General features: G+C 41.5%; 2 protein-coding genes and 1 long non-coding RNA gene across 3 annotated transcripts; all 3 read right to left on the bottom strand.

The window, feature by feature from the left end:
• Nucleotides 1-4,805: 4,805 nt before the first annotated feature.
• On the bottom strand, nucleotides 4,806-16,759 carry LOC136612637 (uncharacterized). Its single transcript, XR_010790409.1, has 3 exons — nucleotides 16,680-16,759; nucleotides 8,045-8,098; nucleotides 4,806-4,901 (listed from the first exon to the last, which is right to left on the bottom strand). It is a non-coding gene; the product is annotated as an uncharacterized lncRNA (long non-coding RNA).
• A 3,362-nt stretch (nucleotides 16,760-20,121) lies between these two features.
• On the bottom strand, nucleotides 20,122-23,112 carry POU4F1 (POU class 4 homeobox 1). The gene is made up of 2 exons (XM_066593106.1): nucleotides 22,844-23,112; nucleotides 20,122-22,287 (listed from the first exon to the last, which is right to left on the bottom strand). Exons 1-2 carry the CDS (start codon nucleotides 22,964-22,966, stop codon nucleotides 21,283-21,285), a joined length of 1,128 nt encoding a protein of 375 aa, XP_066449203.1. The 5' UTR covers nucleotides 22,967-23,112; the 3' UTR covers nucleotides 20,122-21,282.
• A 26,693-nt stretch (nucleotides 23,113-49,805) lies between these two features.
• On the bottom strand, nucleotides 49,806-68,590 carry OBI1 (ORC ubiquitin ligase 1). Its single transcript, XM_066593095.1, has 6 exons — nucleotides 68,452-68,590; nucleotides 62,510-62,645; nucleotides 60,476-60,567; nucleotides 59,050-59,292; nucleotides 55,976-56,064; nucleotides 49,806-51,351 (listed from the first exon to the last, which is right to left on the bottom strand). The coding sequence occupies exons 1-6, from the start codon at nucleotides 68,521-68,523 to the stop codon at nucleotides 49,980-49,982; spliced, it is 2,004 nt and encodes a 667-aa protein (XP_066449192.1). The 5' UTR covers nucleotides 68,524-68,590; the 3' UTR covers nucleotides 49,806-49,979.
• Nucleotides 68,591-72,089: the final 3,499 nt, after the last annotated feature.

Below are 72,089 nucleotides of genomic sequence, written 5' to 3'. Positions count from 1 at the left end.
AAGGAAATTAGATTCGTCTGTCATGACTTGTTTGTCACAAACCCATGCTGGCTCTGGTTAATTACTCCATTTTTATACAAGTATTTGCATACATGTTTAATAATTTGTTCAAAGTTTTTTCCTGGTATAGAAGTCAGGCTCACACGCCTGTAGTTTCTTAGATCCACCTTCTTCCCTTATTTGAAAATAGAGACAACATTTGCCCTTTTCCAATCTTCTGGGACGTCTCCTGTTCTTCAAGAATTTTCAAAGATTATGGCGAGTGGTTCAGCAATTACATCTGCTGCTTCCTTTAGTATCCTAGGATGTAATTCATCTGGACCTTGAGACTTGAATTCATACAAATTAGCTAAGTGTTCTCTCACAGTCTCTCTGCTGATAGATAGCCTGCATTCTTTTATTCTCCCAATAGCACGGGGAAGATCAGTTGATGTTACATCTACTTTCTAAGACAAAACAGATACAAAATAGGAATTTAAAAGTTTGACCTTCTCAACATCATTTTTAACCAGTTCACTTTTTTCATCTGGTAAGCATCCAATAGCATCTTTGACTTTTCTTTTGCTTTTGACATACCTCTAAAATCTTTTTTTATTGCTTTTGGCCTCTGTGGCAAGCCTCAATTCATTATTAGCTTTAGCTTTTCTGACATTGCTCTATAGTTTATGCAGACTGCATTATATCCTTCTTTAGATATTCCTCCCTCTTTCCATTTGGTAAACATATTTTTCTTCCTTTTTAACATGTGTGCAAGTTCTGTGTTCATCCATCATGGTCTCTTTAAATGCTTCTGATTCTTCATTCTTTTAGGGATTGTTAATGATTGTGCTTTGAGAATCTCATTTCGCAATATTTCCCAACCTTCTTGGACATTTCTGTCCTTAAGAACATCCAGCCATTGGATTGTTCCTATCCTCTTTCTGAGTTCATTAAAATCTGCCTTTCTGAAATCCAACCTTGAGGTCTGAGTTTTCTCAGGTCTTCCTCCTCTTTTTATCCAAAATTCAAGAATAGCTTGATCACTGCCTCCTCAGGTCCCAGCCACCCTTACTTCCTCAACCCCTTCCTCTCTATTGGTAAGAATTAGGTCCAAGATAGCAGATCCCCTTGTTGTCTCTGTAACCTTTTGGAAGATAAAGTTGTCAGCAAGAGTGGATAAGAATTTGTTGGACCCATTACTTTTACCTGAGAGAGATTCCCAACAAATGTCTGGATAGTTAGAATCTCCCATAATCACTATGTCATGTTTTTTTGAGAACTTGGCCATCTGATGTAGAAAGTGTTCATCCATATCTTCTGCTTGTCCAGGCGGTCTATAGTAAATGCCTACAATAGTGTCCTTTCTGTTGTTCTCTTTTTGTATTATTACCCAAACAGTTTCTACAGAACTCTCATGCTCTGAAGCTTGAATCTCTGTGGAGATGAATGTTTTTCTAACATTCAACACAATACCTCCTCCTTTAATTGTCTGTTTCTTATAAATAAGTTATATCCTTCAAGCCTTGTATTCCAATCATGTGTATCATCCCACCAAGTTTCTGTGATGCCTATGACATCATATTTCTCTTCCTGTATTAGGAGCTCCAATTCTCCTTGTTTGTTTCCCATGCTCTGTAAATTTGTGTAAAACATTTTAGTTTGTGATCGGTGTCTCTTGCTTCTCCACTTTCCTACTGAATTTGTTGTCTTTGTTCTTTTTTTTCCACTTCTAATAGCAAGGTTTTCAAATGTAATGTAAATGTTCATTAGCTGTATATTTTTACCTTGCCTTTCACTTCCCTTCCCATATTGTTCTAGTTTTAAGCTCTCCTAATGTCAGGGACATAAAATCTAAATTAAAATCAAAGTTAATTTCAAGATTAATGCAAAAAAGAAAAGAAAAGGACAAAGACTGGTAAACACTTTTGCAAGGCACCTATATTTTCTCACACTGAAAAATAACTAAAAAAGACCACTCTCAGATGAGCATATTTAAAATCCATGTTTTATACATGTTTTGTGAATAGTAATAAGGAGCAAATTAAAATGTAAAAGGCTATACATTTGTGCATTTTATTCACAGCTGTGTGTTAGGGTGTGCTGCTGGGATCTGTTGTTCTACATGAATTTCCAGCAGTGCAGCCCCACGAGTAGCGGTTGAGTGTGCTGGCTGGGTGTGGATTTTCCCAGCCAGCCAATCCCTTGGGTCTGCTGCATATATATATCAGCTCCTCTGCTAGAGGCTGCTAGTCTTTACTCTGTTAGTTCAGTGTGTTCAGTGTGAAAACTGTCATGTTCCTTTGTGTCAGTGCATGTGCCAGATGTGTGGTGTGAACAGTCCTGTTCAGTGTGCATGGTGTGCTGTGTTGTATGCAAATCCCTGGCATGTTAGTGTGAGCTGCATTCAGTCCTGCTGTGTTTTTCTTGTCATCTAGGTCTAGGTAGGTCCTTAGTTTCCAGCACAGGCTCATCCTTTTTGGGACAATCGCCCCGCATAAGGCAGGTTTCATGTGTTAATTGTCTCGTTAAGAGTAGGGACCCATGAGATATCAAGGACCCTTAAAGTGGGCTTGTGAGCTTAAGTATCTTGGTCAAAATATAAACCAATACGTTCCATCATATCTATTTACATCTGTTTATATGCTTGATTGTATTTTGGGCATTTGTCAGTCAGTGTGTTATGTTTGTCCATGAGTTATGTCTGCTGTTTCCAAGTTCCGCCAGAGATTCACCAGTTCGTGAGTGTAAATGACATAACAGAATGTACACATTTCAGATGTGAGGTATGCATGTCATTTGGGCCCTCCTCTGTGTTTCTGGTATGTCTGTCCTTCAGTCCAGTTTGCAGTTTTCCGTGTTCCGTCTGAGTTCTTGTGTGAACTGGACTTAGCACTGTGCTTGAAATATGCAGAATGCATTATTTTTGCCTGGTTTTGATGAAAAATGTACCGATTCACATGAAAAGTATTCTGTTCAGTATTTTGCATTAATATTTGTCAACTAAAACCATTCACCATTGAGAGAAAGTATAAAGAAAAGTTTGTACTGCTTCTGTACTTTGGACCATTCCTGGTTTTATTTAAGAAATACTGATGCAAGATATTGACCAAAAAACTGCTGTGCAAATAGGGGGTTAGGCCTCTTTCACACAAGCTTATTTGTAAACATCTGTAACCAGGGGTATAACTATAGAGGGTGCAGGGGATGTGGTTGCACCCGGGCCCAGGAGCCTTAGGGGGCCCATAAGGCCTCTCTTCTCCATATAGGGAGCCCAGTACTATGAATAAAGCATTATAGTTGGGGGCCCTGTTACAAGTTTTGCATTGGGGCTCAGAAGCTTCAAGTTATGCCTCTATGCAGCATGGTTTAGGTATGGGTACGGGTACGGGTACAGATACAGATAGAGGGGGGGCCCCAGATCACCTTTTGCATCAGGGCCCCTGAGCCTTTAGTTACGCCCCTGTCTGTAACTACTATAGCCTGGGGGCTATACATATTGCCGTCTTTTCATGTGCACCAATGTGGCCCTGTGAAAAAACTCATTGCAAGTCCTATTCTTGTTCGTATCATGTATCTGAGTATCAGACAGCACAGCGACTAGTGTCTGATGCGAGTTGAGCCTGAACCTCTTGAGTGCAACTCACACACAAAATAAGTGTGTGCCTAGCCAAAAACAAGTTATATTATGTAGGCTAGGTCAAGAAGGGGAAAAAATTTTATGAAAATAAGTTGCAGAACACGCGAATGTATGTGAAGTATGATGCTGTGCTGCAGGGTGCCTTCACACTTGCGAAAAAATCGTGTGATTTTCATGCGATGTGAGAGTACGTGAAAACACAGAATTATGAAGCCAATGATTTTCAATGGTTTCATTCCCATTTGTGATGTTTTCACTCATGCAATGTGGCATGTCCTATCTTTCTGCGTTTTGCTTTATTTTATCTCCCATGTTTCCCTATGGAGCCAACTTTTTATTGCATCACAAAGCAAAAATTTGCGATTTTCGTGCAATGCGATGTGTATTTAACATTAGAAAATCCTATTAGCTATTGTGAGAAAAACACGCGAGAAAAACACAAGAAAATTGCGCGATAAAATCGCAAGCGGCAACAATGTTTTTGCCAGAAAAAGCTCAGACATCTCATAAGCAAAATTGCGATTTGAAGGAGCAATAAGGGTCAGTTTACACCAAAAGATTCATCGTGTGAAATGATGTCAGAGTTCGCTCAGGCGGATACATTGCTGGATCATTCAAACAAGAGATCATTCAGTTGTTCACATTCACTGTATAAGTGAATGAGAACACCCGAACAATCAATGTTTAAATTGTTTGATTAGTGAACGAGCCAACAATGATTTTTGTGCTTGCATAAAATGAACGAAAAGCCAATTATTTATCGCTCATCGTTTGCTGCGTTTACACTGAGCAATTATCGTTCATCTTCAATCATTTGAATTATTTTTTGAATGATAATCATTCCATGTTAAAGAGCCTTAAGTCTAGTACCTTATCATTTTTGAATCATATAGGAACCTACAGCACTGTGCATAGGTTTTAGGCAGGTGTGGGAAAAATGCTGCAAAGTAACGATGCTTTCAAGAATAGAAGTCTTATTAGTTTATTTTTATCAATTATGCAAAATGAATGGACAAAAGACAAATCTAAATCAAATTAATATTTGGTCTGACCACCATTTTTTTTCAAAACACCATCACTTCTTTTAGGTACACTTGCACACAGTTTTTGAAGAAACTCGGCAGGGCAGTTTTTTCAAACATCTTGAAGAACTAACCATACATCTTCTTTGGATGTAGACTTGCTCGAATCCTTCTGTCTCTCCATGTATACAGACTCTTTGTTCTTCTTTACACTGCAGATAGTTCTTAATTATATTGTCTGTATGCTTGGGGTGGTTGTTCTGCTGCAGAAAAATAAATTGGAGCCAATCAGACATCTATTTTTGAAAATAAATTCTTACTTTACAGCATTTTTTCTACATCTGCCTAAAACTTTTGCACAGCACTGTATTCTTTACATGGAGTTGAAAGTTTGATATAGTTATCAGATGTTTCCCCTCTCCTTCTGTTCTAAATGTGAAATGATGGAGGCAAATGTCTGTCTTTATCAGGTTCAGAAAAATTAAAACCTGCATTATGAGAGTAATGTTTTTTACAAGACTTCTAGGGTGTGGTGCTCAAAAATTGAAGGGAATGTGTGTAAAACAAAAAAATATAAGGAACACAACTGGTCATGAGGCCTGTGTTAAGTAAAAGAGATGAGATGTACTGTGGATTATCCTGGGCGGAGGGATGTGAAAAGGACTTCAAGTAAAAAAAAATGATATTTTATTGAACTCTTTTCCTTTGCATTTTATGAAAGGTGAAGCGATTAAAAAAATACAAGTTTTGGACCTCATTCAATAGTGCTTTGCATGTAAGTTTTAATTACTGCAGTTCAATGCACTTTTGCAGTAGTTTGACTGCTTTTTAGCTCTGCTTAATTACATCTCTTTTTCAGGCTTTAGGCCTCGCTCACACGGACGTTTTTGTACAGCGTTTAGCGCTGCCTTTTCAGCGCTGCACTAAGCGCTGTACAGCATTCCCATTCATTTCAGTGGGGCTGCTCACACAAGCACCAAAACGCAGTGTCTTCAACGTTGCATTTTGACAGTGATGCATGTGCTGTCTTTGGACGTTTTTGGCTCTGCGTTGCCATTTGACATGAATGGGCAGCAATTTCAGCGCTGCCAAAAAGGTGGGATAACTTGGTACCACGCTTTCGGCATTGCTAAGCACCCTAGCTATACTACCTGAGGAAAAAATCCATACTCATCTAGCTGGCGTCGTCGGGATCCCCGTCGGTGTTCTCTGTAGTTCTGGGCTGGCTGCTGGGCACTTCCCAGGCTGGCAAAGCATCTATTGCTAGTGACGGGATTGAAATCCCGCCTCCCAGCGAGAGATTGCTCTGAGTGACAGCCGGCTCGGTCAATCATAGCTAGTGCTGGATGCACCAATCACACCCATTAAATGGCTATGAATGGAGCATCCAGCACTGGCTGTGATTGGCTGAGCCGGCTCTCACTCAGCTGACTCAGCCAATCAGAGCAATCTCTTGCTGGAAGCGTGGTCTTCAAACCCCGTCACTAGCAAAATTTCCTCTGTCAGTTTGACAAGTGCCCAGCAGCTGGCCCAGAACTATGGAGAACAGTGGTGGGAACCCCGACGGCACCTGCTAGGCGAGTATGGATTTTTTTTCAGCATCCTTGGCTGCATTTTCAGCCGTGCTGAAAACGCAGCCAAAACACTGGCATAATGCATGCCAGCGCTGCTGAAATTAGGCGGAAACAGCAGTTAACACAGCGTTGAAAAACGCAGCGTTTCTGCAAATGCCTGTGTAAGGGCGGCCTTACAATGCAGCTCTGCTTAGTCAGATGCTTGGGCAGATTAATTTAAACCTTGTTGACTTTGTACTAGACTGCGTCAGACTAAGTTCTCTTTCCTACGAGCGTCAGTTTAAAGCTCAGATAGCTGCGATAAAACATTGCAGCTATCGGAGCATTAAATCGTGTGAACGAATGGCAGCCGCGAGTATGCTGCTCTCCCTCCCTTTATTGGCCGGCTCCTATATGAGTCTATGGGAGCTGCCGGCGTTGTGCAGTCCAAAAATAGGTCTTGTCCTATCTTTTGACATAGAGAAATCTCACACCTACTCTGCACCAAAATGGCGCTCGTATGAAAGAGGCCTGAAACCTGTGGGTTTCAGCTATAATTTTCTAGTTTCTGGTATAAATGATAGTAAATCTGATGGGCCATGTGCAGCCACTCCGCATGACTCTAAGCAGCATCTACCTTTTCAAAAAGTCTCAGAGCCAGGCCTAAACCCTCAAAGAGTCACATCTGCACCAAATTTCCAACTTTTTGGCACCAGAACTATGAAGTAAGAGGGTTAATGCTAGTGTTGAGTGATTATTTAAATAATCGAATTTGGAGCGACCGACCCAACTTTAAAAAATAATTGTGAATCAGAACTCCCGATTCCAACTTCCTTTAAAATCAACAGGAGTAAAAATCAGAATTTCTAATTTGGCCTCTAAAGTGGCGGTGGCACAGTGGATAGAACTGCAGTGCTCAGGTCCCATGTTCAAATCCCCATGAAGGTCAGATTCAAACCTAGAATTCTAGCAATGCAAGGCAGCAGTGCCGAACCAGCACACCTGTCCTTTCTGCTCAAAGCTGATATTTGGTGATTTTTGCCAAAAATTTGATCATGTTGCAGTTGCTTTCTGTTTGAATCCTCTTTTCTGTGAAAATTGCATGTATGTACCCAAATAAACCAGTGCAACCTCGAAATTCAGAAATATGGCATTTTCTTTATCTATTCTCATTTGTAGGATACATTTATTAAGTTTTTTTCTTTATTGTAAATGTATTCAAACTGATTGGATGAATGAATGAATGAATGACCGAATGAAGGAGATAATGCAATTTTCTCTTAGCTTTGGAGATTCCGTTGAATTTACAAAACTAAAAGATACAGTGTTATTTCCATTTCCCTTTTAGTTCTGCATCCCATAAACAATATTTCCACTGGCCAAATCAGCAAAAGCCTATTCAATTTAAAGAGGTATTACAGTTTCCCTAACTAACAATGATCCTTTGTATAATGGGAAGTAATACATATTAATATACTATTTGTATCCATTCCTCATGGCTTGTAAAATCTCTGATTGCTTTAATTCAATAGAAACTTTCATTGTTTGCTTCCTGTTCCTGTATTGATTGTACAGGTACATGGCTTGTTATAGTTACAGTGCAGTTATGAGAGTTCTATGTAAACCATAAACAGAACAGATTTTGATTCTCTAGAAGTAAACAATGACGGTTGTTTTGTATACTGCAAGCAAAATTGTTGAAAATCATGAGGTATTGATGTTAACAAAATATATTGAACATTTGTGTGCTTGTTTATCATATCATTATGCAATGAATGTTATTGAAAACTCCATTACATGATTCAAAACAGATCTATGTTGTGCCGGGCATGTTTTATTGAAATGTGTAATACCTTGTGCTCTGTCCATGGAGTTTCTTGGCCATTAGTGCAAGTCCCATAAATGTGCTAGCAAAAACAAAAAAGTGAAAAAACAAAGTTAGTTTTGGCTGAGTGAAGCTGGGTTCACATACATCAGTTGTGTCCAGTGAGCTGTTCTATGCCTGAGCTGGACACAACTGATGACATTTTGGTCCACTTAGTGAACCTGTCCGCTGCAGGGAGACATGCAGAATCAAAACTGATTCACAGGGTGACAAGAATAATCCCATTGACAACTATGGGATCAATTCTGGCATCAGTTTCCCTCCAGTATTTCACTACCATACCAGATAGTGACATATGAGAACCCAACTAATGTTACATCTCAGGGTCCTGAAAGGGAATCAGATCAAGAAAACTGATAAAAAATATTGGTGTAACCTGATATAATTTTGTATATAAAGTCTCCAACCAGGTAAGAGAAATAAAGCAAATAAAGTGCTACAAACAGCTTTATGTGCATAAATCTTAATGGGATCCATGAACGGGAACATGTTTAAGCAATATGATTTTAAACAGGCTTATTCCAACATTATGAAAGTAAAACAGGGGTGATAACTTTATTGGCTAAACAGAAACATAATATTGCAACTTGGTGCAAAGAGACCTCGTCATCAGACACATTTGGTAGAAATGTGTCACATATCACATTTCACAAGGTAACAATGTACAACATTTTTTTCTTGCAAATAAACCTATGACAAAAAATTCTAAAAATCCATTATGAGTATAACCTGTGCCTTAGTTGTCCAAAACCTTCCAATCATAAAAACCTACATTTACAAATTAAAATACAGATATACTGTATATAATACAAATTCTTTAGAAGTATTACCATATCATCATATAAGTTTGCTGTGGTGTAAAGCGTTAGAAAAGATTAACCAATAGGATTTGTGTAGGCAACTTTACTCATTCTTATGAAGAGATAGATAGATAGATAGATAGATAGATAGATAGATAGATAGATAGATAGATAGATAGATAGATAGATATGAGATAGATAGATAGATATGAAATAGATAGATAGATAGATAGATATGAGATAGATAGATAGATAGATAGATAGATAGATAGATAGATATGAGATAGATAGATAGATAGATAGATAGATAGATAGATAGATAGATATGAGATAGATAGATAGATATGAAATAGATAGATAGATAGATAGATATGAGATAGATAGATAGATAGATAGATAGATAGATAGATAGATATGAGATAGATAGATAGATAGATAGATAGATAGATAGATAGATAGATAGATAGACAAAGAGAGAGTTCAAAAGAGGTAATCAATAGAATGACCCCTTCTTAGAAACAACTATCTAAGGGCACTACCTCAAAAAAAAAAGTTCCTTCTGTAGGCCTCAAAATGCATTACTAGCTCAATGACAAATACTGCAAGAATCAATATGCATTCAATACTTCTTTTTCTGGTATCACATGAAGCACATTTCTATAAAAAGCACAATCCAGTGCAGCACAGATCCAGGCAAAGAGGGCTTGTCTTGTCATTCTATCTCACTTATCTCTTAAGTGGTTCTAGAAGTTTTAGGCTAACAGAGAGACACCAAATCTTATGAGCCATTATACTTTAAGTCACGCTTCTGCACAGTTAAGAGAAACATGTAAAAATAACACTGTAATAAGATGTTTTACAGAAAAATTACAGAGAAATTTGCTGAATCAGAATGACTTCACTTCTGAACTATTTCTCACTACACACATGCTGAATAGCGGATTTTAACAGTTATACATGGACAGAATTCTTCATGATGTCATGCTTATGTCATAAAAACTGTTCAGCAGTTTAGGGAATCATCAGGCATAGCTGCTATGAACTTATATGCATAAGCTTCCATGTTGGGACTTCTAGTTCCACAGAACTGGAAAAACTACTTCCTTCTGTGGTATATGTCAGAATCAGATAGATAGATAGATAGATAGATAGATAGATAGATAGATAGACAGACATGAGATAGATAGATAGATAGATAGATAGATAGATAGATAGATAGATAGATAGATAGATAGGATAGATAGATAGGATAGATAGATAGGATAGATAGATAGGATAGATAGACATGAGATAGATAGATACATAGATAGATAGATAGATAGATATGAGATAGATAGATAGACAAAGAGAGAGTTCAAAAGAGGTAATCAATAGAATGACCCCTTCTTAGAAACAACTATCTAAGGGCACTACCTCAAAAAAAAAAGTTCCTTCTGTAGGCCTCAAAATGCATTACTAGCTCAATGACAAATACTGCAAGAATCAATATGCATTCAATACTTCTTTTTCTGGTATCACATGAAGCACGTTTCTATAAAAAGCACAATCCAGTGCAGCACAGATCCAGGCAAAGAGGGCTTGTCTTGTCATTCTATCTCACTTATCTCTTAAGTGGTTCTAGAAGTTTTAGGCTAACAGAGAGACACCAAATCTTATGAGCCATTATACTTTAAGTCACGCTTCTGCACAGTTAAGAGAAACATGTAAAAATAACACTGTAATAAGATGTTTTACAGAAAAATTACAGAGAAATTTGCTGAATCAGAATGACTTCACTTCTGAACTATTTCTCACTACACACATGCTGAATAGCGGATTTTAACAGTTATACATGGACAGAATTCTTCATGATGTCATGCTTATGTCATAAAAACTGTTCAGCAGTTTAGGGAATCATCAGGCATAGCTGCTATGAACTTATATGCATAAGCTTCCATGTTGGGACTTCTAGTTCCACAGAACTGGAAAAACTACTTCCTTCTGTGGTATATGTCAGAATCAGATAGATAGATAGATAGATAGATAGATAGATAGATAGATAGATAGATAGATAGATAGATAGACAGACATGAGATAGATAGATAGATAGATAGATAGATAGATAGATAGATAGATAGATAGATAGGATAGATAGATAGGATAGATAGATAGGATAGATAGACATGAGATAGATAGATACATAGATAGATAGATAGATAGATAGATAGATAGATAGATAGATAGATAGATAGATATGGGATAGATAGATAGATACATAGATAGATAGATAGATAGATAGATAGATAGATAGATAGATAGATAGATAGATAGATAGATAGATAGATAAATAGATCGGATTAGACCTGTTAAGTGACCTTTACCCCTTGTTATTCAGCAGATCATTAATTATTTATTTTTACACTATCTTTATTAGGCTGACCAAAAAATATCCAAAAAAGTAAAGAATAAAGTATATTTTCAAAATTTCATACAGATAATGAAATTCTAGAAGTGATATTATAACTTAATACATTTCTTTATCATTTCCATCAGTAAAATACTTTTATTACTAAATGTTTTCATCCTAAATGCAGCATTTACAATTTAATTATAGGGTATTTAAAATAGACATTTCCATCTAAAATCCAATCAGGAATCAACACTTTACCTGGAGGCATTAAATTATCATCTTGATTTTGCATTTGTAAACTGGCAGGGAAAAGTGTGACTTCTGGATACTAAGAGGTCAAGTGCGACTGCTCAAATATTTTTCTTACAAAATGACGGATTTATTAGACAAATAAGAAGTCCGGCTGAAGCAAAACCCCTAGTGATTGAATTCTGACGTTAAGTCAACAACAACTTCAACTACATCACTGCTCCAAGATTTAGTCATGATGGTAGAGATTACTGAACAAATAAGAGCCTGAAATGAATACAAATTTCCTCTGATCTGCCCCTGGCGCCTTCCTTCTGACATTCTCTTCCATATGCTACCCCTATTCATATTGTATTCTAATTAAGAGATGGGCCTCATTTCTCAAGTAGTCAGACTGCCATTTTCAGCCCATCTCCTTCACTGTCAAAATCCTTTTATGATATTATCACACCAACTATATATTCTTACATATAGCATCTGCTAATTGCATTTACTAAACTAAGATAGATAGATAGATAGATAGATAGATAGATAGGATATATAGGATAGATAGATAGATAGATAGATAGATAGATAGATAGATAGATAGATAGATAGATAATGCTATAGATAAATTATAAATGTGATAGATAGATAGATAGATAGATAGATAGATAGATAGATAGATAGATAGATAGATAGATAGATAGATAGATAGATAGATATGAGATAGATAGATATGAGATAGATAGATAGATAGATAGATAGATAGATAGATAGATAGATAGATAGATAGATAGATAGATAGATAGATAGATAGATAGATACATCCTACAGACACCTACATGATATACAACAGAATGCTGATTTACCTGGAATGGACAAGCTGCTTGGCTGTATGAGCTGTGACACTATTGCAGTGGGATTCTGAGAGTGGAGCTGTCTCCTACTCCCTGGTGCTGAAATGTCTCCAGAGCCCACAGATTAGATCTCTTTTCCGCAAGCACATAATAAAGTGCTCATGTTATAGCGGTTGGTTTGCTTTATATTTATATGTTATCTATAACACATCAGTGGTATGACTGCTGAGCAAAAGTTTTAGGCAGGTGTGGAAAAAATGCTCCAAAAATAAGATTTTTTAAAAATCAAAAATAGGTGTCTGATTGGCTCCAAATGCATTCTGCAGCAGGACAACAACCCCAAACATAAAACCTACGTTATTAAGAAGTATTTTCAGTGTAAAGAACAAGGAGTCCTGGAAGTAATGATATGGCCCCCACAGAGCACTGATCTCAACATCATCAAGTCTGTCTGGGATAACATGAAGTGCCAGAAGGATTTGAGCAGGCCTGCATCCTCAGAAGATCTGTGGTTAGTTCTCCAAGATTCTTGGAACAACCTCTCTACCGAGTTCCTTCAAAAACTGTATGCAAGTGTATCTAGAAGAATTGATGCTGTTTTGAAGGTAAAGGGTGGTCACACCGAATATTGATGTGATTTGGATTTCTCTTTTGTTCATTTACTTTGCCCTTTGTTAATTGACAAAAAATAAACTATTAAACACACTTTTGTTTGAAAACATTCTTACTTTGCAGCATTTTTAACACACCTGCCTAGAACATTTCCACTGTAATGTATAAGGAAAACTCATCACGTCTGCCTGCAGAATATTAACTTTTAACAGAAGTTGGAGTCAATGTAGAACATGCAGCACTTAGAGTACACTTTTATCAATGCCTGTCATATATTATGTATAAAATTCAATTCACCCCCACCTGGAAACAATACAACCTGACTTATTCCATTTTATACACTACAATCTCAGCTCTACAGGAATTGTACAAAGTTATAAAATACATGGATTTTATTTAGATCCGTCTTTTTATTATTGTGGTGTCCTGGTTTCTGTGCATGTTGCTGCTGAAACTGTGTGAGTGTGTATGGGAAATGTTGGCCATATGAATCTCCAGTCACCGGGCTCTAACTGGTAGTCTTTTATAAGCCCAGTAGAAGACATGAGCTTGTCCTGTCAGGCCTCCACGCATCATCTGCCTTGAAAGCAATTTGATTTTATTTACATTCATATGCTGGTTTAATTACTGTGTTGATGAATAGCCTGCAGGAATTGAGTTACAAATCCTTAACCACAAGCGACAGAAATACAGGAGAAAGGATCAGATGAGATGGTGCCTTGCGTCTCCTCAAAAGCTGACATCACCAGCATCCCATCTGCAGTAAAAAGGTGAAAAACTAGACCAGATTCTGCAACATTGTATACATCCTACTTATTTGCTAAAAATATCTATAAGAGTGCAAACACATTTTCTGATTATTACAAGGAGGCTACATATTATCTACTTATCTAGTGCAGTTAAATGCAGTTTATTGTTCCCTGTTAGCAGCCATTTCAGCAGATACTGCGATGTTCTGCATTAGGATCATCTGCTTTCTATGTTTACTACTTTACTCACATACAGTGTATCCAGGTCGGAGATCCTCTAGAAACATTCTCATACATATTTGTGAATGATATGAGCAGCTTTACCGTTATCTGCAGTTTTTTTTTTAACAAAATCCTTTTTCCTCGTGACAACTGATGACTATTTCTGCTAGTGCTGACTGTTGTCAAGTTGTGATAATTCACGACAATCATAAATGTGTGACAAGTTGTCACTGTCTTTTATATCCAATGTTGCTAAAAGTGCAATCTGACTCCCTTCTCATTATATAAAAGTGCATGTGTAATATCTGCAGCGCTATATTGGTGTTGTGCATTGAAAAGGTAGCGGATATTAAGCAGAATACAGTATGTGGGGGACTTTTTTGTTTTGATTAATAGATCCATGTGGCTAACGGTCTGACATATGGTGTGCGAAGCAGCTTGAGATGCTACCTAAGGCATCCCCTACGGCCATTAACATATTAGAGGCTTATGTGCAGTCAGACAGTCAGACTTCATCTAGAGCCCAACGTAGAGAGAGCTTGCAAAGCAGAGCTGTTTGATATAGGCTTTCAATAATGCATCACTCCTCAATTTTAAGAGAGAAGAAGCTTGTTGTGCTGGGGAGATGGTAGAGTCCTAGTAAAGTTCAGTGACAAATCTGCTTCTCTTTCTACACTTTATAAGGGTATAGTCACACAAATGATTTTTACGTACGATTTTCTGCTGATACAAATTAGACCAAAATCATACTGCAATAAAGGATATTTCTTTAAATGGTCATATTCACACATGCATTTTTTATTGGACTAACAGTCCAAGTAAAAAAATTGTAGTATGTCTTATTTTGTTGCAATTTTTAGAAGAAAATCACCCATTCAAGTCTATGGGTGCATTTAAAAAAACGGATTGCACTGATTTTATGCAATTGCGATCCGTTTTTATGGCATGGAACCATGGTGACCTTAAAAGTGTGTACAACCATAAAGCCATCATTCTTTTTTTTTAACATGCATATAAATTAGATGCAAAGCAAATGAAAACTACACCGAAAAAGTGCAGAAACGCATAAGATATAATTCACATGGGCATTTTTTCAGTCCTGAAAAATCGGAATGATTTTTTTTGCGTGATTTATACATGATTTTATACATTTCTGCAATTTTTCCATGCTATTTTCAATCATTTTGCATTCAATTTTTATGTGTGTAAAAAAATGCATAATGGGTTCTGTACACATTTTGATTCAACCTTTTTTTTTAAGGTTGCCATAGTTACATGCGATAAAACAGATCACAATCGCAACAAATGAGTGCAACCCATTTTTTAAAATGCACCTATAAACTTGAATGATTGATTGTCGCCCGAAAATGCAACAAAATAGGACATGTGATATTTTTTGCTTGGACTGTTCATCCAAAGAAAAAGAACACACATGTGAAAATCACAATTTAAAATAAAATGCTTCATTTCCATCTGATTTTGGTCAGATTTTTATAAATGAAACATTGTGTGAAAAAAAACTTGCGCAGAACCAGGAAATGCACAGAACCTAGCATGCGTTTTGTTTTAACGTGTGTAAAAATTGGATACAAAGTGGATGAAAATAAAATGGAAAGATGGCAGAAACGCATAAGATTGCACACAAAAAAAATTGGTCCAGCTTTTCAAGGCTGCAAAAAAAATGGCCATGTGAATATACCCTAACGTAAACGTGTGGTAGGATCCGTTTTGTTTACGTTAGCAGTAGGTTCATTCTGTTTACCCATAAACAAATAATGTGGTAGTAGTAGGGCTGAGTTTGTCATTTGGTTCTTAGAATTGTTCGCCATAGTAGTGCTGCAGAGAGTACATGAGAGTTAACATAATGTAACATAATGCACAGAAGAAACAGGAAACAGTCCATTGGCAAATTCCACTGAACGTTATAATATATATATATATATATATATATATATATATATACACACACATACATACATACACACAAGCACACAAAAATAAATTTCTTAATAGGCAGATAAGACTGAAGAATTTCTTAATTAATAAAAAAAGGATAAAGATAGGGGCGTCTAATATCTCGCAGTCTTTATTCTAAGAAGCCATCCTGCAGGAGTTGGGTTTGTTTTATTGTAGACATTATTAACAAGCCGGTCACCTCTCCATGATCTAGACTGGTACCATTTAACACTATTAAGCAGGTGGAGTGCTCGCCCTGTGAAGTGGGTATAATAGTGTTAATAAGGCGCTTTGATGGGCTCTTGTTTTCAGAGAGAATGCCTTTAGGCAGATGGGATGAGACACATGAGTGCAAGTGAAATTGCCATAATCTCCCCAGAACAGGGAGACTGTTTTATACTCAATCTGGCATTAAATCTAATCCAGAAATGTACTTGGCATAAAAAGAATAAAATCGCAACTTCTAGTCTTCTTCTGCTAGAAGCAGAAATTGTCCGATGAAGAGCTAGATTTCATAAATATCCTTGCTAAATTGCAACGATCTGAGCGCAATCGTACTAATAAAGGAAAAGCAGGAGAAGCATGTCATACAGAGTACACAAGTTTCATATGCCGCTGTTATAATGCGCCTGTATAAAGTCGCATAGGTGAAGAGAATTAACATAAATCATTATTAGTTATTAGGATTTGCTGTAAACGACTGTGTGGCTAGAAAGGGAGAGAGCAGCTCCAAAGCCCATCTGCCAGTCGTGCCGCAATAGATTGCAGAGAAAATAAATGTCCTTACCCCATTACAATGTTCCTTGTCTGTAGCCAAAAGCCAAACAAAAGCAATAAATACAGAGCTTTTCTCTCCACTATTCAGCTGTGACTGCTCTCATCAGCTCTTCCTCTACAAAAAGCTCCATAGCTGCCTGAAAATATTGCATTTTATATCACCAAAGGGCGATTAATATTGCATTAACTGTATTTAACATTTTCAAGAGCCAGTGATCTGCAATGAGCAAATATAGACTGTGTCACAAGAAGCAGCAGAGCTGGCGGAGGCGCACCGAAACGTCGCACATGTTTTCTGTAGTATTATTATCTTGTCTTTCTTTTTTGGATATTTATACACTTATGGTATATAGGGTGATGTGTTTGAAGTAAAGAAAGCCCTGCTAATGGTCTGTTAAAGTATGCCGCCTGTGTCTGGAGACGTTCAAGTCTCTGCCTTCATTAAATGTTTATTGTCAACACTTCAGTGAAAGGGGAAAGTCTCCTGGAAAGTGAATTTCCACTGTTGGAAGCTGTCAACATTTTGTTTTATTCTGATCAATGTGTACAAAAGTTTGTATACATTACTATGTGAAGAAAAAAGACAGGAAAATTCTACACTGAACTCAGAAAGTTGAGGCAGGGTTGTGTCCCAGTCCTGTAGTCTGCAGCTAACACACATACAAAATACTAAGATGATGTACTTATATATACGTGTACGTGTGTTTGTGTGTGTGATTATATATGGCGATTTCTATGTATGATTCTGATTATACGTATGTGTGTTCTAATCTATGTATATTTGATAACAGGTATAGATTTATGTATGTTACATAGGTCTTTATTTATGTATGAGAGTGTGTGAGATATAGGTATGTGTTTGGGGATACCTATATACACACATTTATGTATGTTAATATAAATGCAAGAACATGTGTAACTGTATGCCTGCATGATTATATATATATAAATATTTTTGATATATATTTATATTCTTGTGATCATATGCACTTTATATGCATATTGCATTGCTGAATATATGCATGAACACAGACACAAACACACTCATTTTACATTATAGACACATAATGTGTGTTTTTATGTCTGTATTCATGAATGTAAATTCAACAATGTAATGCAATAGGTATGCAAAGTGTCTGTGCTATGTATATATACACACATACATACATGCACACATTTGACTGTTTGAGAGACTGTATGCATGTGAAAGAGATTATGTATTGGCGGTGTTTTTCTATATCCACCAGTGTGCGTTTTGACTTGTTAATGGGTAAGGAACATTAAGAATCTAAATGTAAACGTATTTATGTATATGGATTGGATTTATGTGTGAGCATATATAAATGTATGTTTATATTAGATAGATAGATAGATAGATAGATAGATAGATAGATAGATAGATAGATAGATAGATAGAATATGTATAGTGTTTGCAATTATCCATGTATAATATAATGTTCGTGTAGTTCTCCTTCATCTTCTTTATTTATAACAGTTCACTTGTATAAACGCTATTCCCCCGAGTGTCTGATTGATCATAGTTATTTACTCTTCTATGTACCTTGCATACATCTTCTGATACAGCCAGGAGACCCTGCTCTAATTCACCAACAAGCACAAATCTAGTTTGGACCAAGAAAGGGTCTCCTATAAATGTATTTGGTGTATTACTCCTCCCACTCTGCTGTCTTCACAACAATTACTAAAGTTTTTAATTAGCCTCTTGTTATAATTCATTTTATTAATTTTTCAAATCTCAGCCCATGAATTATTAACAGCAGCTCAGTAATTGTATTTACAACAATCCCTTTGTAGTGCACGTGATTACACCGGTGGTCCACAATAGTCAGAGCTCATTTTTTTATTTTATTTTTTTAATTGTAGCCTACAGACGTGTGTTGTACTTTAGAGTTGCTATTTTGCTTGGATCATTTGCAGTTTGATTATATCGTTTTCCTAAAATTACTTCAAATGACTCAAAATACCCAACAAATTTTTAAAGACAGTTTGCACATAGATTTGAGAATATGTGCGACCTACTCTCTTACTTCCTGATATGCAGTGGTGGCAAGTGCTGCTCTAATCTACTGATCAAGTGTCAGTGGGATATTATGAGGTCACTATAAAATAAAAGTGTGCATGTATTTTACACATACATGTCAATGCACACATACTTTAAAATAAAAGTATATATACACAGCATCAGAACACATAGGTGCTCTTTATAGCACATATATGTTCTGATGCTGTTCTATCTAGATTATTCAGACATCACCACACTTGTTGAATGAGGACATATATAGTCTTAATATCACAAGAGGGTAAAATCGATAGTATCATGGCAGATATTACCCATTATTCATTCATGATGCTCTAATCTAAACTGAAAGGTTCTGCTATTAAATGCACTGAACACAATTCACTACAGTCTGAACACTATAATACTGTACGCAAGGACAGCTTCCCTTCTTGTCATTGGTACATTATTCTGGATAACTGCATGGTGGTCGTACAGTTATAAAAAGATATACAAGAATCAAAAGAGAAATGTATAATAAATTTATAGTAGTTAAGTGCACAATATAAAACGACATTTAAATCTGTATTTTATCCCTTCACAGTAACATAACTTTTCATACACAAATTTCGTACACTGATAGTATTTATTTACAACATTTATTAATTCTTCTTTCTGCTTTTTTTGCTTGCTTTATATGACCAGTCATTAAAATGATAACTTCTGATACTTCTAATATTATTGATAAAATGTGCTAGAACTGTGTCCGGAGCTTTTCAGAACTGGAGGGACGGAAGAAATAGTAGTGATTATAGAATAAGGATTTTTCCGGAAGTGTTAAGGATCAATTTGACATTTTTCTGCAATTACTGCAATTCATCAATAGAAAGAATCGCAAGAAGCTTTAATTAGTAGTGAATCTAGTGATTCCTTGTTTCCCTCAAAAGTTGATTGCAAACTAGTGCATACTAGTCGCCCAATTATATATATATGTTCATTGACAAACCCGCATTTTTCAGCATTTAAGCAGAGCCCGTTGCCAGTTAATACTCTTGCATTGATTTTTTTTTACCATGAATATTTGGCATATTCTGTAATAAAGAGGACAAGCTTCTCTTTGATCAGCTGGAGCAGTAGGTGGCATCATACAGCTCGTAATGAACCGCTAACAAGAAGCATGTTAGGTCAGCGTTTGATTCTGCTAACGTCGTCTTTAGTGCAAAGAACATTCTATCAACTAAACCATCTGACACACAATGATACAACTGCAAATCAATCTCCAATAAAACAGTAATAAATAACCGGGGAGGACTATTATTATTGCTGTGGTTGTGAGTATTATCTACATATATAATTATAGTGCAATGCAATGAACCATTCATAGCGTATATGCAGAGTACATGTATGCAGAACAGCATAACAATCAACGATCCAAAGCATGGTTTCTTTCATTGTTTGCATTTATTAGAAGTATCTTGTCACCGTTGCACATCTTCATATTGCAGCTGGCGTACATAAATAAAAATCCAAAAATAAAAGACTGGAATGGGGGAGAAAGAAATAAATAAGAAAGAAACATCTGTAGAAAGAGGTACAGAAAATGATGAGGCGTCTGGAGAAAATACTCGTGGTCACATTGTCACCATCATGTAAAATATTTACAATATTTGTTCTGCATCACACAATAACTGGACATCAATGTTGTGGATTCTTTTTTGTGTTTTTACCTTTTTGGGTGAAGACAGCCAAAAACAGTGAAGTCACAGCACACACAAAGTCTACCAGATACTAGTCTATGTAGTGCCCATATGCATAGAAAGTTTGCTCTGCAAACAAGGAAATTAAAGAAGTTGTAAATGATCCCGACTCTTCTTATAAGTAATTTCTGGGTGAGAGCCTTGCACGGTTTATCAAGGTCTCTGAAGGGGTCTTCCTGGACTACATCTCAATAAATGGGAGATATCGCCCACTTCACAGCAGCTGCCCTAGTGCAAAACTTTTAATTAGGCAGCATCACAAGTACAGACCTTGATTCCAAGAAACAAGACTCTGTTCTACAAATGTGAAGGACAAATATTATTATCATCAAACACTCAACATTCCTACCCTACCAATGATCACAGTGAGTGGGATTAGAGTGCATCCAATTGATGACATGGGGCATTCTAATCAAAGCGTTAATTAATAGAAAACAATCATTCCTAGTCTGTTCTCTGACCTGATGAGTTGGATACAGCCCTCCCTGGAAAGAGACAGAATGGGGACAGCAAAGGGATGAGAAAGAGACAGAAATACGGAAAATTTCACATTATTTTCATCATCATAATGATCACCCTTAGGGCTTGTATGTGATGGGTTTACACGAGTTGTCCTTATCAAGAACAGGTAACTGATTTTAATATTAAAATTGAAGACTAGATGTTTGCAGTCACTCCTCCCCTGTGCTGTTTTATTGTCCATTGGTCCCGACAATAAATAATCTCTTTAATTTTCTTTATTTAAGCATCCGTCTTTTAGAGATCATCTGTTACAGGAGAGAAGCCCTCCTCCTCCCTCCAGCAGACAAGTATATAAATAAATACAATAAACTGAGTTTTTAGTAATTGGCAGAAAATTTCATTCTTTTCTGCTTTTGTCTCTGATTACAGAACCAGACCCGCACCACATTCTTTTTGAGGTCCAGTTTTTCGGCTATAGCCGCTATCTTCTCTGAGGAAGGTCTCGGCTGGACGGAGAAATATGCCTCCAGGGACCTCTTCTCTGGGGCGGCGATGGAAGTCCTCTTGCGTTTCTTTTCCCCCCCATTAAACAGTTCGGGCTTGTTCATTTTTTCCCTCTGGGCCCCCTCGGCCTCCTCCAGCCAGGCTTGCAGGATAGGCTTCAGGGCGATCATGTTGTTGTGGGACAGGGTGAGAGACTCGAACCTGCAGATGGTGCTTTGGCTGAGGGAGCCCACCCCGGGGATCTTCAGGTTGGCCAAAGCAGAGCCCACGTCCGCCTGAGTTACCCCCAGCTTGATCCTCCTCTGTTTAAAGCGCTCGGCAAAGGCTTCCAGCTCCCGGGGGTCAGTCTCAGAATCACAAATAGAAGCCAGTCCTACTGCCGACCCGACTGCTGAGCCCACCTGTCCACCCGGTCCATGATGAGCAGTGGCCACCAGCCCCTGGTGCTGCAGGGCGGTAGTCATGTTCATGGCCACCTGGTGGGAAAGGTGGCTTAGGCCGTGCATGTGGCTGTGTGGATGAGCCGAAGTTGAGATCAAGCCCCCATTACCTCCGCCGCCACCGCCTCCCCCTCCTCCACCACCCCCGACCCCATCATGTCCAGCAGCTGCCATCAGGGATAGGGACGGGGATGTAACATGGTCCAACAGGTCTCCGGGCTCCATCGCCTGGTGGTGATGGTGATGGTGGTGATGATGATGGTGACCAAGTGGCACAGAGGCGTTGGAAGAGCATTGCACACTACTCATATTATGGTAGGTGGCATCAGGCTTGAATGGGTGACTCTTGCCTTGGGACACTGCCATATCCACGGCGGCCAACGCTTCGGCCCGGGCAAGAAGGGTCTCATCTAGGCTGGCGAAGATGTTGCTCTGCAGCTGGAGACAGAAGAGATAAAGATGCTTTAATATAGGTACACTGTATGTACACGGCGAGGGAGAAGGTGAGCGACTCAACAAGCCCAAAACTTAATAGAAAAGCAAAAAAGGCAACTTCAAACCTTACAATACAAGGTAGGTAAGAGAGTTATTGAGGCCATTCACAAATGGGAGTAGAATCAGTGGATGAAGCAATGCCTGAGCCATCATCTCCAAAAACCAAGCTAAATTAACGTTGTACTTATAACGAAAAAAATCAGAAAAGTTTATGTAATGTACTTGAAGAAGCTTTATATGTAAATCGTATATACGATAAAATAGCCGCATAAATCTGTGTGCACACAGTATATGCACATAATAAATGCTACATGTATAGGAAATAATATGTACACCTCCTTGTCATTTACTATAAATTGTCAGATAATTAATACATGTACATATATGTCATATAACTCATGTATCATCTATCCAGCAAATCAAAACTGTAAGAAACGGAGACAGAACCCAGGACCAAATAAACCTATGGTAGAAACAGGTCACTGGCATGGCCACTTACCGGTGGTGTTGGCAAGCATGCTCTTCTTATTGCTTCGGAGCTGGAGTGCAGGGAGGTGTACTTGTGCTCAGGTAAGCTCGGGTGCATGGCAAAGTGAGGCTGCTTGCTGTTCATGGACATCATCTTGGAAGAATTGCATGGAATCCTGAAGTGCTCTTAAAGTGAAAAGAGAAAGTAGCCGGGTCCTTGGAGCAGCAGTCAGATCTTCTGATGATGACCACCAGCAGCCGCACACAGTAGTGATGTGCCTCCCTCCAGCCTCTGCTCTCACTTATCTGTCTGCTCTATTCTACTACTGGGATGAGCTGCTCCTTACACCTGAGCCCCACATCTCGCTGCTCCAGCCGTTCTCTTCTATCGCGAGACTCCAGGCTCCAGGCTTGACACTCATCAGCTGTCTGTAGGCTTGTTGCATTTAGTGCTCAGTTGGAAGTGTGGGCGGTGCTGGGGCTGGAGGCTGCTCTTATAGTGACCAGCAGACAGCAGAGCAGTGCAGGTGCAGCACCTGGAAGGAGCCACCACTGGCCAGGGTCCTGCACCATGCACAAGGGTGTTCATCCAGATATATGCTGCTATGAGTGTCCAGGAAACGCCAACCCTAAAGTATGTTTTATCAGTAATTGAAATGCACTTGAATGCAATCTATTGTTGTGTTCAAGTATGCATTGCAGGCTGAGCACACACTGACGCAATGTAATGGGGTTACTGAGAAAGTCCCTGCCTGCCTCTTCTTTTGAGGTTGTTCAGAAACCTTGACACACACATTAGAAGCCTTTGGTTCAATTTTAGAGCTGCAAATTAACAATGGTTAAGGTTAATCAGTATACCTTGACGATAGATAGATACTATAGATACATAGATGATTGCTAGATATAATTTATCGATAAGTAATTCTAGAAGAATGGAAGGAATACTGTAAATCATATCTGATAGAAAATAGTAGATTGTATAAACCAATTCCGAAAGGCTGATGGCAGCGGAAGAGTTAATTCTGAAGCTGCTCAATGGAAAGCAGCAGTACTGTGCAGCTCTGTCTCTGGCACATTCTAATACTCATTTCTATTAGTGTCCATTTACTTTGCACATCGATAAACATATCTAGAATGACAATCTCAATTAGCATTTTAATGAATTAAGTCTGAAATGCGCGACCCAGAAAAAGTGGCATATAAGGAGGGTGTAAGTAATACTGAGATGCAGAGAATAAGCCCCAGCATCCTGCTGACCCCATGGACACAGACACACTGCTATTAGACACAGCTCATCATCGCAGCCTGCGCTTCAGCCACTCCCTGGGAATCTCAGCGCTAGAATAGGAGAGGATGCCATTCATTATCTTATCTCTGGGGATGCATACATGAAACTTGAAATCACATGGGCATTATTGGCTAGAAACCAAGCAATTCCTAGACATCATCATATTGAGTTTGGTCAATGATGGATATTGATAATAATATGTTTACACACAATTTTACAACCCAAGTGATCTCTAAATAATTGCATAGAATTATGGAGTCGGGAAGGCAATTGGCATTTGAAAGGTAAAGGGAAAGGTCTTTGCACTTGTGCAGGCTGACACTGTGCCACATAAAACCCAATTTCAAAGAGAATAAAAAATGCATGGAAGTCAGTGGTAAGTGATTTGTCTGCTGGGAGAAGGATTAGCAGACACTCAATCTGTAAGGCCTCCTCGTGAAGAAAAAGTAAGTAATGCAGAATAAAGAAGAGCAACCCTCTAGGATCATCTAATTGCCAGCAAACAAATACAATAACCACCAAATAAATTGCCCTTATGGCACATTCCAGAGCACTAATTACTTTTGAGACATCTCTCCGGCCCATCAACAACCGTATGAATGTACTTACTGCTCCATCACACAGAACATAAAAGCTTCTGAAAACCACATTTTACCTACATTGTACATTTACACACTTGACAGTGACAAGTGTGCATGGGGTTTACAATCTACAATCAGAACTTTCTGCTTCCTTTCCTGAAAGGTCCTACAGGTGGATGAGCAGAAAGTCTTTTCATGTCCAAGACAGGGCTTTCCTGACATCAGCAAAGACTTGCTAATTACTGGTGTACAAACTGCAATTATTTCTTTTACTGGCAAAGTGTAGAATGTTGTCAAATTAAAAATTGAAAGCCTTGTTATTCCCTGGAACATTCACTGATGGAACAAAGACAGCTGATTGACTAGAAGCATGCTGCTTAGAAGAAGCTTCTTTTTGCTACAGTAGTTGGACGATGACAGCAATGAGGGATGGCTGCTCTCACGCAATGGAATGTACAAGCACAATGTATCCTTCTATGTGTGTCATAAGATACAATGTATACATATGGAGGTACTGCATCTTCCCTTTTGAACGAAATCAGCTCCCATTTTCACAGGATTCTCAATATGTACAAAGGGGGCAGGAAAAATAGTTGCCTTGTCATGTAACACATTGCCCTGATTTATTATAAAATTTTAACGAAATCATACATATTTTAGCAGCCTTTAATCACTGCATGAAAATTTAATTCATGAACTGTAGTGCGTTTAAATAAATGAAGTGTTAATTCATTAGGATTAATTAATTTGTTAAAGGATTGTGTGCAAGGTTAAGGTGGAAGAAAACTCTTTTGTTAGTTTGGTGACTTAATAATGAGGTTTAGTTAGCAGTAAAACGCTGGAGCTGGTCATGCTGGTACTGAGAGCCAGGATAAACAGCAAGCCATTGGAAGCAGAGCTCACCAGGAATATGAATGAGATTTATCTTTATAGTATAGAAACGAACTGAAGGAAACAAAACACTATGGTCCCCATTGATCAAGACAGGTGTTTCATATGCCTGACTCAATATAAATTGCGCCAAAGTTATTAAGAGGTGTACACCTCTTAATACATTTGATGCATTTTGTGCGCAGCAGAAATCAAATCGCTTTCATAATTTTGCGCCATAAATAAAGCCAGTTCCTGTCATAATTTTAGAAAACACTCTAGCTTGCAGAAGGCCACATCTACTAACCCACACTATTTATTTGATCCTGTGCTAACCACTTTTGAAATACAGTAACTGCTAAGGGATTAGTGGGAAGGGTGTGGCATCTCACAACTCTACAGGTTTACTATTATATAAAAAAAGGATACATTTATACCATCTGATAGCAGGTTTAGATTTGACTTGTAGGTACATGGACAGGTAAAAACAAATATGCCAATTTTATTAAAAGGCATGCGCCACTTAATAAATAATGGGGTTGTCCCACAAAAAATATTGTTACTAGTTAAAGAGAATCTGTCAGCTGCTGTTACCCCCATAAACTAAAGTTAGGGGCTCATGGGAGCGGAAATACTGAATCTGTGGATGTGACTCGCAGGTCCCCATTTAACGGGCAAATTTGCACACAAAAAAATTGCAGAGAACAGAACTCATTGATTCATTGGATTCATTCACATGCGCACAGCATGCACTATTTTCCTACGCTTTTGCGGTCCCAAAGTCTCCATAGAAGTCAATGGGGATGCGCAAATGCGTGTACAATATGCTAGGAGATGAAGCACTGAGTAATTGTGCAGGAAAAAGACCACTTCTAGAACTCATTAGACTAATTAGCAATTTCAACCTGTGTATCTTTGTATGCCATGCTCAAATGAACATGCCCCGTAGGCGCAAAAAGTACAGCAAAGTACGCCAATGCTTGTGAAAAAAGCATTGTTCATTTCACAAATACGCTGCACTTAGGTGTGCGCAAATACGCATACGCATGTGTGATGGAGCCTTAGGCCATTTTCAGATAAGTACATTTTAACTCCATATTTGGTTTATGTTTTGCAGACCGTATTACAGAATTAATATAACTCTACACATCCATTTGCATGGCCGTATTTTATATGGCCATTTTTTTTTAATGCAGCATGACCTATCTTTTGTGTTGTTGTCTTCATGTTGCTGTTATTTTCCATTAGGTAAAGATGGATCAGTATTTGTGCAATAGAAAGTAAAATACACTGAGGCAAAAATGGATCAAATAGTAATAAAATAGTGACAACATATGGTTGTAATATGATCTATAACACAACTGTTATACGGGTACATATTATGGATGTGTTACAATATGCTCATCCGAAACCAGCCTAGTGCCTATCCTTCTCGACATTCCCCCTATTATCCTCTCGCAAAGCCTCGTCTGCATAAAGATCATGGACTACATAGGCCAATTCCTCTTATTCTATGCACTCACCTATGTAGTGTGCGATCTGCAAGTGGCTGAAGCTTTAAGAACGGACAGAGGGGGAACACAGATGAAAGTAGCGTATTTTTCTATGTATAAGACGCATTGCCTACTTTCCCACCCAAAATTAAAAAAAAAAAAAAAAAGATTTTAAACATAAAACAGTACATAATACTGTTCCCTGTTATACTCACCGGAACGTCCTTTCTGTGCTGCCCGACAGGTTTCTGTAGCTCTTCACAGCATCCCCGCTGTCTCGCGATAGGTTACTGTTTACAGGTTGCTATGGGCACCAAGCGCAGGAGACAGAAGACCGGCCGGGCAGCGCTGAGAGGAGACGGCTAGTGCATAGACTGCGTTGTATGTATGTATGTATGTACTGTATATGTGCTGTGTGTGTAATGTGTATGTTTGAGGTTGCAGGCATACTCACCTAGCCGCACTGCTGCCCTGCTTCTCTGCACTGCTGCCCTGCTTCTCTGCATCGCTGCTCTGCTTCTCTGTCTGCCGGTGCTTTGCCTCCCTGCTCCAGTAGTGTGATGGAGCCCTAAGGGCTCCTGCACACCCATGAGCAGTACCTTGCAGCCAACATTCATGTAAGTTTTCGTTGGATCGTTTCCAACAAAAACTTACATCCCGTGTATAAGACACGGTGCGATTTTTCAGCAAGATATTTGTAAAAAAAATGTCTTATACACAGAAAAATACGGTAATTATAATAGTCACATCCCTGGATTCCACGTTTCAGCTCCTATGAGCCCATAATTTTAGTTTATGGGGCTCATAGGAGTTAACAGATTGCCTTTACATGCTGCCCTTAATTTTAAACATTTTTTCTACTTACCCCACTATCAGATGAGCATATTGTTACTCCATATTTGGTTCATGTCTTGTGGATCATATTACAATGGTTATGTAAATCTTTAGATAACAATACACTTCTGAGAAACTGGTCTTACACTTATTAAAAAAGTTATGTTGGTATCCCCAGAATTTGCAGAAATATTAGAAAGTGCCACCTGCGGTTTCTATTGAAGCGTCATTCTGCATCTGGTCCACCTCAGTAAATGTTTCAAGGTGGTGAGACCTACTCAGTCTTGTTTCACTGCAGTAATGCTGTCTCACTCTCTTATCACTTATTCTGCATCTTTTTTGACATCAGAGAAGACGCAACAACTTCAGAAGCAGCCGCTTACGCACCAGGGATTCTTCCATACGCCCAGCGGAGCAGAGACACAAGCAAGACTGAGCATGTGGAACAATTACTGAGGTGAACAGCAGGCAGAACTATTCTAACATTAGTCCTGGAATATCTGGGGATAAAAAACATTTTTGTTAATAAATACAAAAACTGTTTACAATTGTGGGCAATAACAATAATAACTATTCACAGTAACTGTAAGCAACATTTTTCATACCTCCTTTAAGACAGGCATACATGTATATTCATATGCAGCAGATCAACAAATTTATTGCAGAAGTTTCTGAAAATCTGTTCCATTCATCTGAATGATTCTGCTTTGGTGACAACTACATGGATTTACACAAGTCCCTTTTCAATAAATAGGACAGCTGCAGCAATATCTGCAACAAATATTCAGTGTGTGAATCGTCCCTTATATGGGTAAAGGCTTTCCTGAGGTGTAGTATTTCAAAAGCTGCCAGCAGCAGAAGGGTTAGGACGTCTATTAACCCCATCAGATGTTGAGTGCTGCTGATTAGGGCCACTTCAGTGTGAATGGGATCAAATAATTCAGTGGCACCTCTAGGGACTTGAGGCTTGCTTATCCACAACCTCTGGTATGGATAATTAGGCTATACCACATAAAATCCAGGCAAGGGTCATTGGATTAGGCCACAGGCAGAGCACATTTTATTTAGGTAATCAGTGGGGATGAAATTAGAAGGACTCTTCTGAGGTCTTTCTACTGACTAGGATGTCAGGAATTTACATCACAGGTTCTGCTTTTCATTACTGTTCATTTTCATTACTGTTCATAATTAAGAGATGCAAATAAATTAGTTCTATCAGGTGTTCATAACACATCACCAACTACATATCACTGTAAGCACAAAATACAATAAATAGGGACAGCCTGAGCTCATAGTGAAGACCATGGGTAAGGACATAAAATAGATGTTGTGCAAGTAATGATCAGAGATGTTCAGTCACAGGGAACAAAGGTGACTCCTGTACATGTGGAAGCACCTCGGTTTGTACTTCTACCTGCTCAGCTTTTAGAATCTATATTTGGTGCTTTCACTTTTGGTGCTCTTGGCAATATTTGGATTTTCACATGAATTCACTCATGTACTCTTTAGTTGATCTCTGTCATCTTCTGTAGAGTTTTATGTATTCGTGCCAGGATGGCAAATGGAAATTTGGAAATATAAAAAATGATTATAGGACAATGTGCAATCTGATTGTGCGTTTAGTGAGAGATTTACAAGGTCCCTCTGATGAGACATTGACATTTCCCTGATTAATTAAAACTCCTTCCCTAAGATGTACTGTTTTCCTATAAACATTTACAACTTCAACAACCATGTTTTATAACCTAATTATACTCATTCTTTAGTACTGAGGTGACATGCTGATACTGTATCTCCTTCACTCCTGAGTCGTTTTTTTCCCTTTTCTCCAAAAATGAAAACTTCTTTATTTTCCATTGATATAGCTTGTTTTTTGGAATATGAGGTTTCCCCCTTAACAGTACAATGGAATATAATGTACCATACAATATAGTTTTTATTGGTATTGTTTTGGGGTAGAAATTATTTTATCACTTATTAATTTTTTTCCTTCAAAATGGGACAACAAAAAAATGCACATTTTTTTTCTGTTGGCATTCACTTTCTATGATAAATAATTTGTTATTTTAAAACATAAGACTGTTACAGAGGCGGTGATACCAAATATATATTTTTTTACTTGTTATATTTTTAGTGAAATCAAGATTTTTTATTTTTAATTAGGACCCTAAAGGGAACTTGAAGTAGCGATCATTTAATGGCTTATACAATATACTGCAATACTCCGGTATTGCAATATATTATATTTCTGCAGTGATTCTGTTAACCTGCACCACAGGCAGCCATGATACCTAAATGGCACCACACGTTCTCATTGTGGATGTAGTTTCCTGGATCCACCTTCTTCCCTTTTTTGAAGATAGGGACAACATTTGCCCTTTTCCAGTTGTTGAACCAATTGTTCGGGAATGGTTTGAGAAACACGACAAAAAGTTGTTCACTAAGCTTATAAATTTCCAAGATCTCAATCCCATTGAGCATATATGGAATGTGATGGAAAAACAAGTCCGATCCATGGAGGTCACAACTTTTAACTTACAGGACTTAAAAGAACTGCTGCTAATATCTTGGTGCCAGACACCTTCAGAGGCCATTTGTAGTCTTTATGTCTCAATGGGTCAGAGCTGTTTTGGTGGTAAAAGGAGAAGCTATACAATACTAGGCAGATGAATTTAATGTTATGGCTGATCAGTATGTATACTAATAGATGGTATTCTACACGGTTAGCCTACTTTCAGCTCTGAATATATATTATATAATCTGGTAATTGACCACTTTACATAGCTTAACCCATCTGTAGATATATGCAGTTAATGAATTAATCAGACCTCCCATAAATCCTTCACTTGTACAAGGGGACATTTCAGACGAAGCTGCTGTACAAGCACCATACATACAGGTGCAAGTGAATTCTATTAGGAATTGCTCCATTTGCAAACCTGTGCTATCACTGCTTACTGTTTGTCAATATGCCAATCAGATACACAGTTAACATTTCACACTCCCCTGACTCATTTACATGACAGAGGAGCAGATGCTGCACTTGCTACTTTTTATGAGCTGCAGCAGAAGTAGCACTGTGACAAAATGGTCCTGAACACATACACCAGCCGCAAAACCTCAAGGCTAACTGATCAGATGCAAGTAAGGACACACATCCATTGACCTCAGTGGTGAGAGGAAAACAGCCAATCAGGTTGGGATCAGTTTTAATCCTATTGAAATTAATAGCAATCACTAATTGACACACATGACCATTTTTTCCATAGTTAAGAAAACAAAACACATTCCAACTAATCTCAACTGATCTCACTGAGTTATATTGGGGTTTGGCGGGTATTTTAATTGGATCATTTTCTACAAGTTCAGTTGGGATCATTTAGTTTATAGAATCCCAAAAAGTTTTACACATCAGTTGTCAAATCAGTTTAGGCTTTATTCACAAAAGCGTATATTGGCCGTGTTTTCACGCCTGACCAATACAATCGAACATCTGAGGCATTGGTTTCCAATGCATTCGATCACACGGGCGAACATATGACACGTAAAAATGTTGCACCGTAAAAAAATGGAACATATGCAACAGAAATACGCGCCGGCGAATATAAGGTGGGTAAAAAGATAGTTCTGGTTCTACCTTTTGACTGATATATGGCGGAGGCACATAGGGGAGCTGGGGAAAAAAGGGAGGGGAAGGCATTTTAGCAGCATCCAACGCTGCGAAAAGCTTACAGGTGCCTCTATCGAGGCATTGGAAGTCATTCCGAGGATTTATGCCGAGCGAGGGCTTTCTGGGATGCAATGTATTTTTCCGCTAAAAACGTCGCACCCAGTCATGTGAATGGATGAGGAAAACACAAATTAAGCACGGGGCCGAATCATGGAAAATTGTCCATTTATGCAAATTCATGCCAGAAAAAGAAACACAAACATGCAGCAAAAAAAACATTACTGTGAATGCACTGTTAAGCTACGTAAATGGATCCTTTTGCATCATTTGACCAACCTTTACACCCCCCTATACCTACGCCCCTGAGGTTCGCTTGTCTAAGAAAAGATTTTAATATAAACTTGGCCTTTCTTCCCCTGAATAGCAGAACAGCTGCTGTGCAACGTAGTAGCATATTCAAACTAGTGTGGTAGTGTAAATGTGGCCTTAGCTACAGTCACAGCAGGGCACATTTATCCAGACTAGAGCTATAAAATGGTTTATTCTGTATGAAAACCTCTCTCTAACTCAAGCAGCACCTGGTCGCGCTTACTTAAATGTTGCAGGGCTCCTGATAAATGTTGGACAGTAGCGTTAACAAATGTTCTAAATGAAGATTCCTCTGCCACAGCTCTGACCTGAATTACATATAACCTGCTTTTGAACAACACAGTAAAATAGTTTACAGCCACAGTTAAGAACTAGAGATGAGCGAGCGTACTTGATAAGGACAGATACTCGAGCGAGTATCGTCCTTACCGAGTACCTGCCTGCTCGCCTGCAAAGATTTGGTTGCCGGCGGGGGTGAGCGCTGTGTTGCAGGAGTGAGCAGGAGGGAGCGGGGGGTGGGGAGAGAGATAGATCTCCCCCCCCCGTTACACCCCCGTTCTCCCCCGCCGCCCCCCGACAGCACCCGAATTGCTCGAGTGTCTGTCCTGACCAAGTACGCTCGCTCATCTCTATTAGGAACCAATTTCCTACTACACCTTTTAATAAATCTGGTGAAGCTTTGCCCTGTCCCTGCACCAGCTAACATAAACTAGTGCTATACCCTACACCAATTTCTGATATAAGTTATAGCAAATCCGCTTCAGGAGGCCATGCCCCACTTGCTAAGTCACCTCCCACTTTTCACAGAAGTATGGTGCAAAAAATTCACCTTTTTCGTGTCAATACAAGTCACAATTTGCAACTTTCTTCAGCCAGAATACCGGTGTAAATATCTCATCCCTAGTGTGCCTTACTAGTCTAGAGGGGCTACATGCTGAAGGGAAAATATTGGGACAATTGCGACTCTGGGGCATCTTCCACACTATGGGTGGAAAATTTGCAAACAACTTGCAACTTGTTCAAGAATTGCAAATCTGAATTTTCCTCAATTTATTCTTGTTGCATAATCCCATCTAGTCTCACAGTGTGAATAAAGCTTAAATGGAGATCAAACATCTAATTCTGAATACTTTAGCAATTGAATTTTTGGTTTTTATAAGTGATCTAGGTGGGATTGGATGACCTATTTAATGGCTATAGAAATATCCCCAATTGTAGATTTTAACTTGCTCCATTCTTTGTTTCGGCAAGAATCAAGCAGAGCAGTCTGGCAGCAGTTAATGTTTGCCCATGCAAATAGTACATAGTGAAATCAAGAAGAAATGCACAAATGCACAAGGGCGGAAATTCCGCGACGGGACTTCTTGCAGTATTTCCGTTCATGCCCACTGCCATAGGATTGCATTAGATAATGCAATCCTATGCACACAGCTGCGATTTGACCGCATGAACTCACACACGGTAAGCAAATCGCGGCATGTCCTATTTCTGTGCGAGTCTCACAGAGGCCCGCAGAAAAACGTCACTGGTGACGCGCCGGTAGCCGGCACATAGGGCGGGGAGACGCCGGGAGCAGGTGAGTCACAGCGGTCACTGCAGGGGATGACTCGAATTCCACACTGCGAGAGTTCTTGCAGCGGGATCCAACCTGGTTGTGAATAGCTATTGGCAAACAGCAATCCCAAGCAAATGACCTGCTAATTTGCAATCATTACTGTATGCAGGGGCGTAACTATAGAGGATGCAGGGGATGCGATTGCACCCGGGCCCAGGAGCCTTGGGGGGGCCCATAAGGCCTCTCTTCTCCATATAGGGAACCTAGTACTATGAATAAAGCATTATAGTTAGGGGCCCCGTTCCAGGTTTTGCATTGGGGTCCAGGAGCTTCAAGTTACACCTCTGACTGTATGGAAGACCCTTTTTTGGTCTTGTCATACCAATAATGGTTCCAGTTACGGCCAGCTTCACTCCTGGATGAACAAATAAGAAAGTATATTTATTACAATCCCAGCAAACAATGACTGCCTTCATTAGCAATGATATAAAAAGTACAACGGTTCTTGCAATCACAAGGGAATGTAACGAGGACAAGATGCATAGGGGAGTATTTAGCACTATTTAGTGGTGTAATGTGTATCAGATTTTAGGCCAGGTGCAAACCTAAACAATGACGGAAAATCATTAGCTTGGTAAACAGAACCTATGGTCTCTCGAGTTCATCTCTAATACTGTACCTAACAGCATCATTTAGAAATCAGCCACACATCTCTCCCCTTTCTAATGAATTTCACTGCCCTCAGCAGGGGCTCTTTCTCTCCTTGCTCAATTAAATATCTGCCTTGTGTTCCTTTTTCTCATCCAGCTAGGACCTTCACTTTTTCTATTGTCATTCTGTTTCCATTGTGGATTTAAGGATAGACAGACTTGGCAGTGGCTGATACCATAAAACATTGAAGAGCGGAGTTATAAAATGGGATCATTTGGAATAACTAATGACTGCAAATATATTCACAAACAAATATCATTGGAGCTTGATTTGGCAAATCCATTTAATTATGTTTGAGGAAATCTTAATCACATATTTCACTTGCTAACGGGAATACACACAGCAGCTCTACTTCTACTTCACAAATGTAACTGAAATGTAGTTGTAATCTACCCATCTACAAACCTGCAATACAGAATTATGACAATTACGATATATTCACAGATTTATCAGCAAGGATTTTGACTTATTTTGCTCTGCTTAATTAACCTTTAAAGCTAAACTGCGTGGCTACTAATTAAGACAGCTCAGTGACAGATTAATGTCTTTCTGATTTGGCACACCACATCGAAGGGAAAACAATGGTTTCAATAGCAGGGCTCAGTTACTAAATTACCAACACGAGATGGACATAAGGGGCCCAGTCATTAAATGGAGATAAGTGTACCCGGGGCTCAAAAAGCCTCTTTTGAACTAATTTACATCACGCTGTATTTATGAAGCATTCTTATCATGTCTACAATGGGGATTTTACATGTGGCAGATGCATTAACCACTTCATGAGAAGATATTTGAGGAAACTAAGAATTGGAAAAAGCGATTTTCTTTCTTTTTTTAATAGGACTAAGTTTGATGGTAACATACTATAATTTTATATGGTTGTTTTGTTTCAAACTATAATGGAGATAGATCTGCAAATGTAATTTACTCCATAATGGTTATACTAATTATGTGTGCTATATGCAAAGTTATAATGTCTAGGAATAAAGATGGTTTAGTTTTAAACATGACTTTTCCATGTATTAAAGCGTTTGTGCTTCAGTGCGCCAATGCTGATCACCTGCTGCTGGGGTTCTGGTCGGGCACTGCATGCCACACTCGCTCCACAGCTCACTCTCATCTCTGCCCGTAGGGTTCACATGCACTCCTGCCTCTTTTAAACCGGTCCCCCACCAATCACCACACGCATACAGCTATATTAGGTATCCCCCCTCCCTCATAGAGCATGCCTAAGATATTGGTTTCTATCCCAACCCCATGCAGGTTGTATTCTGGTTCTGACATCTTGTGGCCCACGTTAGGAAAGGATGTCAAAAAGAGTGCCTCCACCTGCCAGACCTGTGCTAGAAATAAACCTTTGCTCTAGTGGCCTGCCAGGCTACTCCACCCTCAGCCAATCCCATAGTCCCCATGGATTCTGCTACTGACCTTCCAAATTATTCCAGTAATCCCGTAATCTGGGTAGTGGTGAACAGATTCTTCAAAATGTCTCATTTCATTCCTCTTCCTGGTCTGCCTTCTGCTTTCCGCCTGGCACATCTCTTTGTGGATCATGTCTTCAAGTTGCACTTCCTTTTCATATCGTCTCAGACCATAGGATACAGTTCACTTCCAGATTTTGGAGAGAATTATGGGGCCTGATAAATGTTAAATTCAATTTCTCCTCTGCCTATCATCTGTAATCCAATGGTCAGGTAGAGTGTACCGATCAGTCTTTAAAGCAGATTCTCCATCATTTTGTGTCCTCCCAGGAAGACAATTGGTCATCTCTCCTCCCTTGGGCAGAATTCTCAATGAACAACCATGTTAACCAGTCTACAGGATCCATTCCATTCTACATAGTCTATTGTCAGGAGTCCCAAGTTTCACTGCCAGTCTATTCCACCTCTGATGTACCAGCTGTGAATCACTTTCACCATGAATTCCTGAAAATCTGGAAGATGACTAAAAATTTACTCACTACTGCTGCAAACAAATGAGGAAAACTGCCGATTAAAAAAAAAGAAAAAAATAAGAGTGTACTTATCTTTTTAGAAAAAAAAGACCCTTCCCAAAATGCCTTCTTTTAGATTTGTGCCCGCTTTGTAGGTCCTTAAATCCTGAAACAAATTAAGCCTGACACGTACAAACTCAGTCTGCCACTTTCCTGAAAAATCCTGAACACCTTTCAAGTTTCTCTCCTCAGGCTGTTGATCCTTAACTAGAACTTTCAGTCTATGAAGTCCCCTTCAGTCTCTGCTATTACTGAATTAGAATTTCAGGTCAAGGTGATTCTTCATGTTAAAAAGATAAAAGGCAAGCTTTTCTCATTGGTGGATTGGAAAGGTTATGGCCCAGAGAAGAGATCTTGGAAATCCTCCAAAAGACATTAATGCTTCTCATATGATCAAAAAATTTTATTTTGCAAATGAGGAAAGGGCCTAAGGGGCCACTCATCTGCAACTGGGCAATGGTCAGGTTCTGCTATCTTCCACATGTGGCATTCACTTTACAGCTCGTTCCTTGGTCTCTACTTTTCCAAACAGAGTAGTAGCAGAAATATTACAGATAAAAGCTTAAAAACGGGGATGAAGGGTCGATAGAAGACCCGAAAGCTCGCTATATCATATATTTTTGTTAGCCATTAAAAGGTATCATATCTACAAAATTACTTGGTTTCTCTCACTGAGAACAATCACACTCAGATAAAAGCTACATAAAGCAAACATAAGTGGGTTTGTGTGGCTGTATTCCAAGTGTCCTGTCTTCTAAACTGTGCTGTGTTTTAAGTGTATGATTTGGGATTTATGGAATTGCTGAGTGCATCCTTCCCTATTTTATTTGCATTTGTTTGGTGTTCATATCAATTTGCAGCAGTGTTTTTTTAGCTTATGTTGTTAGCTGTTTAGTTGTTCACAACCCTCGACAACCCTAAAGGCAAGCTCCCTCCATGTGTTTTAGTTTTGCGCTGCTTTCGGTTGTGTGATATCCATGCCAGTATCAGCTTTGACAGTATCAGCCATCGTGTCTTTTGGCAGCCAGGTCTTCTTTTGCCACTGATCTGTCCAAGCATATAGATTTTTCTAGTGACTCTGCTCGTATTACATGGCCAAAATCCGTGAGTCTGAGTCGGGTCATCTTGTCCTCCAGTGATATTTCGGGTCTTATATGATTCAGGACTTCTCTGTTTATTACTATTCGCCGTCCAGGGTATACGCAGCAGCTTTCACCAGCACCACAGCTCAAACGCATCAATAATCCTTCTATCAGCTTTTTTCGCAGTCCAGCTTTCACATCCATACATGGCTATGGGGAAAACAGTGGTTTGCACTATCTTGCATTTAGTTGTTAGGCAGATATTCCTACTTTTCCTGAATTTTTTTCCACGTTAACATCACACTTCTCCCCATTGCTATCCTACGTTTTAGCTCTGGCATAGATTCTCCAGCCTTGTAAATTTTTGAACCAAGGAAGATGAAGTCTTGCACGCATTCTATGACCTCAATGTTGATTTTGATTTGAATTTAGCCTTTTTACAGTTGTCATAATTTTAGTCTTTTATAAATTCAGGTAGAGGCCCATTTTTTCCATTTTTAGTTTTAATCTTGCATATTAGCTGCTTCCGACCTTTTTCTGAGTTGTGTCATCCGATGTTGATGTTTCTGTCTCCTATTTTCACCCCAATTTCCATTTTCATCTAGGTCCATTTTTCGCAAGATCACTTCCGCAGTGTTCTTTTTCCTGCTTCTTATAGGGGAGATGCTTACTGGCTGTTTCCATAACCGTGGACTGTATATCGTGCCATAGTTCCTCTGGATGCTTTTTTGATATGTCAAGCAATTCGAATTGGTTTGCTACTTCAATAGTGAATGTTTGAGGAATTTTAGAAGTGTCAAATTTTCGCATTAGAGCACCTTTCTTAATGCTATGGAATTTGCCCAAATCTTCCTCCGATGGTTGCTTCTGGCTAGCTGCTGACTTTAGAATTTAAGTCACCCTTAATGTAAATGATGTCCTTCTTTGGCACTTTATTTAGAGTTTTCTGGATGTCAGCATAAAAATCTTCAATGGTTTCCTCATCAGCATCAGTCGTTGGGGCATAGACCTGTAAGACTGAGATGTTCACTGGCTTACCACATATCCGGATAGCAATGATACGGTCGCTGATTGTTCTAAAACTTTCTACTGCCTTTGAGGTCTGCTTGTTTGTAATAAATGCTACTCTATTCCTCTTGATTTCCTCGTGTCTGTCATAGTGCAATGTGAAGTCATTGGACTGAAAATATCCATTACCTGCGCAGTGCAATTCGCTAATTCCAAGAATATCAATGTGAAGTCTTGTCATTTCGCATTTTACAATGTCCACTTTCTCTAGACTCATGCCACACACATTCCATGTTGCTAGTATGTGAGCTTTGGTACAGCGCAGTCCTTTCCTTTCATCATGAGGTGCATCAGCAGCTGGGCTTCCCAAAGGCTTCCCCCCAGTTGTGTCATGAGGAAAACTCTGACTACTTGTACTCAGACCTTGCTCTTCCCCAGTAGCATTTAGAGAATCCTTTGGCATGGGGGGGGGGGGGGGGGGCAAATCTGAATTTCTTGAGAGCTCTTTCATAGAGTTTCCAAGGGGAAGTTTTTACAGGATAGGTCACCAGGTCTTTCCCTAACCATCCCTATTTATCCAGGCTTGGGACCAGCGTATAGGGATGACTTCTACATGGCTGTTTTTTTTTCTAGCGTATACATTGTGCTATATCGTCTTTTTTCCCTAAAGGTTAAATGCATAGTACTGAGGGTGTATATTGGAGGGTTATATTGTTAAATTTAAAAGCACTTAGAGTCTGCTTGTGAGTTTCATTCTCTAATGCTTTGCACGGGTGATTAATTAGGAGCAGGGTTACCCAATAAAAGATGCGCAATGAAGCTCATCGCTCATTGTGCAGTTTAAACAGTGGCAGTTCAGTAGTTAACGGCCAGTGTTATCTCAATGGATGGGGGCAGGGGAGCGAGAGGAGAGAAATCTCCTGTACTGCCCCACCCCCCTCTTGGCCGCTCCGTGACCCAGCCAGCTCTGCTAGCTCCCGTGCAGGAGCGTGGAGACACAAGGATGAGTGTCGGGCATTGTTTGCCTGACACTCGTCCTGCGTAAATGGGCCTTAAGTGTACGGTCTTCTAAAGTGTTATGTGTGATTTGGGATTAGTGACTTTGGATTCAGGGAGTTTGGACGAATCACTTGTATTTAATTGCTGGTTATCTATTAGACGTTTTGCACATATAAAACGTTTATCTAAATCTGTACAATCCCCATTTAGAATGTGCTCCATGATTGACAATGACATCCAGTGTACATCTTTTGCCATGTATGCAGTCCTTGTGCAACCATTGGAGGATGCATACTGATGTACGACATGTGAGCATGTTGCACGTTGGAAAGCCCAGATCCTGAATCTAAATGTGCAGCTTGCAACTGAGATCCACTCACACCATAGAAAGGAATTTGCTGCTCACTGAGCAGGCACTCACTGGGGTAGATGTGGGGGTGGATGGTAGTTTGGGAGAGGAGGATGACCAGGCAGCTTGCTGCATGACAGTTAGAAGGAGGGGTAGAGGGAAGAGATCCAGGGAGGCTAGTCCTGAACTGGCACACCCCAGCAACTTTGCAAAGTTGGCAGATGAGATGAATGCCATTACAGGACTAGTATTGCTGCAGCACAACATGGTTTATGACCACCAGGGAGATGCCTGCTCCAGTAAAAATGGAAATAGGAGCACAGGGCAGGCTAGACAGTTCCTGGTAGTGCGAGACTCAATTTTTACAGTCAGGGCTATTTTCCGCATAGACATGGGTTTGTCGATTGGGATGTTGTCCTGGCACTCGAGTTTGACACATCACGGATCGCGTTGACAGAATATTAAATACTGTGTACAGTTTTGGGTACTGGTACTCAGGAAGGACATATTAGAGCTTGAGCGGGTTCAAAGGTGGCAACTAAAGTAATAAATGGAATGGGTGGATTACAATACCCACAGAGATGATCAAAATTGGGGTTATTTAGTTTAGAAAAAAAAAAAAAAGACAGCTGATGGGCGACCTAATAACCATGTAAAGATATATCAAGGGACAATACAGAGATCTCTCCCATGATCCATTTATACCCAGGACTGTAACAAGGCGGCATCCGCTATGTCTAGAGGAAAGGTTTCTACACCAACATAGAAGGAGGTTCTTTACTGTTAGAGCAGTGAGACTGGAATTCTCTATCAGAGGATGTGTTGATGGCGAATTTGATAAAAGAATTTAAGAGGGTCCTGGACAGCATTACAATATTACATGTTATAGTCACTAATTACTTCAGAAGGATTGTTGATCCAGGAATTATTGCGATTGCCAGACTTGGAGTTGGGAAGGAATTTTTTTTCCATTAAATAAGGTAAATTTGCTTATACCGCATTGGTTTTTTTGCCTACCTCTGAGTCAACATAAAGAGAGGTGTGTAATAGGCTGAATTAGATGGAAATACGTATTTTTAAGCCTAACATACTATGTTAACCATCAGGCTCATGCATGCTCCTGCCCTCTTAAAGGGCCAGCACATGATCCCTATACCAGTCCTCCACCAATTACCGCCAGTTATAATAATTATCCTTCTTGGTTTCTTTTACCTTTTCTGACAAAGTCCCCATTCATGCTGTATTTTGGTTCTAACATCTACCTGTTCTTTACCGGTCAGACTTTTGTAATACCTGACAATGGCAACATTTCCTGGACCCGGGCCTTTGCATGGAAATCAATATTGAAATTGTGTTGACAGCCCCGACCATTGCCAGTATTTTGGACAAGACAGTGTACTGCTCACACTACCAAGTGCTGTGTAGCAGAGCAGCCACACAACTAGCTTCTCTGTAGGGTCCCCAAGTCATTACTCACAAAGGCAAAATCGAACTTGGAGTGGACAAGGGTGAAAATTGGGGTTCCCAAATGCTGCCTCTTAGAAAGCCCAAAGTCAAATATGTGTATTGCAAGTTGGATCCAGGTCCGTCCATCTGATAGTTTGTGCCAGGTTTGAAAGTTATTTTCTACTCATAGGAATTCAAGTGCTCAGCTATCGCCAGTGGTCACAAACAGAATTGCTGTGCGTATGTGTGACTGCTGTGTGCCTCTCTTCAGAGCGTGTTAGAGTCTCATTCTTGGAATCATTGGCGTCCCAGAGGTTAGATCCCACGGATCTGAAAGTTCAGCTCAAACTGGGATGATGGACACCTTCTACTGACCCTACGGAAACATAAAATTCTCTGGAGGACATTAGGCAATATTAGATTCTACACTGGAGGCTCCTTTCAGAGTCTCTGGCCCAGTCTCAGAGGGCATAACAAAAGCCAAATAGACCTCATTATAGTCAATGGGGTTGGTTCAGTGCTGTTTGTTTTCGTTGTAGGACAGATCCAGTCAGAAAGCGTTTCTGGTTTCAAGCCCCGGTAACGGTGCAGGAAACAGTAATCACTGAACAGAAGGCAAGTACAGAAGTGAAGGTGATCTTATTGTAAATGCGCAGTGCTCCTGCAAAATAGATCTTTGCCACACAGGATGAGTCCAGGACTCATCTTCACTGGCATCTCCATGTACAACGAAGTGAGATGTATTGTCCTTTGCTTCATCTGCACATACGCCCAATACTGGTGGAAATAAGTAATCTCCAGGAAGTTATAAATCCTTTTTTCTAGATTATGCAGAGATAGCCAGCTGTCACAGGGTCATCATTAGCACCTTAAGAATGTGTCCCATTTTTTTTTTTTTCAATTTTTTATCCCAAATCAGAGCTCTTATTTTTCCATCAACGTAGCGGTCTGAGGTTTTTTTTTTTTTTGTGGAATGAGTTGCATTTTTAAATGGTACTATTTAATTTAACTTATAAAAACATACTGAAAAACACAGCACTGAAATGGCAGAATAGTTTTTTATTCTGCCATCTTTTGGAAAGTATTGTTCTGACAGTGAACACACACGTGGGGCAGTACAATTACAACAACACCAAATTAATTTTTTTTGTTGTTGTACCATTCGTAAAGGAAAAACAAAAAAAAACTTTTAAAAACCAAAAAAAAATTTTTTTCTTCACCATCTTCTGACCCCTGTAGTTTTCCATTTTTACATTAATAGTGCTGTGTGAAGACGTATTTTTTTCTGGATGGTTTGTGGATTCTTTTGGTACCATTTTGAAGTACATACGACTTTTTGATCGCTTCTAGATACATTTTTTTGGAGGCAGTGTGTAATAAATGTGTTATTTTGATAGTTTTTTTTATATGGGAAAAGGGTTTTTCTGAACTTCTAATATTCTTTATACTAAAATAACTCTTACTTCTCTTTACTTTTTTATGCTGTTGTTTGATCGCTCATAAAGCAATACCATAGTGCAACCAGCCAGATCGGAGTGAGGTGGGCGGCAATGATGGTGGTCACAGTGGCTCCACTGCTTTCCTCACTAGTGGAAGCCTGTGTGTAGAGTTGGAAAAAATTAATTAGCTTTTGGCTATATGAGCTATCCGTAAAGTTGGGAAGAGTAAGGCCTTCCTCACACAGGCATTTGCAGAAACACTGAGTTTTTCAACGCTGCGTTTACAGCAGATTCCGCCCGGGTTCAGCAGCGCTGGCAAGCGTTATCCCAGTGTTTTCAGCACAGCTGAAAGCGCAGCCAAGGCTGCTGATAAAAGAAAAAAAATAAATAAAAAATCAATACTCACCTAGCTGGTGAAGTCGCTGCGGGGACCTTGTAAAGGCGGACGATTGCACTGATTGGCTAAGCACCATTGAGTGACAGCTGGGTGAGCCAATCATAGCCAGCACTGGATGCGTCCAATCACAGGCATTGGATGAATAAATGACTGTGATTGGACACATCCAGCGCTGGCTATGATTCGCTGAGTAGGCTGTCACTCAGCCAAATAAGAGCAATCTCTTGTTTGAGGCGGAGATTTCAAATCCCCGTCACCAGAGAAAAAGTTCCCATGCCGGCTGACAAGTTCTGAGAGCGCCGCCGGGAACAGCGACATCACCAGCAAGGAGAGTGTTGATTTTTTTTTTTTTAAGACTCAGGTAGTGTAGCTAGGGCATTTAGCACTGCCAAAAGCGCAGTACCAAATTTTGCCGTGTTTCATTTCAACAGGCAACACAGGGCTGAAAATGGCCACAAAATAGAACATGCAACGCTGTCAAAGCACAGCGTTGAAGATGCTGCGTTTTCAGCCTTGTGCGAGCACTCCCATTGAAATGAATGGAAGCGTTGTACAGCGTTTAGCACTGTGCTGAAAAAGGAGTACTAAACACTATTCAAAAATGCCTGTGTGACGGAGGCCTAAGGTGGTAATATGTCAGTTCGTGATGCCAGTCCGTATACAGGCCGGAACCTGTGTCGGACAAAATAATAAAAATGGAACAGATAAAAAAAAACTTCCTTTCCTCTGAAGTGTACTGTGGTACCTCAGTGCACATGTTGCTGTAGTGGGAAGGGACTCCAGGAGGCAGGATGAATGGTAAAACCATAGAATACTTTATTCTTCTTGTAGGAAAAAGGATCTTCATATTAGCATTACTTTATCTTGAGGTAGACATTATTTAGCACATCCAGTTACATCAATTTGAACAAATGAAGGCATGAAGTGCAAAAATCATATTGGAACACCAATGGGCTCTTTAGTAGTAAATAATGCTTTGTCTTCCTGCTTCTCTCACATTCTTCTCATTTATTCCTTTAGGTATAAAACAGTTCTGTAATTACTGTTACTTTAGGCTGATTCTATTATCTTTGTTTGTTCTCTTCCTCTAGTCTCCTGTTCTCAGCACAACTCTTAATATGTATAGCTTTTTCTCTTATTAAATTCTTATGAAACTTTTAGTACTCACTTTACTGCTTCCCACCACACTGTCTCTCAGCTCTCTCGCTAGTCCTCCATCTTCAACTCTCAAAACTCCAAGCCTCTTCTTAAAACACTTTCCCTCTCCTTTATACTAACTCCTACAAACGAACTTATGTGTAGGACCAATCTAGCAATTACAGGCAGCCTATCTCCTGGCTACACGACTCACACCTTTAACTTATATTGTAGCTTTCTAAAACAAAGTGTGGTTGACCAACAATGACATTTTAAGAGGACATATACATACATTACATCAGAGTCCACATTTTATTATGGAATGTGTACAGTCCTGTACCCGCCAATAGTATTACATTACACCACATTCTGACAAGTCACATCAAGACATGCCACCTCGCAATCTCATATAATCGGATATAAATGCCGGTCAGAAGTGCTAGCGGCATTTTAAGGGTTAACAGCAGTGATCAGTGCGAATGCTGATCGTTGATGTTGTGGGCAGGTATCAGCTGTCAAAGCCAGAAGGAACCCACCTTGTATGAAGTGGGATCAGCTCTCAATCCTGCTTCATACATACCCCGTGCCCCCTTGACATACAGACATCCTGTGGAGTGAAGTGGTTAGAAAACTTAAATTCAGCTGTCTAATGGCATGCTCATTGTTTAGTGGTCCCAAACATGCTGATGGGTTCTTTTTAAGAACCTGCTACACATACATGTCACTTACTGTATGTAAAAGAATGGGATTCTAGTTAAGCTACACAATGAAAGATGGGGCTCCACTACTCAGTAATCTCATGTACTAGGAACACTCCTCCAATCATCACAACCCCCTGTACTGTCCTCTCTCCTCCCCAGTTATCACACAGTCCCCTTGTACTCTCCTCTCATCTGAAGGTGGCTTTGCGATAAGCACTATTCTCTTATACAGCCATACTAGGCCTTCTCCTGTACAATGCTTGTATGTGTTGCAGCCATCTGTGCATGAGCTGGGGACAGTGCCTAGCATTGATTGACTGACACTCATCACTATGCTCAATTTCTCCCTGGCTCAATGTACTAGTATACTGCCCCGCTCTCAAGCCTCCTCACCATATATCCCCTGTCCTGCTGCTACCCCTCAGCAAGCATATTAGCCCAGCTCCTAATATCGATTTCATGATTCAGCAGAAAATCGTAATTGTGCTTCATCAAAAACTGTGAATTAATTGAATTTAATCATGTAAAACCACAGACCAAGTATGCTATTAGGTAATATGGTAGTTCAAAGATGGCATACCTGAGGAGAAAGAAGGATCAAGCCTACTGGAATTCATCATTGATCTCCTGTATGAGCCTTTGAATTAAAGCAGCAGTCATGGGTGTATGGCAGAGGCTTATTCCCCTCGCCGCATTAAAAGTGAGCATCCAAGTTTATCGGACACAGTACACCAGGTCTCTTCCTTCATTGCCGAAAACAAGTTTGAAAAGCACATCCAAAGTAGAAAAAAAATGTATTCGTTCTTACACTCTTCTTTGCCTTTACAATACAGCCACAGTAGTATGCTTGTCTGAGCTAAGACTGCATACGTATGGAGGTGTTGGGCGAGATAGCTGTCAGCCAAAGGAGCGTTTGGCAGCTAATTTAATGTGTATAGCTACCATTACACGCTACATCTAGGGACATTAGTTGCGAACCAACTTCTCTATACAAATTGAAATAACTTTCAAGAATCTAAACTGACCTGTTATAATGGGTCTACCTTGTTCCCAACATATTATGCATCTGACCACGATCATTCCACCATTCTCTACTAGGCTGCAGCAGAAGTTCGAGTACTCCATGACATGAGAGCAGCAGAGTTGTGAGCCACATGGGAGTCAGCATGTCAGGATCTGCGGCTCTCGGGGCCTCCGTGCCCGCACCGCCGGTCCCATCACCCGGGCTGCAGGAGTGCGGCGCAGGGGAGCCCCGATTCTGGTGATCTGACCTGGCCGGCTTAACTCTGATCGCTGCTGGGTTGCTAGGGATGCAGCGGGTGTCATCTCCCGCTGCCATGACAACGGGGCACGTGTCCTCGGTCTCTGTCTAGGCTGCAAGGCTAGGGGAGAGTTCTCAGCGCCTCTGTGATTGGACTCTGCTGCTGTCAGGCTCCCTGCTCCAATCAGCTGCTGGGGCGGGATTCCTGACAGCATTTAAACATGTCTGTTTCCTTGCAGAGTGCCGGTGTATGTTTGTCTCCAGGCTACACCCGCTTTTTCTGATTGATCTCCTTGCTTTTGACTCTCCTGCTTCGGACTTTACTTGAATTTGCCTGACCGTTTTATACCGCGTTCCCTCCAGTTGCCGACCCGGATTGTCTGACCTGATTCTGTTAGTTTGTCCTGGTATTTCACTTTGTGTTTGGTCCTGCCCTGTTTCCCTAGCTAGGCTAGGGACTGTCATCTAGGGGGGCAAGTAGGTAGGGACAGGGGTCGCGGGCTGTTTTAGGGACTTCTGTACCTGGACCCAAGTTGCCTGACACAGCAGAGTGAAGATCACAATTAACACTTCATGAATGTCAGGTCTATTACATGTATAGATTATGAGGTCATTGACACTGAAAGTGAAGGATAGGTAGAAAGATCCATCAGAAGATGCAGAAGGATTCCACACTGGTAAACGAACAACAATAAGGGAGGGAGGGAGGGAGGGAGAGCTCAAAGAGATCTAGAAAAGCTTGAACAGTGAGCAGCGACTAACAGAATGATATTTAACAAATAGAAATGCAAAGTCCTACATCTGGGCAAGAAAAATGAAAAAAAAAGCACATATAGAATGGGAGGAAATTCGGCTAAGCAACAGCACACGTGAAAAAGACTTGGGTATACTAATAGATCATAGGTTGAACATGAGTCAACAATGTGATGCAGCAGCCAAAAAGGCAAACACAATTCTGGGATGTATTAAGAGAAGCATAGAGTCTAGATCATGTGAGGTAATTATCCCCCTCTACTCTTCCTTAGTCAGACCTCATCTGGAATACTGTGTCCAGTTCTGGGCACCACACTTTAAAAAAAGACAGACAAACTGGAACAAGTTCAGAGAAGAGTTACCAAGATGGTGAGCGGTCTGCAAAATATGTCCTATGAGGAATCTTTAAAGGATCTGGGAATGTTTAGCTTGCAAAAAAAGAAGGCTTAGAGGAGACTTAATAGCTGTCTACAAATATCTGAAAGGCTGTGACAGTGCAGAGGGATCAGCCCTAGTCTCATCTGCACAAGGAAAGACTAGAAGCAATGGGATGAAACTGATAGGCAGGAGACACATTAGATATTAGAATAAACTTTCTGACAGTGAGGGTGATTGATGAGTGGAACAAGTTACCACAGGAGGTGGCGAGTTCTCCTTCAATGGAAATGTTCAAACAAAGGCTGGGCAAATATCTGTCTGGGATGATTTAGTGAATCCTGCACTGAGCAGGGGGTTGGACCCGATGACCCTGGAGGTCCCTTACAGACAAGTGGTGATGTTTAAAGGCAGTTTTAAGTGACGAGCTTATTTTTTAGTTCAAGGACCAAGTAATTGTTATCGTGGCATTGCAGGAGCCATAACTCATTGACATAGCTGTATAATGGCTTGTTTTTTGGGGGAGAAGTTGTACTTATAATGGCACCAATCTGGGGTGTATATGTACTGTGGTGTATAACTTATTACATTTTTTGGAGAGGAGGTGGAAAAACTAAACAGAAATTCCACCATTGCTTTTAGCTTTTGTTTAAACGGCGATCAACACTCAATAAAAACATCAGGATAAGGGTCTTACTTGGATCAGCATGATTAATGCGATACCAAGTTTATATAGATGTTTTTGTAGTTTACTACTTTTGCACAATAAAAACACATTTTACAGATAAACAATTGAATCTGCATCGCCGTATTCAGAGATAGCATTTTTATTTTCCGGTAACAAAGCTATATGAGAGCTTGTTTTATGCGAGAAGAGTTGTAGTTTTTATTGTTACCAGATGGAGGTGACATTTTGATTGCTTTTCAAAGTGTTTTTTGGGAGGTGAAAAAAGAAAAATAGCAATTCTGGAGTTAGTTTTTAAAATTATTTTTATGGCAATAAGTAACAAAATATTTCTATTGTTTGGTTCATAACCAACATAGTAATATATATCATTTTGTTTCTTAAAAATTGTTTGATATTTTATCAAATTTGAAAAGGATTTTTCCATCGCGTCCATCATGACAGCACACATGGAGGTTGCTCCGCCTGTGATCCTTGGGACAGGAAGAGGAGTTCTTTAAAAGCCACCTCTTCCTGTCCCAAGGATCACAGGCGGAGCAACCTCCATGTGTGCTGTCATGAAGGACTCATGGAAAAGGAATTATCTGTAAGAATAATTCTTGTCTTTTTGTGGGAAAGAAATGCACATTTTTCAAACTGGATTTTTTTTCCCCCCTTTAAATTAAACTTTGACCTTTTATGACGCTATTTCTTACTCCCTCAAGAGAACTTGAAGATGTGATAGTTCAAATGCTACGATAGTACATTGCATTACTTATGTAGCACTTTCTACTAAACCTATGACAGTAGCCTAGCAGACTCCACCGGTGGCGGGGTCTAATAGGTTGAGTTACATGGTGGACATGGAGGCCTTTGTCAGGCTTCCGGCTGCTAAAGGAACTCATTGGTACTTTGTGATCGTGCTGCGGAGGTGCTGATATCTGACAGAAAGGGCCCTACCCCCCCCCTCCCCCGTCATTTCTTACATGGTGCAGTTGTTATTAATTGAAGCATGCAAGATGTGAAACTGCCAGGATCTGATGTTTCTCTGCTACTGGCTGTTAGAGCAAGAGTCTGGCTGTCAGTCAGCCGAGCCACTGCCTTAAAAAGATGTATATGCAAATTAAAAGCCCAGTAGTGAGGTTAGTAAAAGGGCGTATTGCCTGTCACTAAGGGCTAAGGTATGGAGATGATCGAGCATACTCGCTAAGGCAAACTACTCGAGCGAGTAGTGCCTTATGCGAGTACCTGCCCGCTCGTCTCAAAAGATTCAGGTACCGGCGGGGAGCGGCAGGGGAGAGTGGGGAAGAACGAGGGGGGGGGGGGGAAGGTCTCTTCCCCCCCCCCACCCCCACGCAACTCACCACTCTTCCCTGACGGCACCCGAATCTTTTGAGACTAGCGGGCAGGTACTCGCATAAGGCACTACTCGCTCGAGTAGTTTGTCTTAGCGAATACGCTCGCTCATCTCTACTAAGGTAGTATTCCAGAGACTGGGTTAAATTTTAAAAATTTCTGTAATATTTTCATTTATTGCCAATATTCAAAACGTCCATCTAAATCATTAAACTGAACTGCAGTAGCTTTTTTTTGCCAGCCTATGCCAATGCTGCATTCCAGCCAGCTTCAGATTTCCACATTGTTATTTTAAATGGCCTCTGGGGAGTGCAAAAACTAAAATTTCTCCCAATGCCCCATTGCCAGTTACTGACGCGCAGCGCCTCCACGACAGTACAAAGAGTGTCATCATTACAGCAATTAAAAAAGGTACTGCGTATGCTTGACCACTAAAAAAAGCAGCACATACTGGTTGTAACCACTGGCTACCAATGGAGAACTAAACAGGAGAGGAGTCCACAGGTAAAGCAATCTCTCTACAGCTTTGCAAAAACATTATGACATTATACTGTAAAACTACATGCCATTTTGCTTTATGAAGCCTATAACTTTCCCTCCGAATCGCTGGAATACCCTTTCAGTGCTACTGCTAATAAAATGATAAAAGTTGTTTAACAAAATTGGAATTTTGTTTCTTTATTCTTCAAAACTAAGAAACCAAAAAGGGTAGATTTACTACTAAAGTGATCTATTAAACACTATATATTACAGTCATTTTAAAAGCAATTTTTACCAATTCTTACGGTTAAAAATGACATTTGAAACAAACCATGACTATACACCACAATGCAGACTCAAGGCTTTGAGGGGCTATCACTAGGTTGGTTTAGCATTTTCCGTTTAGCTGGAGGGCTGTTACTGTAGGATTTGGCTATGCAGTGGGACAGGCAAGTTGACTGTGATGCATGTTCTGTGTGCCGTGCCTCCCCAGAAACAGAATGAAATATTAGCTCCTGTTTAGTCTGTAATGATGGCTCACACAACACAGTATCTGTATGTGGAAGATGGCCCTGAAAGTTTTTATCCTGGATAACACCTGCTGACTGATTCATATAGTATTTAGAGTCTTTAACATCCCCAACCGCAGATGAAGAACAAGAAGCAAAGGAAACAAAGTCAATAGGTTCTTCATCTTGGTGAGAGGACACCGCATCTCCTAATCCTTTGCAAGCTTTGACAGTAGAATCCCGCCAAAAACTCATTTTTGAGCCCAACGTAGAAGAGATGCTACCATAACATGACCCTTGACTTCTTCCATTACACATAACAGCACTATGCTCACTGATGTCATCATGGCAGCCCTCGTCTACAACATTTTCAACTGAAATCCTACTTTTGTTAAGGCTTTTAGGATGTTTTCTCTGATCTGTAGCATTATCCTTTTGTTTTCCTACTTGTAAATCAATATCCTCATAATGCCCTGGTGATCCATCATCTGCCGATTCACAATTGATCTGGTAAAAACTTGGCTTGGGCTCTCTAAAGCACATGAGGCCCTCACCAGTATTCAAATGGTTTTCACTAATTGACTTAGATTTGCTAAGTTCCTTTCTCTTAGGCAAATCATCGAAAACCAATTTTCTAAGGTATGTTAGAGGTTTCTTTAAATGGCCACTAGATGAACAATTTGCTTTGCTACCTGGTGTGTTCAGCTGAAGAGTGCTAAAAGGCAATGATAATGTAGGACTTCCAAAGACTTGAGCTACTTCTGCACCTTCCCTCTGGCTTTTTCTATCTATACTCATTTGTTCATCACTATTTAATAAAGTACTAAATTTACTTTTCAGCTCGGGGGAGCCTTTATTTTGAGAAACAGATTTTAGTTGCTTTAAACCAGGCGAGTGTCGATTTGATTTAGAGTAGGTACCACTGGGTTCCTCTGTATGGACACCTTTTTTATGGCTGTGGCTTGAAAACTGCTGTGTTGTCTTCAGTTCTTGGCAGGTATATGCGGTTGTAGCATCAGTTACATGTACATGGGCAGCATTTCCACACTGAGATTTTTCTTTCTGTATATCCTCTGGTGGCCTTTCCAGTTGCTCAACCTGAGCTTCTAGTTCTTCTATGTATTGATCGCTCCTCTCCAGAGCTTTTTTAAGCCTGCTCATCTCTCGTTCATACTGATCTACTTTTGCTTGAAGTGCAGCCACTGTAAACCTTCCAAACCTATAAGAAAGACAGGAAGAAACTTTATTGAATCTTAGTTTTGCTGAAAATTTACCAAGTACTACACAACCAGATATCTGGAAAAAGAATATTTTAAAACATTTTATTTCTGTGGGGTAATTCAATGCAAGATTATGTGTGGTCAGGAGAGAAAAATATCTAAATTATAAACAGAGTGCCCTTGGGCTTCCATCACACACTTCTTCAGCCAGACATTTTGGACATGCACTTTATACAGGCATTTATTTTTTCCCATTGAGAAATCTATCTAAAACCACCATACCTAAAGCATACTGGGTTTTCGAAAAAAACAAATAAAAAAAATAGAAGATAACCTCCCCCAATAATTTCCTATTGATTTTCAGCAAGCTTTTAGCTGCAGCAGAAAAATCATGGCAAAAGAACAAAACAAAGACAGGAAAAACACTGTAATTTCCAAAAACACTGGGGGATGTTCACTTTGTACAGTTTCCCCCTGCGCATGGTGTGCTTAATACATGAAGAGACACACATTGTCGTCATACATTATGTTCACCCCCCCCCCCCCACACACCTCCGTACGCCTTCTCATAAATATATCCCAGTTCCAACCTAGGGTACAATTCATGTATAATTTATCAGTGTGGGGTGACCACGCCCCCTCTGCACAAGCCCTACCCACTTTTTGAAAAAGTAGCCGGGTCGGTGAAAATTAAAATCTGTCGTTAAACACTTTATAAATTTTTTGCTGGATTACTTGAATTAAAGGAATTTCACAGTATGAAATAACATAGTATTTTTCGCCTTAAACAGAATATATCTTAGAAAAAAAAATTACCCATTATATGAATCCAATTTTTATGTTAAAAATATTTAGGATTTTTTTTCCTATGTCTTTTCATTTTTGAAGAACAACCTATATAAAAACAAAATTCCTAAATTCTTGTAGTTTTCACAATGATCACTGAGGCTACATTCAGATGACTGTGTGCTGCGATATCCACAGACCCTTGTGGATCTTGTCCATGAAAACTGAAGAGAATAAGACACATGGCCCATCGGGTTAATATGGGTAGAATAGGCTATTAAGAGGCCATGTGCTGCCCGTAGAATACACAGATAGCCATATATTTGGACCATGTGCTATCTGACTAGGCCCTAAGACTAATTGACACTGTGTTCTGTGGAGAAAACTCCAGTAGCCATCTCACCATCATCATCATAACCAGGATTACAATGAAAAGTGACACCTATATGTTGGTCGGGAGTGCTACAGTTTCTTCTTGTGTTGACCGCCTAGTAGGCATGAGAAGACTTAAGAGGCCATGCAATGCTCCTCTAGGAAATTTGGTATGCAAACTGGAGATCATACAATGCTTCTGCAGCACCAACTACTTGACGGCAGCCTTCCTAACAAGTAAATGCCCAACCTTCCAAAATGCCCTGTAACATGGCTTGAAATAAGCCAAAGACTGATGTACATGTACCACTGCTTACAACAGTAAACAATAACACCCTGCCCTTCCCGCAAAATGGCGCTGCCTGAGGTGAGTTGCTCAACTTCCCTCATGGCAGTTGTACCCCTTGGTTTATGGAATTGTTCTAGGTAAACAGCTCATTTACATTCTAAAAATTAAAAAAAATTACAAACAAAAACAACCTATACCCTTAGCTAGACTATTTAGATGTCATTTCCCATCCAGACATGTCAAAGGATGTGCACGTGTGTGAAGATGATTGTAAGGAGCTACATTAATGCATTATGAGGACTGTCATTACAATACATAGTTCCTGACTTATACTTAGGGTTTTGACGGAGCAATGAATGGAAAGACCATTTTTCACGCAACTTACTAGCTCTTGGTGGGCTTGATATGCTCCCGATTTGCAGAGGAAAATGCTCCCACCCTCTGCTCCACCTAGTCCATAAAAAAGATATACTGGGAAATACTCAATCCGACTACATGTTGAAAAACTTTTTTTTTATGCCCCGTTACATAAAACATACTAAAATAAAATAGAATACAGGTAAGGGTCAAAATACATGTATGTAACAAAAAAGTTCCCAGAGTGCTGTGGGTATGAGCTCCACTCTAGTGTTCAGAGCAGATCATCACTGCAGGAGCATAACATCAATGAAAGGAGTGTGAGGCACCATCAGTTTTTCCTTTGTCCTTTTTTCTAAAGCCCTTGTGTATAAATCATAGTAAAATCTGCATAATTTATATCTGTAGGCTAATTACAGCTTAGTCATTAATATCTTTAATTAAATCAGAATGTGAAAACATTCTTAATTAATGTTAGTAAAATGATCTTAAAGAACCAGCATTAGTATTTGAGGAACCACAACCACGAATTAATATGCAATGTGTGAGGGCACTAATGATTTGTCTGGTGTCACAGTATGGTGGCACTGTTGCTATTGTTCCTCCATTCTTTTGGCATATACAGTTTATTTCTTAAAAAGACACACCTCATCACTAGTACTCATCTCAACTGGGTTTCCAGCAGCAAGCCTGGTCTTGCGTTTTGTATGAAAGCCTATTGTCTTAAGTCTTAGAGCTGAAAATATGCACGTGATTTGAGATGGCCTAAATGGGTGACCAAAAGGCCATTTACACGCAACGATTGTTGTTTCAAATGATGAGTGCTAACACGTAAAAAGAATCGTTTTGAATCCTCACCATTTCTCTAGCTAAGGCCTTTTTAGAACAACAAGAATAGCTTTAAAAAAATAAATAAAATCGCTCAAAGCAGTCTTTTGCGCGATTCTTGTTCTGTCTAAATGCACACACACATCGTGTAGTTTTTGTGCACAAGTGGTTGATTGCTGAATTCTAGCTTGCTAGAATTGAGCGAGCAGGCTGTTATCAGCGGAGCAGGCTGTTATCAGCCGGCTGCGCTAATAAGATTCTCTGCGCCTGTGTCCTGCTGTGAATTCACAGCGGGGAAACTGGCAGTCAGAGTGGAGACTGCCCCCCGCCGCCCCCTCCCCGCATGGTGCATCAGCCTTAAACTAGCATGCTCGCTCATCTCTAATAAACCTCTTTGTCCAATTTCAGGGGCCAGGTAGTGGAAAGACAGCGTCTAAAAGTACCATTGCAAGATGGATCAGGAGGCATACAAAGCCCGGGGTCTCGATCCTCCAGGAAAAAAAAAAAAAAAATTATCTATCAATCTATCTATCTATCTATCAAAGCCCACTCTACAAGATCCCTCTCCTCCACGTGGGCAGAGAAAGCACAGGCCTCTGCTGAGCAAAGTGCAAAGCAGCTACCTGATCCAGTCTGCACACATTTATTAAGAACTATAGGGTTAATGTGCAGTTTGACAAAGACCTGGGATATGGACAGAAAGTCCTCCAGGCAGTAGTCCCACCCTAAAATTACTCCATGGTCAGAAGATACCCGCTGAAAAATACACATGTCTAAAGATATTTTTTTTTAAATTAGTATAGCAAGAAAAAAATACATAAATAAATTCAGTATCATGATCATATTGACCCACAGAATTAAGTTATTATGCTATTTTTGCAGCAGTGTGTATGCCATTAATACCAGACAAAGTTTGTGAAATTGTGTTTTTTCCCCATTTCGCTCCACTTACAAAATATTTAAAGTTTTGCAGCACATGAAATAGCACCATTGAAAAACTCAAGTCAACCCACAAAAAACAAGCCCCCAGACAGCTACGTTGATGGATAAATAAAAGGTATGATTTTTTAAAAGCGAGGAGAAGAAACAAAAAGTCGAAAAAAAGTTACGCCCTTAAGGGGTTAATAACAAGTCATTTAACATGCAACCATCTATGACCAACAGGGCATGGATTGCTTCAGACCAGTCACTCAGTTCTAAGATACATCTGTTCACTATATCTATCACAAAAATCATGTTAAGAGGCTTTTGGGAAAAAATGATGACTGCATCCAACTTTTTAATATATGTTAATGGTAAAGTAGCATCTTTCAGCACCCTGTTATTTTTCTATCTTTCCTTTATCTGCCTGCAGGCTTTCTGAAAATTCTCAGAAATCTATTGAGTCACAAACCGAAGGAAAAGAAGACAGGCAGAAGAAGGAGATGGGGCTGCAGCTTCCGTGTGACACTAAATGCGGGGCGGAGAGGAGAGACATCTGACCAGAACTCAGAGTGCTGCATGATCACACTAGGAAAAGACAGAAAACTCAACCTCCAGGAGGCATGGAAGGAACAAAGACCCTATTTGACCAAAAAAAAAAGTCACAAGACCAAAAAAAGATCTAAGTAAGGCAAACAATCCTGGAAGTACTACATATAGAACACATTTGAAGCCATTTTGTAATAGAAGGTACATGTTAATTCGCATAACAATAGTCCTAAGGCCTCCTACCCACTTGCGTTTTTTTTTTAACACAAATGTCAATGGGACTTTGTAATGTGAAATTGTGTGATAATTGTTGCGTGTAAAAGGGCCTTTACTATTTCTCAATTTTAAAAACAAAAAACAGATTATTTCCTAATGAGGCTTTACTTTACAAAACATTGTCATATTACATAATTTGTTTTTGACAATACCAATATAATATGCAAATTTCCCCAAACCCAAGCTATGGACAGTCCGTTTTGTCATGTCTGTTTATTTGAGGACATAACACCCAATTCACCTACTTTTGTGGTGATCGGAGATCTACTTCATTTTTCAATCTCAAGTTTTCTCTAACAAATTCAGCATTCTCATTTCTCAGCTTTTGGTTTTCCTTGAACATAAATAAATAGGACAACATGAGTACAACAAGTAGCATACTCACATTAAAATGTACAAAAGAATAGCAGATACGTCTTCCTAATGCAGGAACATTGTTTTTAATTAACACAGGGACAGAAATGGCACTTTGTATTCATATTCCCTAAACACAATGCAAGTCCCCCATCTAGGGAGGCAAACAAAGCTTTGCAGTTAGTTCAGAAAGTCATTAAGGGAATGTACTAATTGCTTTTCCATGTTTTTTTCACATGGCTAGATATTTTGTGGCCAAGTGAAATTACAATGTGCAGGTATCAGCAAAATAGATGATAATTTCCTTCACTTGACTAAATACAACAAGGCATATTAAATGTGAAATACGAAGGTCGGAGTTTTCAAGTAAATCCACAGCAATAAATATTTGACTCTTTTGGGACGTTCTGCCAAAGAAGTCTTAGTGGTCGGATCAATCTATTCATAATAGCATAAATCTTATGCAGAATGCATGTTCTTCCAGCAGTGGATTTTGGATGAGAAGGTAGAACGCAGCATAGGACATCTTCATAATCTGTGCCTCTAATTTGATTATGTAACCCCATTGCACATTTGGGCGTACGTTTGTTTAATCAATGGGGCAACACAAAGGTAACATTCTGCATTGGACTGGAACTCTCATCTTGGCTGTTTGACCCTGTAAGTGTAGCAACAAGTGAACATTAGTGGAATTAAAATGACAAGCACCTCTTGTGTGGAACCAGTCAGCCAAAATGTTATAAAAAGTTATTAGGAGTTGCTCACCTGTAGTTACTGAAGATTCTGGGCAGAGAAAATACAATCCAGATGGTGGCCGCCGGTTCCTTCTTTGACAGGTAGACACTGTTAAATGAACGAAGCTATGGAACATAATGTCCCGGTGAATAAGCTATGGAACATAGCATTAAGGCCAAGAGACAGCGAGGAAAGTATAGAAGTCCTTGTCCTATTTCATGTCACCGGTTAAAAAGACAGGGCAAGAATCAGTCAACACGTTTTTCCACCATGGACCAGCGGCTTCGTCAGTGAAAAGTAATAGGAGGACGATGGTCTGACCAAGCCGCCGGTCCATGGTGGAAAAACGTGTTGACTAATCCTTGGCTTGGCTTTTTAACCTGTGAAATGCAATAAAAGGATTTATATACCGACCCCGCTGTCTCCTGGTCTCAGTGCTGTGTTCCATAGCTTCATTCAATAAGTGAACTATATGACACTTAAGGAAAAAGTAAAAAGGGCTCCCATTGTTCTGAAGGCCATTCCCTGGGGCATAACAAAGGCACCCAGGGCTGTCCTGCTGAAAGGCCTGTTTAACATAAATTAAGTACGTCCAAACAGGCGCCTGTCACATTTTCTGCACAAGATTATTTTTGCATTCAACTGCCCCACACAAATGAACACAAGTCATACGCTAAATTAGTAGCACTACAGGATGAGGAGCCTAGAAAGTACCAGTCCATCAGAAGACAAGGCCTCATGCATCTGTCTGAACTAAAAAAAAGGAGCAAACTAATTTTGTATAAAATTCTGAAATCTTGTGAAGCAAAAGCACATTTCTTGTAACTACGGTAGCTCTTATCAAAGTTTCAGTGTAAAGGAACTCTAAATGTAGAAAACACACACACACAAAAAAGCCTAGCAATCCCTCCACCTATTACCAGCCATGCCTCAGATCCAAGTGTCTTACTACAATCAAATTGTGAGAGATCTAAAAAGCATTCTCTAGTGACCCCCGCATGCTGTATCTGGCAGTAGGAACCTCCCCACTCTACATTTACTGCAGTAGGAGACCAATAATGACCAGCGCTGCCCCTTTTTTCTTACTAGGGTTGCTCCACCTTCTTTTCCTATACTGCACACTTAGATATGGCAGATTTGGAGCCACACGTCTGACATACAGCAGATTTTTTTTCACTGTAGATTTGAGAGCACATTGGAAATATATAAATCCACAGCAATTTATTAAGCTGCCAATTGCTGCAAAAAAATAAAAATAAAAAATGCTTATCCAAATTATGTTGCACAGCTCCCTTGACTAGGGCCTTTCACATTTCCAGTGCTAGAGATAATTAACCCTTTCCAATCCACTGTCTGACATCTGAAGACATTCTGATTGAAGGCTGTGCAGCTCTGATGTCAGAAGACTTCCGGCAGGGTATTCTTACTGTATATTACTGGCCGCTCTGTTGTCGGGGGCCTCTCCGGCATGTCCCATACTGCAGTACTGGCTCTAGCCAGCAGATGACGCCGTTGTAAAATGGCAGAAAGAGAAAGCCCCCTAGGAAACCCTCAATTCAAAATTGGATTGCAAAGGGTTAAAATAACTTTCATGAGAGCAGTGCTAGCCAATCAGAGCAGCATCCGTGTATCAGATAGTTAGAGATGCGTGACCGTCATCCATTCAATCTTCTCATTGCGAGGAGTGCAGCGAGCTTTCAGTGAGGAAGAAGAAGGATGGTGGTTGGAGATACAGGGTCCCTGTTTTCAGGACCAGCAGTGAAACCTCCACTGATCAGACTTTTAGAATCTATCCTATGGATAGGTGATAAATGTCTATCTTGGAATAACCTGTTTAAGGAGTTTACCTCTGAAGGTTCTCCTACCTGCATCCTACATGAAAAGTTTTACTGGTCTACAAAGTGATGTCACACACATAAATATAATATACATTTTACACAGGCATCTGGACAGTATATTGTTCACACCAGGGGCGTAGCTAAAGGTTTCTGGGCCCCGGTGGAAAACTTTATCTTGAGGTCCCTCAACTTCTTAACGCAGAGGCATAACTTGAAGCTTCTGGGCCCCAATGCAAAACCTGTAACAGGGCCTTCAATCATAATGCTTTATTAATAGTACTGGGCTCCCTATATGGAGAAGAGAGGCCTTATGAGCCCCTAAGGCTCCTGGGCCTGGTTGCAACCGCATCCCCTGTAGCTACGCCAGTGGTTCACACAATTCTGAAGCTCACCTCTTTCAACTTTTCATTGTCCTCCACAACATTTTTGTTGGCGGTCTTCACCATTTCCAGCTTTCTGCTCCATTCTTCCAACAAACGGTCACTGATGTCTCTGCTACGCCTAGCTTCTTTGTTTTCACAATTACAAGATATGGAAACGGCAACTGGATCAGTTGCTTCACTAAGGCGTTCTTCTAATTGGAGATTTGCTCTTTTTAGCTCTTCCTTCTCTTCCAACAGTGATTCTATTTCTTCCTAAAATATACAACACATTGTAAATGCCAATGATCACGCCACTGACTTCCCATGGCACTTTTTAGTAAGCAGCAACCACATTCAGCTACTGGGGAAAAAAAAAACGTACCTTTTTTTTTTAGACATTCTGTTTCAAGGTAGTTAATACAATCAATAATAGTCACCCCAGCACAGCTACACCATATGTGTATAGCACATGGTGCTGCAGGACATTATTTTACAACCACAAGTCTAAAAAAAGCTGGGATGCTATGTAAAGTGCAAATAAAGGTAACTCCTACATCAGAAATTAATGGGACAACCTTCCTCTCTCAAAACTCCAGCAATTGGTCTCCTCACTTCTCAGACGTTTACAGAGAAGAGGGGGTGCTACACAATGGTAGACACGGCCCTGGCCCAACGTTTTCTCAAATGAGTTGCTGCCATCAGTTTCTAAATGAGTTTATTTGTTGAAATGAAATGGAAAAATGTATCACTTTCACCTTCTGATCTGTTTTCTATGTTTTATTGTGAATAAAATATGGTTATATGAAATTTCCAAATTATTGCAGTCTGTTTTTGTTACATTTATTTAGGTTTTACACCGTGTCCCAACTTTTTTGGAATTGGGGGGGTTGCATTTTTTCTCATTATTTATATCATTAAAAATGTACAAATTTTTAGGTATTAAAACTCAGGATAGAAGAAAAACATGGTCTTTGTATCTCCCACTTCCAACATATACAGAACACTGATAACAGATGTAATGGCAACAGTGTTACCAGTGATGTGTGTCCTGAGAAGAGACTCAGCCAGCGTCTATTCTGTATACCCCTTAGCATAGGAAATTCCAGCATGTATGCAGAACTAGCAGATTTTGTATTTCTAAACACGGCATTCAATGTGTATTCAGTGCTTTTATTGACACACAACTGACTATTTCAGTTTCCTTTCAGTACAGGATTGGGCTGTCAGTGTTGATGGCACTACGCCGCACAGGAACGGCACCATTAGGACAATAAATTAGGCGAGGCTAAAAGCTATTATGCTGACAGGGTCAACCTGACAGAGCACGGTGTTCAGTGGACACTTCAGGTTTTTCAGAACACTCCAAAGTTAGAGCAAGTTCTGTTCCTTGTCAGATTATACTGGTGGAGAAAGTAAAACATCCCTTCGAGTTTCAAGATATGATACATAATATTACCTCATATTCCTTCTGAAGAAGCTGAAGTCTAGTCTTACGGAGGTGCATTCGACCTGAATGACTTAGGGTGCCTTCATCTTCACTTGTCCCACCTCATAAAAGAAAATACTTTTTGTGATGACACAATTTTTATGCAAATACAAAAGATATACTGAAGTGCACCGTACGACACCCAGCGAGTATCGTGCACAGGTCCGAATAACACTGGATTGATATTTAAGAGTGTTTTACACTGTATGTAGCCATAATAATCTTTTTCCTATATAGTACCAACATATTACAGAGCATTTTACAGCTTAAAGAGCACATGTACAAACAGAATCAGAGCAGATTCTGGAAGGGTTTTTGAGGTACAGGTAACATAAACATGCAATGTAATAAACAACGGCTGCATCTCACAACCAGTAGCACATGCTCTGCTGCACAATCAATCCAAAAATAATAGGCCAACACACAAAGCTTCCATAAAAACAACAAAACAAACAAAAAAAAAAAACACTTTTCTATATTTTATTCATTAGAATTAAAAAGATGTTACAGTACAATAGAGATGAGTCTCCAATGTGCAGCAGACAGGCGGATGGAAGGCATACAACATATCAAATTCATAGAATTAAATACTGTATATTCTGGCGTATAAGGCGATGGGGCGTATAAGACGACCCCCCAACTGTCACCTTATACGCCGGGAATACAGTGGAGCAAAAAAAAAAAATCAGTACTCACCTCCCCCGGCGTTCTGCGGCGCTGCTGCAAGCTGTCGCTCCCTCCTGGTCCCCGGCAGAGCATTGCTTTCTGGACGCAGGGCCGTAAGCCAATCACAGCCATTCCATGACATCATTGAATGGCTGCGATTGGCTAAAACACACGTGCCTTCAGCCAATCACAGTCATTCAATGATGTCATTGAATGGCTGTGATTGGCTGAAAGCGTGTGTTAGCCAATCACAGTATTAGCTTTCTGGAGGCGGGGATTTCAAGCCCTGCGTCCAGAAAGCAGTGCTCTGCCAGGGACCAGGAGGAAGCGACAGCCTGCAGCAGTGCCGCAGAACGCCGGGGGAGGTGAGTAATGATTTTTTTTTTTGACACTTTCTTTTTTTTTGTATTACCGGCGTATAAGACGACCCCCGACTTCAGAGCAGATTTTTCGGGGTCAAAAGTCGTCTTATACGCCGGTATATACGGTATGTGCAAAAAGTGCATGTATGCAAAATTATATATCAACAAACATTTAATCATATAAAATGACACATCAAGCATACAAATCATTAAATCTATGCATATAAGCAGCAGTACATAATGTGTAAAGCCCACCTTACCACCTCAATCCCGACACGTTTTTCACCCCCAGCTTCCTCAGAGGGGTACCATTTTATATGATTAAATGTTTGCTGATATATAATTTTGCACAATGCACTTTTTGAGCATATATTTAATTCTATGAACTTGATATGTTGTATGCCTTCCTTCCGCCCGTCTGCTGTACATTGGAGACTCACCTCTATTGTACTGTAACATCTTTTTAATTGTAACGAACAAAATATATAATTTTTTTTTATGGAAGCTTTGTGCGCTTAGGTGACATAGACATACAAGTGATTACTGCCCAGAAGGTATGGCAGAACCAAACACTGTAATGGAAATATTAGGAAACACAAGTAGTTCAGTTTTAAACTTGTAATAGCAGAAATCAGCCGATGCATGCGATTTTCTAGGCACCTGTTAAATGGAGAAAGAGGCATCTTTTTCCTGATAAAATATATTACAAAGTTTCTTAACTTAGATCCACTTGTGTTATTGATTTCTGGAAAGGCGTTCATAATTAGAGGTGCACTTTAAATAAATGTTCCTGTATACTCTATCACTCAGCCGCAGTAGCAGCTTTGATCACTATCCTGGTTGAGTGATAAAATATACATATGTTCCTAGAAAAAGCAGTCGGTGAAGGTTGTTTTTAATAGCATGATTACACTAAACAAAAAGTTATTGAAAATGGTCAAAACACGATCAAAGCTATTAACACCATTCAACATACCTATGATATTCTTGCAGGGATTCTCCTTAGTTATGGGCACCCGGCAGGCAGGGCACTGGCTGTTATTCTTCAACCATAGCTCAATGCAAACGGAACAGAAGACGTGATTGTTGGCGCAAATGACAGGCTGCCGTACCTGCAAACATAAATGAGAAAGGATGGACTGGTCATACTAGCGTTACAGGTTAGCACTGTGTACATGCGAAGAATTAACTATTAATGCTCCGTATATCCTGGTTTGTGTATCTTTGAGTAGAAATGCATGAGTGGCGCTGAATAAGAGGGGCTCATGGCAGACACGGTCTAGTAGAACAGGACTGCAATGGAGAAACTACGTGCCAAAAACAGTCAGGGCCCGCTGACAGGGAAATCACCAACTTTATGCTCTTGTACCTTTCCTCACTCTGTTATCAGCAGACTCCATCACATAAAGTGAGTGATTCTGATTGAAGTATATGGAGGAATTGTCTCACATGCACAACTGTAAGTTCAGTTGTATTCCCCCTGTCTATGTAAGCACTGCGGAATATGTTGGCGCTATACAAATAAAGATTATTATTATTTATTAAACTTCCCTGAACTGTTGGGATATATTAGGGAAATGCATAATCAAAAATAGCTAAAATATCCAATGTAATACTGACACTTATAAGCTATATTGTTCCTACTGGATAGGGGTAATCTGAAAACATCACTGGTGTAGACTACTGTATGTTCACTGATGGAACACATACTCTAGGCCAGTGATGGCGAACCTTTTGGAGACCGAGTGCCCAAACTGCAACCCAAAACCTACTTATTGCAAAGTGCCAACACATCAGGGGGCGGGGCTTATCACAACGTATGATTTTCACATTCGTCGTTATAACAAGGACAGGGCCGCTTCAAATTAGACAGGGTGCAGATTTTACTGCTTTTTGGAATGCGAAAATGCTGCAGAATTTGACACGGAAATTTCCGCTGAGGACATTCTGCAACATTAACGCCACGTGTAAACGTACAGCAGCGGTAACAGTGACGTTCCACGGCGGCCCCCAGCGGTAACAGTGACGTTCCACGGCGGCCCCCAGCGGTAACAGTGACGTTCCACGGCGGCCCCCAGCGGTAACAGTGACGTTCCACGGCGGCCCCCAGCGGTAACAGTGACGTTCCACGGCGACCCCAGCGGTAACAGTGACGTTCCACGGCGACCCCAGCGGTAACAGTGACGTTCCACGGTGGCCCCCAGCGGTAATAGTGACGTTCCACGGTGGCCCACAGTGGTAATAGTGACGTTCCACGGTGGCCTCCAGTAGTAATAGTGACATTCCACAGTGGCCCTCAGTAGTAAAAGGGACATTCCACAGTGGCCCCCAGTAGTAAAAGGGACATTCCACAGTGGCCCCCAGTAGTAAAAGGGACATTCCACAGTGGCCCCCAGTAGTAAAAGGGACATTCCACAGTGGCCCCTCAGCAGTAAAAGTGGCATTCCACAGTGGCCCCTCAGCAGTAAAAGTGACATTCCACAGTGGCCCCTGAGCAGTAAAAGTGACATTCCACAGTGGCCCCTCAGCAGTAAAAGTGACATTCCACAGTGGCCCCCAGTAGTAAAAGTGACATTCCACAGTGGCCCCCAGTAGTAAAAGTGACATTCCACAGTGGCCCCCAGTAGTAAAAGTGCCTCCCTGAGACCCATATACCTACCCCCTCCTCCTCCGCTCAATGCTGCTAGCTGATCACAGGTGCACACTGTGACGTCAGTGTGCCGCCGGACGCCTCCTCCCCCTGCTCTGGCGGAACCTAAGAGGAGACTCGAGGAGGGGGAGGAGGATCCCGACTGCACACTGATGCCACAGTGTGTGCCGGGATCAGAGTAGCTGAGTGAATACCGGCAGGGGAGCCGTGGCCCCAGCCGGTATTCACTAACGTGGTGAGCGGCCAACAGCAGTGAGGGCTCCATGTGCCGCCTCTGGCATGCGTGCCATAGGTTTGCCACCAATGCTCTAGACTGTAGTAACAGTTTGCTTCAGCTGTTTTGTACTGATTTAAAAAGGGGTGTTACATTTCAGCAAATAAAACATATTTGTTGAAACTTGATGAATTATGTATACAAGATCTCGGCATGCAGCCATTTAAAGGGAACCCTTATTGTTTCCTTCTAAAGACCTGTTTATTGACCTAAAGTGTAGCTAACTTTTCAGACAATGTATGTTCATCTGTGTGCGTCTCATCAATCTTGTAATAAATGTTTATTACAATTTTTTGTTATACTGCTGTACATCAGGGTTGAAGTGTAGCCCCTCTGTAATCCGCTGTTAGGCATTCAGCTGGGATGTGAGGACATATTCTTAGTGGCGCAAGGGGCTGTCTTCACAGGCTAGCTCCCAGCACCCATACTGCTCTCAGATCTGCAGTCAGTGTGTACACAATCTCTGCCTCTCCTGATGTTGCATTTACCTAACTTGCAATTTGCATTTATCTTCATGCTGTAGGCATTATATGTGTCTCCAGTTTGCTGTGAGCAAAGCAGCTTAAGGGCCCCCTGTCCACGGGTGATTGTGCATTGCGTTATGGCGACAATCCGGCCGTGAGTGACGCAGTGCACACTTTCCATAGTGTTGCTATGGAAAGCGTAGCCTCCTGTCCACGAGCAGAGAATCATAGCGATTCTCTGCTCGCAGGACTCAAATCGCGACATGCCACGATTCTCCGCGGTCAGCCCATCTGTCAGATGGGTTCACCGCAGAGAACTAACAGTTCTCTCCCCTGCTCCCCGGTGGCGGAATATCATTAGCGATATTTCGCCTTGCTCGTGGACAGGGGGGCCTAAGTCTAATTGGACTGTTCTTTACTAGATCTTGCGTGTTTGGTCAGTCATATTTTAATTATATAAAGCCTTCACCATAAAGATAATCTGAAAACACAGCTTTACCCAGAGTGAAAGCACCCATCGAAGACTCCGTCTCATCTACGTGAATCCTACCAACTGGGCCATCTACCGATGCCTTCTGTGTACAGAGTCATTGCGTATACAGGTTCCAGGGTAGGTCATGCATGAGCACTGTAGCCCGAGACCTGTATATACAAACAGACAGGAGGGGCCAGAAGACCGCTGTGGAGTCACCAATCAGGGGCTACAATGAACGCCTCCATTCCAGACAACAGTGGTATATTTTGCTCCCATGTGATCCATTTGATAGACATTTTTCATAGCAGCAAATCCAACCCAAAGGCTGGGTTCACACGGGGCGGATTTGCCGTGGAAATTCCATGCAGAATTTCGCCGCAGCAAATCCGCATGCGGCCGCTAATCCTGGGATTAGCCAGCCATGTGGACGAGAAGCTGCTGCTGCGACGCGGATTTGCCGACCGCAGCATGTTCATTTTTTTTCCCCCCCTCTATGGCCGCGCTCTCCTCTATGGGAGCACCGGCCGCAGCGGAAGAGCGAGTGGCCAGGCCGCTTCAAAACCGCCGCGGGTTTTGAAGCAGCGGTTCTCCCGGTGGAAATTTCACGGTTTTTCACTGCGGCCAAACCGCAGGATTTCCGTTGGGAATCCGCCCTGTGGGAACCCAGCCTAAATCTGCATCAAAATAAAGGGTTTGGTGCAGATCCGCAGCAGATCTCACCCTTTTAAGGCTCAAACAGATGACCGCGTTTGTGGGACGTTTTGCAAAACACAATGAAACAAAGCCGTTTACTTCAGTGGTTTGTTTTCACAGACACGTTTCTCGTGCGATGCTCCTACACGAGGAAAATAGACCCTGCCGTAATCGCTCACGCGCTTTTTATATGTGCGAGAAAAGATCGGTCCGGCCCATCTTTCTGCTTTTTGTTTTCCCGCGTGCAATATTGTAAAGTTTAAACAGTACAAAAAAAACACACAAAGCTTGTGACCGCTTCACGCGACGAGTTTTCTTATTTTTCTCGTGCATTTGCGCATGCACTCATCTAAAGAAACCCTTAATGGAATTTGAAGGGGATCCACACCGAAATCCATGTCAAAACCTGCACCGAACAGACGCTACACACGTGCATGTAACAAAAGAAGTCACACACTGAAGCTGGCTTCACACTGGCGAGAAAATCGCATGATTTTTTTTGCGGTGTGAGAATGAGTGAAAACGCATGATTATGAAACTAATGATTTTCAATGGTTTCATTGTCATTTGCGATGTTCTCACTCCTGCGACGTGCGTGACAATAAATGACAACATCTCCTTTCTTTTTGCGATATCACCCACTGTCTTCAATGGGGTCAGCGGCAGCAGGCCGGCCACATTGATATCCATGGGAGAACATCACGTTCTCCTGCCACAGCTGTAACAGCCGTGTCGGGGGATTCCTTCAGCCCCGCTGGGATGCGAGGTTGTTGCATCTAGGGGGTTTCCCACATGTTCTCAGGGGGACCGGCGCAGCAGCGCTGGCCCATTGAAAACAGTAGGAGAACATTGCGATCTCAGACCATGGCTGTGACAGATGTGGCGAGGAAGAAGGGAACCCCCACAGTGATGTGAGGCTGTCTCCATGGGAAACCACCTCGCATCCAGGGGGTTTCAGAATGACTGAATTATGAATGCCTGAGCGCTGCCTGTGATTGGCTGAGCGCTCTTTCTGGCGGCGAGGATTTTCAATCCCCGGCCTCCAGAAGACGACTGCCGGGGCCGAAGAGAAGAGAGTAATCATCGCTGCGGGGTTCGCCTGCAACACACTGCTTTCAATGGGGCCGTGGCCCCATTGAAAGCAATGTGATAGCATTGCGGACTTCTGCCACAGCTGTGACAGCAGGGGATTCCTTCCTGCGGGGATGAAGGAATCCCCTGCCATAGCTGTGGCAGAAGTCCGTGATGTCCTCCCTATGTTTTCAATGTGGCTGGCGCTCATTTAAAACAATGAGTGATATTGCAGATTTTTCTTAGCGCTGCGAGACTTGCGTTTTCACTCGCTCTCGCATCGCAAGAGAACATATCGCTAGTGGGTTGGCGCCCTTACTCTAAGTAAACGCGGTCACGTATCGAGTCTCCGTGATCTGAACTCCCAATCGGATGGGTTTCTTGCGGCTGTCAGCGTGTAGGAAGGTGTAAGTGGTAGAGGGACTACATGCGCTTACATTGGGAGACCGCGATATCGGACCACGACCAGAGCCGCTGTGTAGCTAAGGGTTTAGCGGTTGTGTCTGCGGCTGCTCGCACACCGGACGCCTTTTACCCAGATTGGCGCGGTGTTCCGTACGCCGCTCTAGTCACGGTACAACACTCCCACTGATGTTAACAGGGCCTGACAAACCTGCGCTCCAATGCCTTTTTAACGCCACAAATTTCGAACACTGTCTATTTTTTTGCGTTTTGGCATTTTTGGACGCGCCTCGTCTCCCATCACAATGATGGGGTGCGTTAAAAGTTGTGACATGCATTCAAAAATGGCGCTCCAAACCACGGTAAAATGCAGCGTTTTGGAACACGGCGCTTTGTGAATGCATGTGTGATCGGGGGCCGCCAGTACAGAACCGGGGCGACCAGCAGGACGGCACACGGACGCAGAAATACACGTCATTGATCCCAAAATGATACAAAACATAAGCAAACACTGAGGAAAGTTCCTCGCAGACCGGACGCCGCGCCCCTCCACTTTGGAGCATGTCCCATACGCCGGCGTCCAGAACGCACTTCCCTCCCCATAACTACAGCTCACCGGTTACTATGATTGGCGCACATGAATACTGAAGGCTGATTGGTTGCTGTTGGCCAGAAAGACGAGCAGAGGGGATTTATCAAACTTAACAGGAGCAAAGTGGAGCAGTCGCCATAGCAACCAAAGGAGTGTGAGCGGCTACTATGGACAACTGACACCCGCCGTCCGGTCATCGCCAGCAACTTCATGCACAACTCGGCAACTCCTTCCACAAGTGCCGACACGGCTGAGAACACTAATGGCACCGGGGACATACAACACAGCAGCTCTTACCTTGCCCAGGCAGATGTGGCAGGTGATGGGCAGAGTGAGTGCCAGCGTCACGTTCTGCACACTGTGTGCCATGCTGCCCGCTCTCCTCACTACTCCGGGGCACCTCTGCCCTTCAGACACAAAGCTCAGCTACGGGGCGCGACACGGCCCAAACCCCTGCAGCTGGAGAACGCGCGCTCTCTCAGGGTTTGGCGCCGTGACTCCTGATCGGCGGGCTGGTAGAGCGGCGCTGTGAGGGGTTCCGCGGCTCCGGGCTGTGGTGCACCTTATACGGGGGAGGCTGGGATAGTACTGGGTGTGAGGAGATGAAGAAAACATCTATAGTGCGAGGCTGTCAGCCCCTTCACATAGCTGAGAGCGGCCCCATCGTGGGTCATGCCGGGCACACACAGCTGAGAGCGGCCCCATCGTGGGTCATGCCGGGCGAACACAGCTGAGAGCGGCCCCATCGTGGGTCATGCCGGGCACACACAGCTGAGAGCGGCCCCATCGTGGGTCATGCCGGGCACACACAGCTGAGAGCGGCCCCATCGTGGGTCATGCCGGGCACACACAGCTGAGAGCGGCCCCATCGTGGGTCATGCCGGGCACACACAGCTGAGAGCGGCCCCATCGTGGGTCATGCCGGGCACACACAGCTGAGAGCCGCCCCATCGTGGGTCATGCCGGGCACACACAGCTGAGAGCCGCCCCATCGTGGGTCATGCCGGGCACACACAGCTGATAGCGGCCCCATCGTGGGTCATGCCGGGCACACACAGCTGAGAGCGGCCCCATCGTGGGTCATGCCGGGCACACACAGCTGAGAGCGGCCCCATCGTGGGTCATGCCGGGCACACACAGCTGAGAGCCGCCCCATCGTGGGTCATGCCGGGCACACACAGCTGAGAGCGGCCCCATCGTGGGTCATGCCGGGCACACACAGCTGAGAGCGGCCCCATCGTGGGTCATGCCGGGCACACACAGCTGAGAGCGGCCCCATCGTGGGTCATGCCGGGCACACACAGCTGAGAGCGGCCCCATCGTGGGTCATGCCGGGCACACACAGCTGAGAGCCGCCCCATCGTGGGTCATGCCGGGCACACACAGCTGAGAGCCGCCCCATCGTGGGTCATGCCGGGCACACACAGCTGAGAGCGGCCCCATCGTGGGTCATGCCGGGCACACACAGCTGAGAGCGGCCCCATCGTGGGTCATGCCGGGCGAACACAGCTGAGAGCGGCCCCATCGTGGGTCATGCCGGGCGAACACAGCTGAGAGCGGCCCCATCGTGGGTCATGCCGGGCGAACACAGCTGAGAGCGGCCCCATCGTGGGTCATGCCGGGCGAACACAGCTGAGAGCGGCCCCATCGTGGGTCATGCCGGGCGAACACAGCTGAGAGCGGCCCCATCGTGGGTCATGCCGGGCACACACAGCTGAGAGCGGCCCCATCGTGGGTCATGCCGGGCACACACAGCTGAGAGCGGCCCCATCGTGGGTCATGCCGGGCACACACAGCTGAGAGCGGCCCCATCGTGGGTCATGCCGGGCACACACAGCTGAGAGCGGCCCCATCGTGGGTCATGCCGGGCACACACAGCTGAGAGCGGCCCCATCGTGGGTCATCCCGGGCACACACAGCTGAGAGCGGCCCCATCGTGGGTCATGCCGGGCACACACAGCTGAGAGCGGCCCCATCGTGGGTCATGCCGGGCACACACAGCTGAGAGCCGCCCCATCGTGGGTCATGCCGGGCACACACAGCTGATAGCGGCCCCATCGTGGGTCATGCCGGGCACACATAGCTGAGAGCGGCCCCATCGTGGGTCATGCCGGGCACACACAGCTGAGAGCGGCCCCATCGTGGGTCATGCCGGGCACACACAGCTGAGAGCGGCCCCATCGTGGGTCATGCCGGGCACACACAGCTGAGAGCGGCCCCATCGTGGGTCATGCCGGGCACACACAGCTGAGAGCGGCCCCATCGTGGGTCATGCCGGGCACACACAGCTGAGAGCGGCCCCATCGTGGGTCATGCCGGGCACACACAGCTGAGAGCGGCCCCATCGTGGGTCATGCCGGGCACACACAGCTGAGAGCGGCCCCATCGTGGGTCATGCCGGGCACACACAGCTGAGAGCGGCCCCATCGTGGGTCATGCCGGGCACACACAGCTGAGAGCGGCCCCATCGTGGGTCATGCCGGGCACACACAGCCGAGAGCGGCCCCATCGTGGGTCATGCCGGGCACACATAGGTGAGAGCGGCCCCATCGTGTGTCATGGCTCGTTAATAAGAATTTAGTTAACCCCTTAAGGACACAACCTCTTTTTTTTCTCATTTTTGGTTTTTCGTCCTCACTTTTGTGGTGCCTTCACACTTGCGATCACAATATCGCTGCGATTTATTTATCGCGAATGTTTATAGAACTTTCTAATGTTAGAAACGCATCGCATAAAAATCACAAAGCACAAACTTGTCATTTGACATTCATGTTAAACGCAGCGATATCGCGATTGTAAGCATGAAGGCACCTTAAAAAGCATAATCCTTATAATTATCCATTAGAGATGAGCGAGCGTACTCGCTAAGGCAAACTCCTCGAGCGAGTAGTGCCTTATGCGAATACCTGCCTGCTCGTCTCTAAAGATTCAGGTGCCGGCGGGGGAGAGCGGGGAGTTGCGGCGGTGAGCAGGGGAGAGCGGGGGGGGGGGGGGGGGAGAGTGAGAGAGAGATCTTCCCCCCAGTCCTCCCCACTCTCCCCCGCCGGCACCCGAATCTTTAGAGACGAGCCGGCAGGTACTCACATGAGGCACTACTCGCTCGAGGAGTTTGCCTTAGGGTGCATTCAGACGACCGTATATTGGTCGGGTATTCACACCGGCCGATATACGACGTCCCTCTCTCTGCAGGGGGAGGAGGCTGGAAGAGCCGGGAGCAGTGCACTGAGCTCCCGCCCCTCTGCACTATTTTCAATGAGGAGAGGTGGGACAGGGGTGGAGCTAATTCCCGGAATTTAGCTCCACCCCATCCTGCCTCCTCCCATTGCAAATAGAGGAGAGTGGGCGGGAGCTCTGAGCACTGCTTCCGGCTCTTCCAGCCTCCTCCCCCTGCAGAGAGAGAGAGACGCCGATATACGGTCGTCTGAATGCACCCTTAGCGAGTACGCTCGCTCATCTCCATTATCCATTAATGTAGATGTCTGCGGGTTGTTTTTTTTGCAGGATGACTTGTATTTTTCAGGGCTATTATTGACTGTACCATATAATGTACTGAAAAACTAAAAAAAAAAATTCTAAGTGGAGTAAAGTACAAAAAAAAAAATTGCACCATGTTTGAGGTCTTGTTTCTACGGTGTACACACTGCAACAGAAATGACATGATAACCTTATTTCGTGAGTCGGTACGAATACTACGATACCAAATATATATAGTTTTTTTTAAATATAAAATATCTTTGGAAAAAAATAGAATTTTCTTCCTCTATCTTCAGACAGAACGTTTTATTTTTCTGTCAACATAGTTGTGCGCGGGCTTTTTTTTGGGGGGGGGGGACATCCTGTATTTCTATTGGTAACGTTTTGGAATACATATGAGTTTTTGAACATTTTTATTACATTTTTTTTTTGCAGACATTTGACCAAAATAGTACAATTTT

This window comes from Eleutherodactylus coqui, chromosome 1 (genome assembly GCF_035609145.1).
Source record: "Eleutherodactylus coqui strain aEleCoq1 chromosome 1, aEleCoq1.hap1, whole genome shotgun sequence".
In the NCBI taxonomy this organism is placed as follows: Eukaryota; Metazoa; Chordata; class Amphibia; order Anura; family Eleutherodactylidae; genus Eleutherodactylus; species Eleutherodactylus coqui.
Note: the sequence above shows the minus strand (reverse complement) of the source record. Positions and strands in the feature narration are given on the sequence as shown.

Coding starts and splice junctions, on each gene's coding strand:
- POU4F1 (XM_066593106.1), bottom strand. CDS start 22,966: ATGATGTCCATGAACAGCAAGCAGCCTCACTTTGCCATGCACCCGAGC. Junction 22,288..22,843: donor CATGCTTGCCAACACCACCG/GTAAGTGGCCAT, acceptor TTCTGTCTCCAG/CTGCAGAGCAACATCTTCGC.
- OBI1 (XM_066593095.1), bottom strand. CDS start 68,523: ATGGCACACAGTGTGCAGAACGTGACGCTGGCACTCACTCTGCCCATC. Junction 60,568..62,509: donor TCCCTGCAAGAATATCATAG/GTATGTTGAATG, acceptor TTCTTTTATGAG/GTGGGACAAGTGAAGATGAA. Junction 51,352..55,975: donor GATCTCCGATCACCACAAAA/GTAGGTGAATTG, acceptor TCTTTCTTATAG/GTTTGGAAGGTTTACAGTGG.